General features: G+C 38.0%; 1 protein-coding gene and 1 long non-coding RNA gene across 2 annotated transcripts; both read left to right on the forward strand.

The window, feature by feature from the left end:
* The first annotated feature begins 6,131 nt into the window (after nucleotides 1-6,131).
* LOC125178743 lies at nucleotides 6,132-31,876 on the forward strand. Its single transcript, XR_007157004.1, has 2 exons — nucleotides 6,132-6,546; nucleotides 31,830-31,876. It is a non-coding gene; the product is annotated as an uncharacterized LOC125178743 (long non-coding RNA).
* Nucleotides 31,877-32,797: 921 nt separating this feature from the next.
* LOC108679497 (LIM/homeobox protein Lhx9-like) lies at nucleotides 32,798-59,794 on the forward strand. Its single transcript, XM_018168121.2, has 7 exons — nucleotides 32,798-32,926; nucleotides 34,262-34,467; nucleotides 43,587-43,773; nucleotides 44,082-44,364; nucleotides 49,572-49,774; nucleotides 57,321-57,646; nucleotides 58,018-59,794. The coding sequence occupies exons 1-6, from the start codon at nucleotides 32,798-32,800 to the stop codon at nucleotides 57,606-57,608; spliced, it is 1,296 nt and encodes a 431-aa protein (XP_018023610.2). The 3' UTR covers nucleotides 57,609-57,646; nucleotides 58,018-59,794.
* Nucleotides 59,795-72,089: the final 12,295 nt, after the last annotated feature.

Consider the following 72,089-nt stretch of genomic DNA (forward strand, 5'->3'; position numbering starts at 1 on the left):
TTTTTATCAAGATGTAAAATTTCAATCATCTCCTTGCGTATTTATCCTGATTGCAGCTGAAAAGATTTTTTAGAGCATTTATAAGCACACTATTTCTTCAATTTAGTGTCGAGTTCTGGTCCTAAGTTACTCCATCTAAAAAGGGTGATTATTTCATGGCCTCTAGGTACAAATTTCTCAGTGAAAATCTTTAAATCAAATTTTAAGCATAAAAAATAATACACAGTTATTTAGGGTACAGTTAAAATCCATCAATGTCCAAGGTGGAAAGTCACAACATTATAAACAATTACTGAACAATTTATATCGTATTATTGAACGCGATTTGTTTCAATATGAATTAATTCCATTGCTTAACTCAAGAACCATCTCGTGTACATGATTACTTATAATACGAAGCACCACATATGGCGAGACACAAGGAGCTTTGCGGAACTGCCCTAAAAAGTTCAACGAGAAAATTTCTTGGAAATTGCATTTCTTCACAATTCAAAGTGAGCCGTTGTCCACCGCTTGTGTCTTTTCACCCCTTAGCAGAGAGTGTCTTTTCAGCCCCGACCATCGAGTGCCTTTTCAGACCCTGACCTTCCAGAGGCGTTTCAGTTCTTGACTCTTGCCCCGTTTTACCATTGAACGCCGTTACAGTTTTTTACAGCTCTTATCTAACCTGGGAATCTTTTTCAACTGTTAACCACCAAATGTCTGGCTAACTCATGTCATCGTGAATGTCTTGTTCAATTGTCATTCAGCAAGCGTCTCGCTAGCTGGCTTGTGAAAAATGTTCCTATATACAAACGCCAAGAAAGAACGCTCGCTGGCCAAAGCACCACTGCACGCGGTAAATTTTCAGCCTGTGAGGCTAACTTTAAGGAAATATCTTCCGAGTTTGGTAAAGAACTTTTATTTTCTCCCTTAAACGCGCCGCGGAGATTGACTGCCCATGGCGACGACATGCATCAAGCAACTCTAATGTTGTCGATTGACTTTATATGGTTATGAGGCACAATGGACATTCATTTCGAGTGCAATTTCGTTCTAGTAAGCAGCGCTCCTATAGGCTATATGTGAAGAGATCGTTTCTGGTTACAAGCCAACCTTCACTTTGTCACTAATCAAGAATTGGGATTTTCTTTTTTGATGTTGAAACAAACCCTGATATATGCACACGAGACTCACGAGGTCAAGAAGATCACAAAATTTTTAAACCTGATAAACAATTACAAGTCTGAAAAGAAACATAAACGATGACAATGGACGAACCATGTAAAGATCGCATGTCGGTTACACGACGGAGGTTTTACAGCCGCAGGAGGAGGCGGCAGCTGCTGCGGGAGGCGCTATCACCTCCGCCGCAGCTGCCCTGCCTGCACCGCTGGTCAGAGCTCAATTAACATGAGTTTGTTATACTTACATTTAAATACATCAATCTCTTAGAGATACAAGTAAGTAGCATTGGTGAGTAAACGCAAATGAGATAAGTTAAAGAGCTGAGTAGATCGCTTTTTTATGAAATAGGAGTGATGAAAGGTTATAGTACGTACTAGAGGCAGCATACATGTACTCGCCTAAAAGTACAATTTAAGGCTTGATGTGCACAGGCTTTTATGTGTCCATGCGCCGCGGCTCTTGAGGGACAAAAAATTCAAAGAACCTTTTCTTCGTGCATTTTTTTCAATGGAAAGTCAAAAGAGATATCCTGTTCATTCTTGACTTGAGGTGCGAAACTCCTAATTTCCGCGTTAGGTGACACTTAGGTAAATGAAACACTCCTTTTGGTGCTGCATTTGGTAAATGGCACAATTTGAACTAAAGCCTGTTCTTGATATGCGGAAAGGCATTTTCATTACATGGCGAAGGCAATTGACGGATCAATTGACTACGGAAAATAATTCAAATTAATTAAAAATTTTGTGATAATTCAAATGGTTTTATGATTTTTAGCAAAATTATAAACCGCTCATCATATACGACGTTCACCCTAATAATTACATTTTTTACCTTCAATTACCACAACTTTACTGACCCTGACTTGCAGCGAGGAACAAGAGGTTCGCACCACCAAGAAGGTGTCATGGAAAGAAGCATGACGAGCTTCATACAATGACTGGTCACATCGCAGGGGGAAGAGGCGAGCGCCTCTGACAAGTGGCAGCCGAATAAGCCTGTAATTGCAGAGCAGCGACATCTGCTGAGAGCTTCATGACAATGTTTAGCGCGCCAAAACATAGCATAATGACGCGCGACGGCTCCTCACACCTTACTCGTCTCACGTACATACCGTAGCGCTCTCTGTTGATGCGCTTCGGAGTAGTAAATATTTTTTAGTTTATTAGAAATCGTGTAGAGCTAGACGCTATATATAAATGTGTACTAAGATAAATCAATCTACAATGTTTACTCATATTATAAGTAAATGCTTTTAGTCAATGTGAAAAAATTACATAATTTTCCTCATTGATTGCAGTTTCCAGAATGATACATGAATTGTATAAAGACGAATTTCTGAAAGACGGATTTCATCCAGAATTTTTACGAATTCATTCAATGAAATTATTCCAATAAAGCTCTCCGCGAGGTTAGTTTCATTATCCGAACTGACTGGAACATATAAATGAAAGTTCGATGTGGAAATGGCTGTAAAATGACGATCACCTTGCCGCGGAGACAATGGATAAACAGAAGTTGTTCGTTCTCAAATCGTTCAATGAGAACGAGAACGCTCATGCAAGAGATTGGTTGCCATAAGTTGCATTCACAAGAGGATTAGGGAAGTGAACTGTAAGTTTCTCCAGTTGTGATCGCTCGTGATGAGGATCAAATGTGCTCGGAACAATGGTTGTCATTAGGACGACTCCGCGCAAGATCGGCTTCGGTGGAGTGGGTCAAAGTTTTTCTTGGGTTGATGAGACTTCCTTTACGGCAGAGCTTAAAAGGACCAGCGATGACAAATTCTCAGATATTTCACGCAACCTTCCTATTATGCTTTGCATTTTTTCGTTGCATCGCCTCATTTATTCAAGCTTACCGATGATGATGATGTATACGTTTTTTTTAATTATTGTATTTTTCTTTTTCTAAGTTTTCATATTACATTTATATATTATATTGAAACAACGCAACACTCACACATCACAGGACAGGAAAAATTCTCGCTATTTCTACATCACTCCCATCCAAAGGACGAGAGCAGTAATGACTGTAGTGGCATTGTCGCCACAATGGGCACGCTTTTAAGAGCGTCTTATGCCTTTGTTCTAACAATGACTATTGTCATGGCGGCATGGGTTGAGGAGCGTGAACGACGCAGGCGCAATTAGCTTGTGTTTGTTTAACAACGCGACTTAGCCGCCTCGTCTCGATAATAAAACTTACTCATGAAAATAATCCGCAATATAGACTATATATTTGATGATGGAACAGCCCTAATGCACAGCTAGCGGCAGCAGATGAGAAGTGAATTTATTTTAAATGGAGGCAGCGATATGATCAGACCTGGAACACACTGTCAGATTGTCTGGAGCTGCTATTCGTCAGTTGGCCAACCGTGATGAGGTAGAATAAAAAGCATTGACATGGAGTTACCTAGAAATTGGTAACGTAGTAGATCTTCAAGAAAGAGAGATATATGGCCGTCCATTGCTGCAGCGATCCAAAGGATATTAAGAGTCTACCAACATGATTTTGCAGTCTGCCGCGCACGATATTAGTCTGCCATACAAGATACTGCTGTCTGTCACGCACGATATTGCTGTCTGCCATACAAGATACTGCTGTCTGTCACGCACGATATTGTAGTCTGTCACGCACGATATTGCTGTCTGTCATGCACGATATTGCAGTCTGCCACGCACGATATTGCTGTCTGCCATACAAGATATTGCTGTCTGTCACGCACGATATTGTAGTCTGCCACGCACGATATTGAATATTGCTGTCTGCCACGCACGATATTGCTGTCTGCCATGCACAATATTGCTGTCTGCCACGCACGATATTATGCAGTCTGCCACGCACGACAGACTGGGTCTGCCACGCACGATTATATACCCAGTCTGTCACGCTCGATATTGCAGTCTGCCACGCTCGATATTGCAGTCTGCCACTCACGACATTGCTGTCTGCCACTCACGATATTGCAGTCTGTCACGCGCGATATTGCTGTTTGCCACGATATGATAACCAACCCGACGAGTGCCGTCCCAAATCACAATTGCGTGACGCTTGCAGCGTTAGAAAATTCGTGAACTTTTCTATTAAAATCATAAGGCTTCCATGGGCGCGAATGAATTCATTAAGTGCAGTAGATTTATTGTGCTTAACTTCCTGTCCTCGCAAAACTCTAAGTTTAGCTGAGGTTAACCTAGCTTCGGTTGTCGAGGCTTCGACCCACACAAGCGATGTGGTTTTCGGCTCTGCTTTTGGAAGATTAAATGTCGTCAGGATGCGTGAGCTGAAAGTATATGCGGCTGGAAGTGAGATTACTTCTTTGGGAACATCCGTTGCGGTCTCTGCTTGCGGTGCACCCAAAATTGTTCAAAGCTATCGTCAAGGAAACCCGATGATGCTGGGAAAACTCGACACACAGCGGTAAACGATCGATAATTATACGTTTGAGCCCAAACGAACGTTTCCATTAATTGGTCCAGAGAACGAACGTTTCCATTAATTGGTCCAGAGAACGAACGTTTCCATTAATTGGTCCAGAGAACGAACGTTTACATTAATTGGTCCAGAGAACGAACGTTTCCATTAATTGGTCCAGAGAACGAACGTTTCCATTAATTTGTCCAGAGCTCAGAATGGCTAGCAAATTTAAGAGTTTAGATCTGTGATTTTAAAATGAAATTTCAAGTGCACTTTTTTGCACATCACTTGTACATATTACGTGGCGGTTGAAATAAGTGCAATATCTTATCTATAATTAACGTATAGGAATCGCACATAGGAATTCTATCTGCCATCGTAATCTTCAGCGCGGTACAAAATTTTGAATAATAATTGCGAACCGATTTATTTTCTTTATAACGCGATAGCATTATTATATTGAAATGCAAATTATAGTAACAATTAATGGTATAGTTATTGTAATTGCATCTTGAACATTAATATTTTGCTCCCGACAGGCTTGCAAATAAATGTTTCGCGTAAATGAAACGATAAATTGTCTCAAAATATATTATGTTAACGCATACTACGATATTTTTATAGCATTTCGACAAGGTCAAATGATGACTTAATTGACACATCAATATATTAGGATGATTTAAAATCATTTTAACGTTCCATGGTTAGCTTTTCGACTCAGCCGCACATAGCGGCGACTCGGATAATAGCTGATAAGAAAAATCGACTGCATTTGATCTATTAAAAAAAGAAATGATTCATCAAAAAATCAGCGAATTCATCCTCGTTCGAAGACATCCTCAGTTTGCATTTTTCGTCGCCATGGGAGAGCATTACACGATGAACAANATACACATCTTTTCAACGATGTGACCGGTAATTTACGTGTTGCTTAGGCTATAAGGAGCTTTTTATACTGTTAATTACCTCCTGGAGTGTCTTCTTTATTGTCACTAATTATGTTTCGCGGCAGGGCAGAGCGAAGCGACATGCGTAACATCAAGGGTCATATATCTTAGCCCTCCACGTGCCGCAGGTTAACTTGTGATTTAACATCGACTAATTCAAGAACATTTGACGATTTGCTGCTAGACTTGTCATATTTTGAAATCTTTGTAGAACAAACGAGTTATCAAAGGTTTTGATGTCGTCAGGGAGATGTAGAGAGCTAGCAAACGGGAGCGCGAGAGCAGAGAGTTGGTGCATATATATGGTTACGTAGGTAGGCAGTCGCAACTCGAAATGACACCGAGACTCTTACCTGTCAAGGGGGTTACGCTCCTCCCTTGCAGCAGTGACATCAGCGAGCTGCTTGTGAACATCACACGCTTACCTGTACGCAGCCCCACCCTGTCTCACGTACTCGTGTGGGACTTGCCCTCACTGAGACCCGCCTGTCTCACCTGGCCCAACCCGGCCATTGGTGGCGGCGGACTTTGGCCCCGCCTCGGCCCATGTACGTGAGTGGGTCGGCCTGACTCGTCTAATAGTTACGATTGAATGTTTGTCGTGTGCACATCTGTAACACAACCCATGAATGAACCTTTAGTCCGCACGATTGCCCATACTTTTAAAAAGAGTTAAATTAATGAAAACTTTTATTTATATCCATTTTAAATCGGGATATTAAGTGAAGTTAATCATGCTGGTAGTTCTTGACATAAAGCTTTTGTTTTGAAAATTTTTTTACGTGCCGTTTGATTTCAATTTGATCGTCTGATTCAATCGCTCATACTGAAAAAAAAAAAAATCTTACCAGAAACGGCTTTAGGAGGCGATAATTTTGCACAGAAAATTTATCAGGGTATGATGTGACTTAGAAATTATTCTGATGCAAATTTTGTTGTGCGCTAACAGTTCAAGAAGCACAAGTTTCTGATGGGGCTCTTCGAGGGCGCTTCGTCTCCTCAGGACATGTTCTGGGTGAGGGAAACCTTCGTCTTGTTCCGAGGGCAATGCAATGTGCCCCTTTTATATAGAGATCTTCAATGCTCAAAATTTGTTGTCAAAAACTTGATTATTTATATTAGAACTTGTTTTCCATGCTCAATTTTTGTTGTCGAAAACCTGATTATTTATTTTAGAACTTGTTTTCAATGCTCAATTTTTGTTGTCAAAAACCTAATTATTTATTTTAGAATTTGTTTTCAATGCTCAATTTTTGTTGTCAAAAACCTGATTATTTACTTTAGAACTTGTTATTGATTAACAACCATGCTCGTAAGTAACTACAAAAGAATTACTATTTATAATGAAACACAATTATTTTATTTCGCATGCGAGTCTGGTATATTGAAGCGCGAAAATAGACGAAATTTTTAGGCACAATTAAAAGAAATATAATGAAGCATTTTTTCAGACCATTTTTTCTTTGTAAAGTGATTAGTATATAGAAATAGCTCTCGACCTGCATCTGATCAAGAGGGTTGGGAAGATCATAATTTATTACAGAACTTGTACAAAGATCAAATTAATCATCATCAAATTACTAAATCTATATACACAGTAACCTTCTTCAAATTGATATATATATATGCGCATTTACCATCAAATTTATAAATCATACACGTAACCCTGCATCTTCAAATTGATAAATTCACACATTAATTATGGACAAATTACTAAATCTACATATTAATCATCATCAAATTGATAAATCAGCACATTAATCAGCGTTAAATTAATAAATGTTCACGTTAATCGTCGTCAAATTAATAAATCTGCACATTAATCGTCGAAAATGATCACGTTCGCTGTATCGCAAATTTATCATGACATTTTATATTCACATGGATTCTATTTCAATTCATTTTAATTACTGATCGAACAGTGTAATCGTATTCATTTTAATTACTGATCGAACAGTGCAATCGTTTTCATTTTAATTACTGATCGAACAGTGTAATCGTATTCATTTTAATTACTGATCGAACAGTGTAATCGTATTCATTTTAATTACTGATCAAACCGTGAAACCGTATTAATTTTAATTACTGATCAAACAGTACGTGTAACCGTATTTCATTGAATTACTGATCAAACAGTGTAACCGTATTCTTTTGAATTACTGATTAAAATAACATGCCACGCATTTTATATATCTAATAACATGTCTCAAATTTAACGAAAATTCTTTGATTTATACTTAATTTCTTATAAAATTTTTTTACAATTTTTAACGACCACCAGAGGCGTGCATGAATAATGAATATTCGAATAAACAAATTGTTATCTTAAGTAAAATAATTTATTATTATTGAAATTAGATATGAGTAGATATTATACATTCTTAAATATGGTAAATTATTATTCTATTCTAGAGCTGTCGGATTGAAATAATTAATTCTACTTTCGGTACAACAATTTACTGAACGCTATTTAATAAATAGAAAGTTTTGAGCATCAGTATTGAAAAAAATCCAATATTCATTTAATATGAAGCTCGTTAAAATATATTATAAACTAATGAATTTTAAAATCTAAATATTATTTTTATTCGAATTTAGTGAAGCCTGCATGTGATCTGCTGCTGCACACAAACGCAAACAAAATATGAAGAAGTTCTTCCCTCAGATTTCGGAATTTTATTAAATTTCATTAATTTTAAAATAAATAACAATGAATTGCAAAGAAGTTCTAAAATTATTTCACTTCACTTAAGATATTTGAATGAATTTGAGGTGATAAACTCTTTTGGATAAAGTAAATGGCGTCGGCAAGATAGATAACAAACCAGTTATCTGTTACTGATGAAATAAAATTTAAATTTAAGTGTCCGCCGGTCTATTATATTAGTTTCAATATCAACCTGCGCATCAGCAAATCGTATTCGGTCATTTTAAACAAAATAAAAATGCCGGGAAGATGTTAATTTATTAATTAATTAATTAGTTTATTTATTTATTACATTATTCCAACCATAATCCTAATATATTCAAACTGAATGCAAACCATCAGGTATTTTCTGGTTATTCTTATACAAATGCTACACTTTTGACATGCTATATAATGTGGAAAACGACGTACGATTGAAATTTAAATCAAGCTTCATTTTTCATTAACCGTATTTGTGAAATGTCCAGGATGATTACATCATTTAACTCTCAAATGCACGGTGTATCATAAATGATTCAAACATAATTTTTCCAATTTTCGCCTATAAATGCTTAGGTAATTAGGCTATACCTCCCTGCAGCACTCTTTGTGTTAAGCACGACATATACCAAGTCAAACATGAACAAAACATGTTATATCGGCGTAGCGCAGTAATACGTCTCTACATTAAATAAGAACATTAATTCAAGGGTTAAGTACATAAAATTTATTTGCACGTAAAAAGAATTTATCTTGCAATTTGTTCTCCCGTCTCTTGCAATTTATTGTCTCATTTCTTGCAATTTTCCTGTAAAAGAAATTGACAAAAAAAAATACAAGTAAAAGAAATATGATAACATAAACGATTTATTTAAACATAACACGATTTATATAACATAACACGATAACACAAACGATTTATTTAAACGATTTATTGTTTAATAGCAAGATATAATACACACATGGATCTGAGAGGTTTTTACAATAACAACGGTCAAGATAAAACTGAGATAATCTTAACAACAATCAAGACAATACTGACAACGAACAAAAATATTGTTTATACAGCTGTTATCCAGCGTGTTTGCTACAGAGCTTGCTACAGCAAAGTAAAGCAAGAAGCAAATATTATTTCAACTGAGATTTGCAATAAATAATTACGTGGCTTTAGAAGGCTTATAAAAATCATCCCTGAATTAACGTGATAATTTTTCTAGTGTTTTAAAGCATTATACAGCACAACAGCCGCATCGTCATCGGCGTCTTTCAATAGAACTCATATTCTACTACCAAATATTCATATTTTAAACGAATAATTTCGGCAAAGAAATGCTCAATTAAAAGTTTTAAATTTATGCGAGTATTTCATAATAAATCGATGTGAACAGTGGCAATAAATAGTCCAAATTTCAATATCTTCAAAGCATTTAGTAACGATGAGTAGAAACTCGACAATGTTCGAAAAACAATTTCGTTTTAATAGCCTTGACCACATTAGTTGCGCTCTTGCATGTTGCTGAGCTCCGAGGCAATCAATTGCCTTCGCGAAAATTGAAGTCAAATTTGAACTGAAGAACAACTTATAAAGCCTTCGGAGGCCTTATTAAATGAAATAGAGTAACATGCTTTACCACAATCAGGAATACAATCACCATTTAGATTACCTTCATAGCAAAATCAGAACCAGCACCAGCGCATATATAGGTTACCTTCTTCGCCAAGATAAGGATCATCACTATCACTTGAATTACCTTTATCACCACAATTATTACTATCACCACTACTTATATTACCTCCGTCACCACAGCCATCACCATCTTCCCAATTATGTACTTTGATTTCATCACCACGACAACGTACATAATTTAACCTTCATCACCATAATTACGAACGTCACCACCACTTAAATTACCTTAACCACCATAATAAGGAGCGTCACCACTACTTATATTATTTTCATTTACCATAATCGGGACCTTCACCACAATTTAAATTACCATCATCATCTCACTCAGCACCATCACCGAGACATTTTATACAGCCCAAATCACGTACGCGTGTAACTCATGGTGCCTCAGAAATGGACACGTGAGAGCGTGCGGCACGGGAAACATAAAAGTTTTAATTACAGTGCCGAAAAAAACGATTCTTATAAGCTTGTTAGAGTGAGACTGTGGCGACAGTTTATATCAAGCTGCATTTTAAAGTCTTTCATATATGTTTGCGCTAGAGTAAGACAGTGAATGTCTGAAATGGCAATAGTTTATATCGAGTTTCATTTTACAGCTCTTCGTGCATACTTGCTATAGAGTAAGACTGTGCCTGTATATGAAGTGGCAATAGTTTATATCAAGCTTTTTTTTTACAGCGTTTCATATATTGTTGCAAGAGTGAGACTGTGCCTGTTTATGAAGTCGTAATTTTTTCATATCAATCTTTATTTTACAGTGATATATATAATATGCTTGCTAGAGTAAGACTGTGCCTGTATGAAGTAGCAATATTTTTACCAAAGCTGCATTTTACAGTATTTCATATATGCTTGCTATAGAGTAAGACTGTGAATGCCTGAAATGGCAATATTTTATATGAAGTCTCATGTTACAGTGTTTCATATATGCTTGCTAGAGTAAGACTGTGCTGGCCTGTATGAAGTGGCAATAGGTTATATAAAGCTTTTTTACAGTGTTTCATATATTCTCGCTAGAGTGAGACTTTGCCTGTCTGAATTGGCAATAGTTTATATCAAGTTTCATTTTACAGCGCTTCGTGCATGCTTGCTAGAGTATATAAGACTGTGCCAGTCTGAAATGGCAATAGTTTATACCCGTTATCCACGCAGGCTAGAATTTCCTCCGAGCATGCGCTGTACAAAACTGAAACCTGCTTCACGATATCATTCGCAGTCCAGTGCGTTTAGTCAGTTAAATACATACTTCTTTTGATTAAATTTACGTGCGTATGATTAATTATCTGAGGTAAATACGCGACCATTTTCGCCCTGGAAGAATTCAGCCCACACACACATGCACGAATATATCGTGCATAGATTACATCTTCAAGTCATGCGTGAGTTATATGAAGTAAAAGACGAAAACGTTGGACATGCAAAGCCAAGGAAATTGTCTCTCCTGCAGCGCGTTAACTGTTCTGAGATATGAGAACTGGGTTACATGCTACTAATTAGTTCAATTCGGCGGTTTAAATTCCTTGTGAACTTGCGATATAAGCAGACTAATGATATAACTACTAATTCGTAAATTATAGGGCTGCTCCAGTTAGACTTCTAAAGCATTTATTTATAAAAATGATAATCGTCTTCGTGGTAGAGTTCTTGCTTCCGCAGTACGGGATTATTAAAGGACTATTATACGAGGCCTGTAATCCAAACGTGATGATAAACTTAGCCGTACTCAAGTCTTTGCTTTGTCTCAGTTCGCAAGATCTTTTTGATATCCCAGGATAAACTACATGCATGAGAGAGATAACAATAATATTGTATGACCCCTTCCGGTATTTTCTTTATAACTTCAAAAATCTATATTGTTACGGAGGCTGAAATGATTATTACAATTCTTTTTTAGCGCTCAAAATGAATGTTTTACGCAATAATGTTTTAAATTTATAAGGGAATTGCGGCCAATATTCTTCTTCTATCCTCCATGCTATTTTGAACATTCATTTTTCCAGAAGTCATTTATTCTGATGAAATATTTTATCGCCTCTGAGAAAACTTTATCGTACCTTTGAAGATTGCATCGTATAAAAATTGAGTGTAAACATGGCGAACACACCGGGGAACTGGAAGTGTGCAGGCAGATACTGCATGGGAAGTTCGGGGGCAATTCGCAGTATAAAATATAAGTCGTGATAATAATATAAGTCGTTGAATTAATATATTAATTCAATATAATAATCATATTGAATAATTAATATATTAATTATAATTAATATATTAATTAATTGAATTAATATATTAATTCAACCATGGTTGCGTCGGTATATAACGCGCGATAAGAGGACGAGTCTGGCAGTGGCCGCCATATGCATTGCGTGTCAAGATGGCGAGGGGTAACTCATATTTCTATCAATAATGAAATGAACAAATTTTTTCTCAATATTTCCAGGTTTATAAGTACATATTTCTCTATTGACAAATGTTTTTTGCGTTATAGAATTGAGTGACAAATCACTATTGCGTTAAATTAATAAATCGAAACATTTAGTACTACCAGCTGCGCCTGCTGAATTGGAATCAGTAGTTTTTTATCAATATCCTTTATTATGGATGTCAAATTCTTGGAAAATAACTGCAAATCGACTAGAATTCAGATCGGCATGTACAAACTTGCTTTTTCGCACGACAAAACGTACCAAAACAGCAATACGCTGACGCTAAACTGTTAGGAGTTAAATACGTTCATACGCCGATTTCAAATAATAATACGCCCTTCGTTGACGAACTGTTATGGACTCGCGACGAGGCGTAATGTGCTGTAAGCTTCCTATGTAAAGCCGTCACGGTCACATTCCTCCCTAACAACTTCCTCTGCTGCACAAACTCGATGCTTCGGCCTGAGGATTCGTCAGTCATTAATTATGGCAACTCGATCTCTTCTTGACAAATCCTTTCCTGCCGGGCATTTCTGTCCACCATCTATACTAACAAATATTCAACCATTTGCAGTAACCGTTAGCGTGATCATGATGTGTAAACAAAATTAAATGTGTTTATATATACCTTGAATTCAACTATACATGTATATCTGTCTCATATTTCCCTCTGGAAATGCTGACAAATTTGTTGTATTTCTGACCATTTTGCAGCATCGTCGGAAATTAAACCTTGAAATTAATTTTTTCATTTTCAGGTTCGTTCTTTTCGGTACTTTTAATTCGCTTTACATTGGCATTGCTGTGCCAAAAAACATGTATTCCTCTCATTTGACGTGTTATATGATTGAGGCACTATATACACGAATTTAGGCGAAGGTATAACCGGCAGTCGATATTTTTTTATCAAACGAAATTTTGGGTTTTGCATAAATACGCAAACGCGTGATGCGAGATGCACGCCAATTCAAGTCAGTTCTGCTCGTCTAACGATCGTAAAAAAAAATTAGACTCGGGATTGCAGTTGCTTACGTTCTCGTAAATTGACTGGCAAAATACAGTGGAATCACGAAGAAAGGAAAATGAATAGGAAAATGGACGATTATTGCTGTTAATTTCCTCGAATCAAATGTAGTCAAGCAATTTCGAAGACAATCGGTATCATAAAGTGACATATATGGCTCAGCGAACCTTTGATCTTTGATTCTCAAATATATCATCTATCTTTGTCAAGCAAGGCATCGACGCAAGCTAAACAGAATTCAGAAGCTAGATGCGTAATTAGCATATTATTAACATGATCATAACTTAAATTGAGGTTCTAAGTTCTGGTCTGATTTGTTTAACATAAGTTTACCTATGATCCTTATCTCAACGATGAACGATGTAAGTTTTAGTTCGATCCTAATTTCTAAATTTCTACAATGATGATAGGTTTTACTTTGACCAAAACCTCTATACGTACGGTGGCCGTAAATTTAATTTTGATCCCAAATCATTCTCACTATCAGAAGTTCGATGATGAACGGAAATCGGCCTTCAGTCTTTTTCTGACCTGAATGTCCTTTTAATATATGATCGTGTTAATGAGTTGTCGGTGTCGCTGACACCTATAATAAGGTCTTGTATATAGGGAGTGTCAAACATGGGACGTGTGCACTGCAAATCAGTAGAATATCATGGAGCAGGTCTCCAGTCTTTGGAGCAGATCTCCAGTCCTTGGAGCAGATCTCTAGTCCTTGGAGCAGATCTCCAGTCCTTGGAGCAGATCTCCAGTCCTTGGAGCAGATGTCCAGTCTTTGGAGCGGATCTCCAGTCCTTGGAGCAGATCTCCTGTCTTTGGAGCAGATCTCCTGTCCTGAGTTTGAGCCATTGCTCTTACGTGGCGCAGGTTGTTACAGAAGAACAATTTAATGACTAATAAATATTGGACCAGCTGCTGATGGACAGAAAATCTTGGGCAGCAAAATATATTGGCACTATACCGTCAAACTCCCCTTAACTCAGGCACACATTCAAGGTCTCAATTGACAGCTGTAAGGTATCACTTGGTATCAAGATTATTCTTACTGAAGTCTATTTTGCCATTTGCGTAGGAGAATGTTATGTTCAAGTCTGCATGAGAGTTTTTTCTTGAATTCAAGTCAATATACTTGATGAGAGAGTCTAATATATACATGCCAAAGTGTGACAAACTTAAAGGTGGTTCCTGAAACCCGCGCAACAAGATCAGAAAAAGTTATTTACCATTGAGATCCACGAGCCCAATAATTTGTTAGCCATCACTACAAAATGCAATTAAACTTGTGTCTCTACAAACATTGATCATCTACACTCGCCATATTAGACTGAAAGTCCTCAGTTGACATTATCAATAATACGGCTCCCTGATGAGAGTGGAAGGCTTATGATGATGGCTGTCAGGGCAATGACTTGGTCCACATTTAACAGGCCTTAAAATCAAACTTGAGAATAACATTTCATTCAAAACTTTATTCGCACAATAATCTGTATTGCCCCAAACAGAAGTTTGTGAATGGAACATATTTATGAAAAACTGTATCTTCTTTATTTCTTGTTTCCCTATCTTACAGCAAATTCTCGAATACAGAAGAGAAAGATTTGAAAACGACTGATAATATTTTATTTCTCTACACATGATATATGATGTGTTCTATACCTGTATTACCCATATAGAATTTTCTACACATGCTGCATAATGTATTATCTACCTGTATTACCATCTACACGTGCTGCATGATGTATTCTCTAACTGTATTACCCATCTACACGTGCTGTATGATGTATTCTCTCCCTGTATTACATATCTGGAACTTAAACCATAGCAAGCACACCATAAATTACACAATCCTTTTTCCATGTACCGGTATGGCAAATCCGCTACGGCTTCACCCTCAACCACAAGTTCTGGTAGAAATCATAAGCGATTTAAGGACGGCCAACCACGAACCGGAAAATATAAGATATTAATAATTTCATCCGAATGAGATATGGACGGCATCAACCGGTCAGACAGGTTAGCTGGCTTCGATACGCAATATAGGAGTTTTGAGCATGCAGTTCGGCGCCCCGTCTCATTCATTTTTTGATAAAATCAGGTAAAAATGGATGTTATATCTTACTATTACATTTTATTTATACTTTTGGGTTGAAATGTCGAATAAATATTAGTAATTTTTATGATAACTTTTGTTTCAAGAAAAATATGTTAGTATATGGGTTTCTACTAGGCTTGAATTAGACCATATATGGTTCCTATATGTTCAAGTATTAGTTTATTTAAACAGTGCTCTTTAATGGGCTTCTATTTTCAAGATGCAGGAATGATTATTCATTTATCTTTCGCTTTTCAGCGGTACTGAAATTAATTAAAACTTGAGTTTATAAATTTATTAATTTTTAAACAAATCGCGTGCGGGAATTCTCCTCACATCCCATAAGCGCCGACATAAAATCTCGTTTTCACGCGACTCACACATTGCATTGGTAGTTCTGGAAGCTGCCCCGCAAGATGATCGCGGCCCCGCGGGGTGCCACCCTCGCCTCCTGCGCTCCCAGCGGCCTTGGCACCCAGGCTTGCCCCCCAGACTACCAACACGGCCCGCCTCAACCGCCTGGCTTAACCGCCTGGCTTAACCGCCTGGCTTAACCGCCTGGCTTAGCCGCCTGCCTCACCCGCCTGGCTTAACCGCCTGGCTTAGCCGCCTGCCTCAACCGCCTACCTCAACCGCCCGCCTCACTTCCTACATTTCCGCTGCTGCACTCACGCGCTGTACAAAAGATACCTCGCCTCATATTCTTACCTGCCTCGCGTGACACTTCTCGAACCTCTCGTCTATATTCCCTTCATTGGCATTCGAATTTACTAATTTTACATAATTATGGCAACGCCACTCTTACTTGTCTACAATGACACTCATGAAACTTCCCTTAGACGACTCTCTTACCTACTTCCCTCAGACGACTCTCTTCCTACTTCCCTCAGACGACTCCCTTACCTACTTCCCTCAGACGACTCTCTTACCTACTTCCCTCAGACGACTCTCTTACCTACTTCCCTCAGACGAATCTCCTCCTACTTCCCTCAGACGACTCTCCTCCTATACTTCTCTCAGACGATTCTATCCCTATACTTCCCTCAGAGGACTCTCCTCCTACTTCCCTCAGACGACTCTGCTCCTACTTCCCTCAGACGACTATGAATCCGCTAATTCATAGCTGAGGTGTCGCAGCGTTTCTGGAGCGAGGCATAAACTTCACGACAAAACTTGACCTAAGAAACTAAACTCGTCAACTAAACGGCCGACTTAACCTGGGGTTCGTCTCCTAACTTTCTCCTACCGCTCTCCTACCCCTCTCCTACCGCTCTCCTACCCCTCTCCTACCCCTTTCCTACCCCTCTCCTACCTCTTTCCTACCCCTCTCCAATGGGGCCGCTGCGTGACCCAGGGCCCGGCCAAGGAGGAAGGAAGGGGTAGGTCCGCTCGATGACTCGCAACCCACGGTCGCAGACCTCGCGATTTCATGAATGAATTTTAGAGGCATTACAAATGAAATATATAACTGTTGAAAGTAACTTAATGTAGTGGCTGAATCTCTTTCTTACTTGGAATATCGTGATATTTCATGTTCGAATGACTGGATGTCAGGTTGGGAAATTCGGGAGTTTTGGGGTTCATTGATAGTGCATTCCTTTCAAGAGCCCGTGAAGTGAAGGATAGTTTATAAAATATCCTGGCTTTATCACTGTAGAGGTTTTCATGATAAGAATAAATATATGATAAGAACTTGATGGAATCTTATTACAAACCAAAAAGAAAAACGCAAAGTAATGTTAGGAATAAGTTAACGACCATTCGAGGTTATCATCGAGACTTTTACCGTGCAAACTTCTTTGATCTTGTCTTCTGCAATTATTTTTTTTCGTTCTGTGAATAAAAAAGTGAATTGACATCTGACCTAACGACGAAATAACCTATGAAACTAATCTCGATTTTGATAACGCGGGCCATTTGTTACATTGATTTGATTTTTCGCGTGATTTGTCAGAAAAAATCTAACCAATTAAATGAAACTAATTTCGATCTTGATGCGTGGAGCGATACGTATAGAAGTAACCCTAAGTTAATCGCATGATTTATCAGACGAATTTAAATGCTATCAATTAAAAAAAATATCTGAGATTATAATCAATCGAGGCCAGCCATCGACATCTGTTGGAGCTCTGGAACAATAAGTAACCAAGTGCGCGAGGCTGGATGTCGTTCATTCATTACACTTGTTCTGGTAATTTCGAAGTTAAAACCATCATTTATCATTGCCGATAGAATTTAGTCTAATTTATTCATGGAATAATCATCAAAAAAAACAAAATGTCGCACATTCGTAATTGCGCGGCGTGATCATTATTGCAGACTTTTTAACGAAGGTTGTATTGAAAGGAATTATGGATTCATTTGGAGAGAAGCAATTTGTGAATGAAAGAATTTTCACCCATTGATAACATCGACATCTGATGCATCCCTTTCAACTATCAATGCTCGACCAATTTTCTTGCAAAATCTCTGGAAAAAATTTGATGGAAATTAATTTGGCGAGGTCAGGACTTCATTAATTAAATGAACATCGCGTGAGTGATTTTCCTTTTCCACATTGCAGTTGTGTGCTGGAAAATATGAAAGATTATATATGAGCCGCGACCCAAAAACGTACGTTAGTGTACAAATAGGAATAACTTGATCTGTAACCTGCTGACTTTCGATCAATGATTCAAACTTTTGAGGGTAAATTTGTTGCCTACTATAAGATTGAATCATTAGAATTATGTTCCTAACCGTCATTAAGATAACGTACAATTTCTCGAACGGCATTTACCGAAATCGAAATAAATAGACAACGCATAGTCGACGCTCAGTGACTTTTATTTCGAAATTGGTGCAAGGAGAAAACTCGGCTCATGAGCGACGTTCACTTTGTCTGTAAAGCATTAATTTCAATGTCAATTTCTTTACGAAAGCTTTATGCTATAGCTAAAATGTTTTCGTCATTTGTGTCCCGGCCCTCAGTTGAGTTTCTTGACCGGCCTTATGAATTAAGTGTGAAAAGTTTTCACACATGTATAACTGGGTGACAAAATGTATTATAGTGTCAGTGTAGATATTGCTGATCTAAGTATTATTTACGAATAATGTTCGCGTTTTAAGCGCTTACCTCCAGCTATAGCGGGCCGCGCTCTCCACAAGTCTCGCGTCCGGAACTCTATCGAGCCCAGTTACAAATTATAGGCGATTTAAGGGCGCCGACCATCGGCCTGCCAACGGCCACCAATCATTAAGCATCACTAACTCTCAGGCAAAAGAGAAGGTCGGGACTACGCGACAAGACCCACAATAAATACCTCCAATTACCGGACCTCGACAGACTCTAAAGGGGCCCTGGGGAAGAGAGGTCCCCTCGATTGGGTCTTCACTCTCTTTGCTGCACATCCCCAAGCCAGCGGGGGTTCTCAGTACTCTTGCTCTCGCCTTCAATGCTCCTCTATGATATATCAATATGTGGAATGTGCTTCACAAACTTCGTTCACTCGTCCAACTGAGGCGAGCAGAATGCCTCTAACACTTGCGTAATCTGAGTTTGAGTTGTAAACGGTGACTTACATCGCTTCTTATCGCCCCAAGTTCACTCATCAGTAGCGCTTGCATTCCTCACGGCCTTTAGGGACACACAAAACTCTGGCCTATGTTAGGCCTTTCATTCCATAATGAGTTCTTTTCAGCGGAAACTTTCATTTTCTGTAATCATATTATCGATGATCAGATATTTCCGTAAACTATTACAGTGTTCTTCTTTGTCATGAAATTTAGCCTACCTGTGTATTACGTGAACACTTGAATTCACTTATATTCTCATAAGATAATATTTATTTCTCACACAACTGACAGGTTCTAAACTTAATTCTGTGCACTAATATTTATCAGCGTCACCACAGCTCTCCTGCCAATTGGTTCTTCGCTTCAAACTGTTTCCAATTCCTAACAATTGCATGTTTTTGCTACTATCTTTGAGCTTCAAAATATTATCAATATTGATGTACATTATACAGTACATACTACATCGAATTTTACAATCAGTATTCTTACATCGATACTCAGTCACAAGACTTGCATTGGACATAGAATTTATAATTTGTTAATAACAAACTGGCAAGATTGTGGTCTCTATTTGATACCATGTTATATATTTCATAACACAATAACAAGAACATTGTTTCATGAGTTAAACTATAAAATCCGTGCAATGCGTCTCAATGCTTCACTGCGGACTGTAACATTCCCCCAAAGAAGCAACATCTCCACCCCCGACGCAGTTGCAGTGTTAGTGTTTGTCTAGCGCAATGCCACGGCTCTTCAAGAGGGTATCTGCATAAAAAACTGTCTGTGCTTCCCTCTTACGCTTATTAAAACACGATCCTTCCTTCCTTGACGTGACAAATGAAGGGCAGCAAGCAAATAAATGAAGAAGAAGAGCAAGAATGTCTAAATGAAGTAAGCCTCATGACAAATGGCCGTCATTCATCACCGGGAACGAGGGCAGCGCTGCGTCGCAGAGTTACAGCCGCGCGAGGGGAGATAAGAGGACGACGAGGCGCTGCGTAATGAGCGACCTGACACCATACACTTCCCCACCTTACAAGCTCTTCCTCCTGTGCTATTTTTGCTAAATTCTGTTGCAAATTGAGAGTAAACTTTAGGTATTTATTTCTTAATCGTCGATTGGAACAGCTGATATTCGAAGAAGAGACCGCGCGGCAGCAACTGCACCAAGTCCAACACTGCAATTAATGCTCTCATCGCTGTTCTACTTACTATACACTTCATGTTTCCATTAACAAGAGAAGTTATTCCTCAATTTTTACATATTTTTTTGCATATGGGAAGATGTGAATTATGATTATAAATCCCAATTCAATAAATGCAAGGATTCAGTGAGTGAGTGAAAATTTTTGACATTAAAGTAAGCCAACGAGAGACTTACTGCAAAGCAGACTCAGTCGATCGTCATCAGCAACCAGTTTATCCAAATGTACTCCTGCTATTCCATAATTTATGCTATCATTAAAACTTACATCGGAAAATAATAAGGAATCAAGAAGTTATTTACAAGGGTGTTTCGCTGGCCGAACGAAGTCGCTCATGAGAGGCGGAATCCGAATACAACATATAACGGCTATACAGCGATGCGCTGTATAATACTGAGCTATACAGCGATGCGGTGTATAATACTGAGCTATACAGCGATGCGGTGTATAATACTGAGCTATACAGCAATGCGCCGGCCGGTTATTGTTACGATTGCTATCGGCACGATATCTGACTACGTCTTAATCGTCACCAGATATTCTTCAGTCATTTAAAAAATTAATGCATTTAAAATGAAATCGGTTGTATTACTTCCTTGAGCTGATGTAATTATTTATACAATGCTATTTTTCTGATCGACGCTGTTCCGTTGTCGTGAATTACAAGTTGACTGTGAGTGGATTCCAACTAGTATTGCAAACAAACTATAATTATTAAAATATTAAGTTATTAAGTATTAAAATTACTATCTCCAAACGCCAATTGTGCGGAAGCGCATCATTAATTCTACATTCTACGTTGGAAAGTTGATCAGTTAGTTTATTAACCGGTTATATAATTCAAGCTTAATTTCTAGAATTTCACATTGTTGACCTTTTGAAGTCGGGAGTCAACAAGGAATATTAAGGCAGGTCAAGCGAGGCGCGGTTTTTTTCAGCTGCAAACTTTAAGCCGAACTTTCGAGTGTTGCACGCGATCTCGTAGGTCATTAGTTGCATTGCAACTACACCACAGAAAAGATTTTCATTAAACAATATTTCTGTAGAGCTCATTCAGAATTCTTTTGTTTGTGGGATTACCGAACGTGTTTCATCCGTTTGTTTACTTAGAACTTTTACTTTCACTGAATCTAAGAAGCTGCGGACCTGATCTAGAGACTCGCTTATAACAATTTAGGCTGCAACTTTACTGCCAGATCGAAGTATAAAAGTGAGATTTTTGACTGATGTCGCTTGTAAAATCCTATTAAATACTCATTTCTCGCCTCAAATACTGCACTTTGAAGTAATACCTGGAAATATTTTTTTATGCCCAGAAAGTACAACTTTCCCACCATATTACTATATGTTTGAATTTCAAAGTATTTTTCTTCTAAATCATGTCACCCACAGAGGGACCTCTATCGGTACCAACTATGATCCATATACTCTCGAAAACATCAAATTCTAAAACTGCATTGAAACACAATTCAAAAAACAGGGCATATTTTGGCTACAAAAGGCAATTTGGAACTTTAATAGATCCCCAAATGTTCCTCATCACGTAGCGACTGCAGTGAGCAACGCTCGAGTCCGAAACCGAAAAAATATTTTATGGGATTTTCAAGCATTGGAAAAAGGCTGTGGTGGCGGCGATGAAACATTTGAAGAAGCAAGGCAGCTTCATAAATTTCTGTAGGAGCATGAATCTGTCAAAAAAGTCTCCTTTACGAGCAGTTTTAATGGTCACTTTATTTTACGACGCTCGTGTTCTTGTGCTGCTAAAACAACAGGTTTGCTGGCAGCGGCGACGCACTGCGCCACTGCACCGCAAACCGCACCCGCGCCCGACGTCATAATGTTGACGTGTTCCGTGACGCGGCAGGCTTCATTATTTCTCTATAGTTTTGGTCGTGTTCACAGCTAAGTACTATATTCTGCCGCTTCTCCAAAAGTTTAGTTTTTAAATTTAAAAAATGAAGATAATTAAATTGAGAATTGATAGAAGCGTAACTTAAAATTCTTGTACGGTAACTGAACAAAAGCGGATAGTCCCATTCATAAAGCTATACCTGTGGATTAATTCCAAAGAATTTTTGCCTAAATAATCTGTATTAAACGCCTGAAAATTTTGACAAATATTCACGTGATGAGCGAATTTTCAACGACGCGATGCGCAGAGTAGTCAACCGCATTCGCAAGACTGCAAATGAAGACATACGGTGTACGCAGAGACGAGGCGTAAGTACAAAAAGTACACAACGAGCGTAAGTACAGCGGTGCGCGTAGCAGCGTTGTAGTCGCACGAGCCTCGCCCTGCGCGCGCGACGCTCCTGACGATGACGAATGGTCGGACGATGGCGCCCCTCGGGTGGTCCTTGGGCCTCTTGTCTGAAGGCCCCACCTCATATAAGCAACACTGAACATGAAGGTCCCCACCATACGCAGGGTACACTGAACCTTTAGGGCCTCACAGCACAGGCCCTAAATTAGTCCCACTGTTGCTCAAAATTGCACCGACTATTTAAATACAACGCTGGTAAACTCTGCACAGGGCAAGACCAACGTTGCGCATACAACTCTTGAGTTTGTTATCGGTTACTAATTACATGGAACCTTCGTGATCGAGAACAAATTAGATTTGGAATTGTGATTCTCACAAATCCATACTTTGACATCGTCAGTAATTTGCGCGAAAGAGAAAAAAATAGCTGTCGCTACTTCTCACATCGAATGTAGAAGGATTGATTAATTTAATCAAGTATCACTTTCGCGACTTGCTGCTAGGCATGAGAGCCATTAAATGAAGATAAACCGTCGGCGAGTGTTTAAAAATGAATAACTTTAACTTCAATACCAAGCTAGTTGGTAATCCCATCATTTCCGGTACTTAGGTTTATGTAGGACGAGGTAAGTTTTACTGGAACTTAGTTCTCAGTACAAACTGTCTACTGTAGACTCCTTTGTGAAGGACCTTTGAGGTTCACCAGAGCTAAACTGCTCGACCACCACTCCAAAAACTGACACTCCACTAAACCAGCGCAGCCTCCTCATCTTCCTCTTTGAGCTCATAAATGACTTCCTTCCAGGACCTCTCAACTGGTTATTTTTGAAGCATTATTGGGTTTGGGCGTTTAAGTTCATCCTTCCGGGAAATTCGTACAGCAAAATTAAATGAGTGCAAGCTTGCAGGGACCGCGTGTACACTCACTATTCCTTCCAGAAAATATAACAATATATACAATATTATAAATAATGGCTCAGACATTAAATTTGACTTTTCCCCAGGAAGTAGGAATACTGAGACGTTTCACACCCGACAGGAGCAAACCGCTCACAAGTTTGCGCTAATTACACGATTGTAAATCATTGCGGCTGGGTCATGAGCTTTCATTGTCTTTGTGCTGTAGGGAATAGAATTTATATCGTCGGTATTTAGAGGATGCAAAATTCTCTTGTGAAGTCAATCATCTTGAAATTTAATTTTTATATGACTGAAAATTTCGATGGCCGGAACGACAGCAAAATACTCACGCTGTTATATGTCGCTCTGCATTGAGTTTAATAATTGTCCAGTTGAGTTAAATAGGCATATAAATTTCATTGATATTTACCAGACACATCTGCGTGTACTAATCAACACAACAAGCATTATCTGTATACTATAAGATGGAATACAGCAGCACATATTGCACTGCAACAAACAACTCGACAGCTTTCAATATGCAGGTTCTCGATATCCTGGAAAACCAGTCTCTCCGGAAGTGCTTTTCTGTCTAAAAACTACACCATCAAGAACGCTGTCTGCCTCCGTACGTCGTCCGTTCATTGCGTGTATCAGATCTAACCTAATCAACGAAAAATTCAATACGTGTGACATATAATAGCTTTGTGCATTGGTTGTTTTTCAACGGTATCTTGGGTAAAGGGAATTAGTCCTTGGTATTTTCAGTTATGAAACTGATAAATACTATATGTTCTAAATTTAAAATATTATTGAACAGAACATCAAATGATATACGCTGCCATCGAAAAATTCAATACATGTGATAAAAGCTTTGTGCATTGGTTCTTTTTCAATGGTATCTTGGGTAAAGGGAATTAGTCCTTGGTATTTTCAGTTATGAAATGAAATTTCTTCTCAAGAAGATTGATAAAAACTATGTTCAACAATAAAAAATTTAAAATATTATTGAACAGAACATCTTATGATATACGCTGCCATGTGCCAGAATACACGTGTTGCGTTTTTTTATTGTCGTTTCCATTATTATTGTCATTATTGTCGTTTTTGACATTAATGACACCGTTTCGAATTGATGAGGCACATCTCGAGACTAACGTGCATAACAATCGTATTATTTTAATGAGACCTAATAACATATTAATTGCGCATCACATTTGCTGCTTTCTCAAAAATGCCAGAAACAAAAAAGTCCGAACCAGTCTATTTGGTTCGTTGCTGAAAACAGACGAGTTCACAAATGTTTTTGAACGATACTCTATATTTTGGTTTCATTTCTGTTTAATTTATTTTTCTTTTGTTTGGTACTGAACAGAGAAAAATTCTGAACAAATAATTTTATCAATTAAACGGTTCACAGTTCATTTCAAACGGTTTTCAGTTCATTTCACGCACTTTTATGCTCCACTCATTAACTATACAGAGTCCCCTATGATTGTCGACAATCAAATGAAACATTAGAATAGCTTAGTTTTATGCACGATAATGACATACGTCCAGCTATTTCCCACAGGAAGCTCCTGAACGATGACCAGATTTCCCCCAAACTACAAGTTAAATTCCATCGATTGATCCGTTCAATTTTTTGTGCTGTTGCCTGCAACACGATAGCAGTTGCACCACAAGTTCCTCTCATAAAATACCAATATTTTGACAATATATTATTTTGGTAAATAATGAATTACGTAAATAATACAATTTACCTATTTTATATTATACGGCTTTACAATATACATTGCAAGTTAAATACAAGAATTTATGATGGGTATCAACTGCCGTCAGAGATTAGCTCGTGCAACTCTGTCAAGGCTTCATTCATGAAGAATATTTATCGTAGAAAATTATAAAAATTATCGCAATCACAGAATTGTTACTATCAAACAATGTACATAATACATTAATGAATTTAAAATTGGTTCATTATAAACAGGCGTCGAAATGCTGAAAGCATTTCAGTCAAATATCCTCCGAAGATTCCATTTTTGGATTTATGGTTTCTTTGTAAATTTGAAGCTACTTCACTCAAAGATAATTTATAAGCAAATAATGGCAAAGAAAATAATTCACTTGTCTACGTGCCATCAGCAAAAATTCAAGAATTACATTCATTATGCCTCATTCAAACTGCAAAACTTGGCCGCAGACATGACGACCCGAACCACTCAAGACAACCTTTTTGCCTCGAAAACTCCCTTATACCCATGGAAAGAAATAAATTGTATGGTGATGAACCACGCATAAGACTTCACCGCATATGCTTTCGCCACCGCATATGCAAACTCAAGCCGTCTGCATCGCAGGTAGGATTCTTAAAATGTCAGCGATGTACCGAAATTCATCGATTTTGAATTGAATTGTACAGCAATAATCGCGGACAATAAAACAGTTCGCATGGAATGATGGCTGTGTTTTAGGCAGTACAAGTTTACTTGAAGTGGTCATGCAGATATGTAAAGATAATGTTTATTCACTTGGCATGCATGGATCAACTAACAAGCGTTCTCCCGAAACTTTATAATGTACTCGATCACACCTCAATTTCAACCAGGAATATTATATATAAATTATCGAAAGGATGGAACGAACAGTTTATTTGCAAATCAGATTATAACAAAGAATAGCTCAGGTTATACTTTTTGAAGGGATTTCTGCCAATATTCAGAAGCTATTTAGTAACTTACGCATAATTAAGCTGTGTTCGTTTCCTTGCAAAAATTAGCAATAAGTGTCTGTTTAGCGATGCTGTTATACACGTACACTTATGCAAATTTCTTATCGCTGGAACGGCCATCCTGATAAAGCTTATTCATAAGGATCCAGAACCCGAACTATTACACCCGATGCTCGCTAAGACTTTGGCATAATTGGCTTAGACGTTTCCGTCTCGATAAATTGTGTTTGAATGAATAGAGCGAGGAAAGGAATCGGAAGCCCGTACATTGTTTTTATGAGGCGCGGCACAGAAGCAACTATAGGTTATTACACATGCTAATCCGAAGGCACAATATAGTCTAAGATAACGTCGGAAAATGCTGCTCCTGCACAGCGTCTATATAATAAGTATGATGAAGGCGTATATATACAGAGATGCGTCTGTATATATATACGCCGGTGGAGCAGCAGCATTGCAAAACGATTGCTCACATTTAATGCAAACGCGATAGATTCATCAGGCAAGATTTTTCAGCATAGTGCTTTCAACAAACATAAACGACATATCCTTGCTATATATTTCGAGTTTAGTGGATAAAGCCTTAAACTCCTGGCACATTGGCGACAGAAAAACCTGCAGAACGGTCCACCTTCGCAGGTGCTGTGAAAACATCTGCTTCTCGTTGCCAACACTTGGGCAGATGGATCAAGGGACAACTTTAATCCGATTTATTAGCATCCGGGCCTTGCAAATGCATCCCCAAAATTCCATAAAAATATCCGTAAAATATCCTAAAAACACGTCAGTCAGCTTTGCGAGTCAAGTCATTTCGCCTCAAATAATTAAGTACGAATTTAGGATCAGAATGCTAGAATTATCGGCTATAACCTGAGACAATCGACCACACGAGATGCTGATACCAGACGAAAAGAATATGGGATGGATTGAACTCACGTATTAGCAAATGAGAAATTTATTTTATATTTGAATATTTCAATAGTTCAGTAATCGTCCCGGACCATGAAAACAGAAAGATTCTTGTGTAGCAAAAATCTTATCACAAATCATATATCAGGTATGCATATCAAATTTGTTTTTCGGTCTCAATGTTTTTCCGACATGATGACCCAGCTTGAGCTTGACTATTATATGTTAATGAGAAGACCGCGCACAATTTTATAATATATTTTTGAGCGGGTACAATGAAGTACGTTTTACCATTGTATTTGATAACTTCTATTTTGAAACACGCTAAAAATGCTTAGATTAAATAAATTAAGATTAAGACCAAATTTTCGCATGCAGAGATGAAATTTAGCTGTAGGAAAATGTGTCTTCTTAATAGTTTAAAGCAAATGTATGGACTAAAACGTTGTTTAATTTTAACGCTAATTGAGAACGAGGAACCTGGAATTGAGAAAGAAGAGATATTATGTTGACATTCTCTTGAGACGTTGCATTAAAATAACACTTCGCTACGTAGTGGTCTTGGATGTGATATTAGAATGAACTAACTACTGTTGCTTTTATGAATTTAAGTTGGGAATATTTCATGACTATTAATGCATTATTCAGAGAACATAAATCGTAATGCAAATCAACTTTTCAGATCCAAAATAGAAATGCTTTAGATCTTATTTCATTTATTATTCTCTTCTAAACTAGATGAGGTGCTGTCGGTTAAATTGATCGATTGTTAACCCAATCATCAATTTTTTCCAAACCAACTCGTGCCAGAATATTTCAGAATATTTCAATTGCTTGTAACTTCAAGCATTCGTACGCCATCAGGATTCTACTTAGATTTTACTTGATCTCTACATGCAGAATGTTGACATTACGTGTTAATAGATTTGTGTGTACAACGACAATCTTGTATATATGCACCATTAAAGATTGTTTTCCACGCATAATTTGATCACTTCACGACTATTATACAGGTATTCACATAAGCTTCATATTTGATGTGATCACTAATGGATGACTCAAGTTTCAGAAATCATTTAATATATGATCACAGTTACATGTTGTCATGGTTCTCATAATTCGGTCATTCATCCAAGCACACACCTGTGGCACCAGCAGTTGTATGATCATATAAATCTGTCATTCTGTCATATAATTAAATAAATTGATTGAGTATTTCAGTTAATAATTTTTCTTGATGAGAATGCATGAGCAATCAGGAACGATCTGACAATTGCCTTATTATACAACTGCCTAATTGTTCAATAGCCTTTGCAAACGAAGTCTGTAACGTTCAAGTTACTTATTCTATATACACAGATAGATTTTTCGTACCTCTTTACATTGTCGTAACAGATGAATATTTTGAACCCTAAATATATGCTCCTCTCGGCTGATGAAGTAACAAGTGATACGAGGGTCAGCTTTGCTTTAGGTCTGGGCCCATACTTTCAAAATAAGTTAAGAGATCGTAAGTTCATCAGCCAATCATTGACGGCCTTTTGAGCAAAATCCACCAATCATAGACAAGAAAATAGTGCGTAAGTACTTACGTTCACTTAGCGAGTTTTGAAAGCATGGCCCCAGAACGTGAAAAATATACAAATCCTACATTACTGCATCTCAGTCCAATGTGCTAGAGTCGGTGAAAAATGCATGCAAACGTCTACAAGCATAGGGAATGCAAAAATTTCCATAATATGGATACTTTATTGACATACAGAAAGACATTACCTCAATCGGTAAATAATTAATTTCAAAGACGATGAACACGAAAAGTATATTTGAAATTAGGAAAATAAACTGCGCTCAACCACCTGCACAAACTTTCTAAACTTGTTACTGAGAGAAAATTGTTATATCTTATGATTTAGTAAGCAGTATCACGATATATCTGATAATTGCCTTATTATACAACTGCCTAAATATTCAATAGCCTTTGCAACGAAGTCTGTAACGTTCAAGTTACTTATTCTATATACACAGATAGATTTTTCGTACCTCTTTACATTGTCGTAACAGATGAATATTTTGAACCCTAAATATATGCTCCTCTCGGCTGATGAAGTAACAAGTGATACGAGGGTCAGCTTTGCTTTAGGTCTGGGCCCATACTTTCAAAATAAGTTAAGAGATCGTAAGTTCATCAGCCAATCATTGACGGCCTTTTGAGCAAAATCCACCAATCATAGACAAGAAAATAGTGCGTAAGTACTTACGTTCACTTAGCGAGTTTTGAAAGCATGGCCCCAGAACGTGAAAAATATACAAATCCTACATTACTGCATCTCAGTCCAATGTGCTAGAGTCGGTGAAAAATGCATGCAAACGTCTACAAGCATAGGGAATGCAAAAATTTCCATAATATGGATACTTTATTGACATACAGAAAGACATTACCTCAATCGGTAAATAATTAATTTCAAAGACGATGAACACGAAAAGTATATTTGAAATTAGGAAAATAAACTGCGCTCAACCACCTGCACAAACTTTCTAAACTTGTTACTGAGAGAAAATTGTTACATCTTATGATTTAGTAAGCAGTATCACGATATATGTCAGGGGATTAGCTTTACATTTTAAATTATACGTTTAACGAAAAGTTGGTTTGCTTGATCACGTAGCATAATAAACTGAATTATTGATTGATATTGGGATTGTCTTATACATAGGAATAAGATAAATTAATTGACATGCTAAACAGAAAATTGTTAACGCCACTGGGAACTATCTAAACTTGAGGCGTGAGCATGGGCATGCATGCATGGCGTCGTCACGCTCTCCACGCTCGTCACGCTCGTCACGCTCTTCACGCTCTTCACGCTCACTACAGCTGCACTCTCAGGGAGTGAGCAGCAGTCAGCTGCACTCTCAGGGCGTGAGCAGCAGTCAGCTGCACTCTCAGGGCGTGAGCAGCAGTCAGCTGCACTCTCAGGGCGAGAGCAGCAGTCAGCTGCAGCTGCACTCTCAGGGCGAGAGCAGCAGTCAGCTGCAGCTGCACTCTCAGGGCGAGAGCAGCAGTCAGCTGCAGCTGCAACGCTCGTCTGTAAACTGTTGACGGCGGCCGTCATCAGCTGAGACGGGCAGGCGGTGCTTCGTCTTGTGATAAGTCATCTCGCTTCTGACATTCAACGCTGTTATACTCCCGACATTCAATAATAATATGAAACTTTTAGAAGATTTACGTTAATAAATAAATTCGGTAATCAATTTTTGGTTGCCATAGAGATTAAAATTAAATTGGGTTTTATTAAATTGGTTTTTAATCTCATAGAGAATGAAATTAAAATGCGGGAAGTTTCAGCAGCAACGCTCTCAGGCCAGAAGGTTCGGTTCGTTGTGTGAATTTGATGTCGAGTTTCGTTCGCTCCATGAAAACGTTATACTATTAAGAACGTGAGAATTTGTAAAAATTTATTTCGTACTATTTCAGTTCAATGGAAAATTGACAAAAAATTGTTAACTAAATTGTTTTCACGCAAATAAGTATATATTCATAATCATGATCAATTGATTATAGCATACGAATGAATTAGTTGAATAAAATATAATGCCATGATGACCGCAGTTCATGTGGATCGAGCACAGCTGCACTTGACAAAGCAATCGGAGATTTTTATAACATTGCGCTCATCGAAGCATGATATGCGAGTGATGCTGCCATTTTACAGCACAAAAAACTCAATGTAAATGTGATCTAAATCAGAGATCCTTTGGTTCGAGTGGCTCGAATGGAAACTACTGGAGCCCGCGCATCAATGAGACCCCAACAAACGGCACCACGCAAATTGGACGAATGCACAAAAGCGGCCTATACGAAGTAGCACATAGCGGAGTCCGATACACTTCAATGGATTACGAATGCCTGTGTGGGCCATCACAATCGTACACAGTCACCATTTGAGACTGGGAACCACAGCGATTGTGGTTCCCATACGTCACAACAGTGGAGGCTCCTCAGCGTTTTTTTTTTGGGAAAATTTTGCGACAGAAATATTGAAGCACGTCCTCTGCTTTTGAGATTTTAATAATTAAGATTTGAGTAGCACTTGAAAAACACTACCTAACAAAATTTAGAGTCGCCCCAGCTTCTGGTAATCCAAATCAGAAGCTGCCGCGTCTGTACATTTTCACTGGGAATAAACCAGGCGCTTCCTAGGACCCATACTTTCAAAACTCGCTAAGTGAACGTAACTACTTACGTTCTATTTTATTGTCCATGATTGGTGGATTTTGCTTGAAAGGCCGTCAATGATTGGCTGATGAACTTACGATCACTTTATTTTTTTTTGAAAGTATAGATCCTGGACCGCACGCTGATGCCTCGCGTTGTCATTAACGAGTCAAACGAATTACTGGTGCTGCTGGCCGCTTAAATTTAAATGAATTCCCTTTAAATGAATTCCAAAAATAAAAATGGTAGCACGAAGTTTCAAATCGTGTATGACTAACACAAATAAACAGATGCTGAGAAATTAGCTACGAGAATGAACGCTTAACCAATATTTAGAAAGATTGCGTATGGTGGTTTTTATTTTAACTTTTAATGAACAAGGAAAATTAAAATGTTGATAATGAGTTGAGTGACATTATTGTTTAAAATTCGAATGTTATATTCACCGTAAATTCACATGATTGTTTAAGATTCAAATGTTATATTCCCCGTAAATAATATTCGCCGTAAGTTGAATGTTATATTCACCGTAAATTCCCATGATTGTTTAAGATTGTTATATTCCCCGTAAATAATTGCCGACCATTCCTGCCCACCACAGTACGGTTCATCAGAGGGAGCATACGACCCCAGCAGCGACTCTTCCCCTACTATGCCCCACCTTCACCACGACCCCACCCTCTACCATTTTAAATAAAACAAGTTTCAACTTCATAACGTTCTTAGTTTTTTATTTATTAACAAATTAAAAGGGTCAGTTAATTCTGGTACACCCTGTAGTACATAAAGTGCGTACTGTAAGGATACTTATGATCCCGAGCCTGAAAGTTTGGAATTGCATTACAAATCAACGCAGCTATTATGATGTTGCTGTGTTTTCTTCTGGATGTATAAGAGAAGTTTTACTACTTGTACAATAAAGTAATGCTTGCGGACTGTGAGATGAGAAAGAAATATTAGCGGGCAGCCTAACAGAGCAGAATTTTTCTTCGTAAATCCTTATTAATCCAAGAAACAATTTATTAGTGAATATTTTAGTTAACCCTGTTCCTGTAGGTTGTGTGTACTCAGTAGCCTTTCATGCTAACTTATTTTTGTGCAGCCTTTGCCTAGGAATTTTTTTATTGATCATTCAAACAGTTATTGCTGATATTGGTGCTGTTAAATTTGTACTCATTTATATTAATTGATTTATTTTTCGTCTTTACTCGTATCTACATTATGAGAAAAATCCAGTCCACACAACCCTGCCTGAAATTTATTAACTTTCCAGAATTAAATTCGTCGTGAAACCACTTGTGCGTCATGCACCTAGTTCTTCACTGTTGATGTAGTTATAGTTGATAGTTATTTTATGATTGTTTTAAATTTTGTTGTGATATTTATGAATTTCTTTCATTAGATTTGTTGCGATAATGCAGGTTAAGGACCATGGTCGCATCTTGATAAGTTTGTTATTTTTATTTGCAGAAACTCACTTATTCTGCAAGCAATTAGCATTTGATTCATCATATCGGGGTTATTCACCATATTACCTTACATTATTCTTCATTATACCACCTAACAGGGATGGCGTCTCCGGTGCCAATTACATGCCAAAATAGTGATATATCCAACAAAGGCATAGGCACGTCGAATAGTAACAGCAACGGCACGGCCACTTCAATATCCTCAACCTGCACTGTCACCTCAGGACAGGTAAGCATTATTTTTTTAAGCATTTCACCCTAGCTAGCTAAGCCATTTAACTGGGTTCCCGGACTAAACTTAGCTTTTCACTGAAATAAATTAACATTTCATTTTAACGAATGAAAATTTTTCCGGTATCCTCAACTTGCACTTCAATATCCTCAACCTGCACGGTCACCTCAGGACAGGTAAGCATTTCACCTTACTTAGCTGAGCTAATCAACTGGGTTCCCGGACTAAACTTAGCTTTTCACAGAAATAAAGTAACATTTCATTTTAACGAATGAAAATTTATTCGGTAAATGAATTTTACAGGATCATTTACCGAATGAAAATTTCCGTTTGTTAATATTTCCCCAATTGTTGGCAATTGAGAGCAATCTTTAGTCGAGCGAGTGTGTTCATCGGGAATTTAAATCTGAACCAATCAGCTGCTTCAGCGCTGAATATCATTGTTAATAATATCATCATCATTCCTACAACCATATATATTGCCAGTTGATAAGTCCTTCTTTTCTAAAATAAATCTCCATATTCCAATACAATTAATGGAACATCTCATCACTTCTATTAGATTACTGCTGCCATAGTTATTATTTAGACGGCCCAGTTATTTCATCTTATTTTAATATCGAATCATTTGAGATTTTTCACAATTATACAAGCAAGAGTGTTGAGATATAATAAAAATCACCGAATAATATCGTTTTGATTATAGATTCAGCGTATTAATTAATTGTAGCAAACAATAATTTCTGTGTTTCTTTTCATCATCAGTGCTGTGAATCTGCAGGAACCTTTGAAATATCGTTGGTGGCGAACTCATAGTTCCTCGCCATAATATGTGTTCCGAAAACAAAAATTTTCATTGCGAGTTTAGAGAAGTGTGTTCCGAATACAGAGATGTATGTTTGTAATACAGAGATATATGTTCCGAGTGAAGATATGTATGTGTGAATACAGAGATGTATGTTCCTAATACAGATATGTATGTTCCAAATACAAAGATGTATGTTCCAAATGCAAAAACATATCTTCCGAATACAGAGAAATGTTATCTTAGCACAGAGCTGTGTGTTGCGAATACATACAGAGATGTATGTTACGAATACGATATGTATGTTCCGAATACAGAGATGTATGTTCCGAGTACAGAGATGTATGTTCCGAGTACAGATATGTATGTTCCGAATGCAAAGAAATGATTTCTTAACACAGAGCTGCGTGTTGCGTATTCAGAGCTGTGTGTTTCGTATTCAGAGATGCGTGTTGCGTATACAGAGCTGCGTGTTGCGTATTCAGAGATGCGTGTTGCGTATACATGCGTGTTCTGATTTGTTCCAGGTGTCAACTGCCGTGTCGTCAGGGCCCGGGGTGGAGGTGTGCGCAGGCTGCTCCGAGAGAATATTGGACAGATTTTACCTGCTGGCCGTGGATAAGAAGTGGCACGCAGGGTGCCTGCGATGTGTCACCTGTAAAATACCTTTAGACACACCGCGCACTCTCTTCACCAGGGACGGATTAATATTTTGCAAGGAAGACTATCACAGGTGAGATAATTTCCAAATATTATTTGCATATTTACGCCCTTCAGTTGGAGAGATTAGTCACTTTATTAAATTATCTATTAACTTTATTTTTCACAACGCAGTGGTGAAAAATTGGCGCTTGAAACTTATTTTCAAGCGCCAATTGGCACTTTGATTCACTAGCACAGAATCTGTTGCATGAAATCATATAGAGGTATTTTCCCCCATCTCCTCTTATAGGCTTTAATTTAGAGCGAATAAGCAATGTCTTATTTAGGATTCTGAAAATTCCGAAAATGGCTGAAATACTCATTAGTATGTCTCAACATGCCTGAAATCGGATTTGGAATCGTAAAATTTCGGATAAATTCTTCACGATAGAAGTTTTTGTCCACGAAAATAACAATTAACAGTCTGTACATACAGCTGCGTACGTAAGCCGCCTACATAACGTACAAGTCTCGTACATAACTTATGAATAAGTCTCGTACATAACGTACGAGTAAGCCTCGTACATAACGTACGAGTAAGCCTCGTACATAACGTACGAGTAAGCCTCGTACATAACGTACGAGTAAGCCTCGTACATAACGTACGAGTAAGCCTCGTACATAACGTACGAGTAAGCCTCGTACATAACGTACGAGTAAGCCTCGTACATAACGTACGTGTAAGCCTCGTACATAACGTACTAGCAAGTCTTGAGACCAACATGCAGTTCACGAACCTTCGTTTAGTATTCGGACGGCGCCCCAGCGACTGGGTTGCGGCCACATAAATCCCATGGCTGCGCCTCCGTCATCTACACTCCGAGATCACAAGTAGCGTCTAATTGTTCAGTCACGGCACGCTGCTTTTGTCAGAAGTTCCGCCTTGTACATTAGAAAGAGGCACGCTTCGTTCAAACGATGAGTTAAAAAATTATCTCATCTCAAATAACAATTTTTTGAGTCTGTGATGAAGTGCATGAAAATATAGTCTTTGTTTGAGCACCAAAAGTTATGTTATTGTGCGACAGGTAAACAAATTAGGCAAATGTGACTCTGAAGAGCTGGCGCCATTAGTTCAAAAGCACTCAAAATGGATGACTTGTAGAAGAAATTCCACAATTTTAAATGCTCCAGTAAATCATGCAGGAGCTTAAACGACTCTGGTATCCAGGATTATTTATGCAAGATTTTATGCAAAACAATACATTTTATCGGAGTTTAGAAGCAGTGTAGCAAGAAGGCGCTGGCCGTTTGATCGCAAGTAGCAGACGACGTCTTATCGCCGGATGCAACATTCCGTAAATGCTTTACTCAAAGCGTCCTGCTGCTAATCTGCCTCTTCCAGCTCGAGTGTATCTTGAGGTTCGCTTACACTGCCACCCTCGCTCCCTGCCTCTTCAACCCGCCTTCCTAAACCAAGTCCCATCCCTAGATTAGATCTCGCTCTGTCACCGCTTAAATCCTGACTACTAGAAGCCATTTAATGTTCTCAGGTCGCCTTTATCGAAAAGCTACAAATACTAGAAGCTCGGAACTTCATCCAAGATTTTTTTTGTGGGGGAATACGACGGAGAACTTTCTATCTTTAACCTAAAAGTCGCAAGCGATGACCAGAAAATTTGCAACAAATAACTAGAAAATAATAAGAGAAAGAAATATGTTCTGTAGAAAATAATAAGTTACAGAGCATCAAAACGCACCAGAGTCCACGACTTTTGGCTACTGCATGTGGACGTCGATTGTTGCGTCATGTTCTTTGGGCCGGTGTCGGGTTATCGCGGCACAACCCATTGCTGGAGAATACAAGGGAAATCAGCACAACAACCTACCTATAAATTACGGTCTGCTACCAAGACCGGAGTCAGCTAATGCATTTACCATTCTTCTCCGATTACAGCAAAGACAAGGCACTAGCTGTGCCGGGAGAGGGAGGGCGCTGATCCCAATCGAGATTGAAGGCCACGACTTGAAGAAAACTTTTAAGGATTTACAGTCGAGATCAGACCAAGAAGCAGTGAATAGGTGGAAAATGTGGTCCCGTAGACGTGATTGGACTGAGGAGCGAGAATTTATCTTGGTAGACTTGATCATTTCCATCCCTTTTCAAAATTTGAAGGAACCAACTATTGTAAGCAAAAGTTGCAAAAAAATCGACGGCACTAATAAGTAAACACATATATAAAAAAGGTGCATTCTTTTGCCTTGGAATCTTAATTAAATTAACGAGATGACAAAATAATTATTAAAAACATCGAACTCGTTGCATCCGTCGTTATGCTACTTAGGCCTGCTTTATTCCGACTAAATTAGTTTAAACCCTAAGATTAATCGAATTAAATTTCTTGGTAATCTTATAGTGTGAAAAAGAAAGAGGTTATAGTCGCTACAATGGGGTTAGTCACTACAAACGCGTATGAAGATCGATGTGCGCCTATACCAAATATCTTCGTATATTTTCCATCAACAAAGATCGTGAACTCATCCACGAATACGACAATATTCCCTCAAAGCGTGTAATTCGTAGCTCATTTCGTAGCCATGTAGTAAAATGCGTGAGAAAAGAAATGACTCCCTAAAGATGTCGTGCGTAATTCGTAGCGCCATTCGTAGTCCTCTAGTAAAATGCGTGAGAAAAGGAATGACAGCCTAATGTTTTCGTGCGTAATTCGTAGCGCCATTCGTAGTCCTGTAGTAAAATGCGTGAGAAAAGAAATGACTACTGTTACTTAGGCCTGCTTTATTTGAATTGAATAGAAATAAACTCTAAGAATAAAAGAGTTAAATTTCTTATATCTTAGGGTGGAAAAGAAAGAGCTTGTAGTCACTACAATGGAGTTAGTCACTACAAACGCGTATGAGGATCAATGTGCGCACATACAAAGTATCTTCGTAAATTTTCCATCAACAAAGTTCGTGAAAACACTCATCCACAAATACGACAATATTGCCTTAAAGCGTGTTATTCGTAGCGCCATTCGTAGTCCTGTAGTAAAATGCGTGAGAAAAGGAATGACTTCCTAAAGATATCGTGCGTAATTCGTAGCGCCATTCGTAGTCCTGTAGTAAAATGCGTGAGAAAAGGAATGACTTCCTAATGTTATCGTGCGTAATTCGTAGAGCCATTCGTAGGCATGTAATAAAATGCGTGAGAAAAGGAATGACTGTCTAAAGATATCGTGCGTAATTCGTAGAGCCATTCGTAGTCCTGTAGTAAAATGCGTGAGAAAGGGAATGACTGTCTAAAGATATCGTGCGTAATTCGTAGCGCCATTCGTAGTCGTGTAGTAAAATGGGTGAGAAAAGGAATGACTTCCTAAAGATATCGTGCGTAATTCGTAGAGCCATTCGTAGTCCTGTAGTAAAATGCGTGAGAAAAGGAATGACTGTTTAAAGATATCGTGCAGTGAAGTACGCGTGGCACGGCTGCACAGTAGCTCTGACTAAATAACTGCCTAATGACATCGTGTATTGATAATGAAACAAATTGAAGGTTTATGCGTCTTCCTCGCTTCCTAGACATGAATAATTCTTTGTGAAGTCACCTCAAGATTAAATTCACGCAAGGTGTCTTAAACAGCGAATAATTTTCGAACTATTTGATTCTTTTTCTTCTTTTATTTCATGTTCTTAAAACATTCATGTTACGAATAGCAGCAATAGATTGCTTTATGATTACTTCAGTTTCAAGGACCTAACGTCATTCTTGCTCTCATTTATTATCTTCATATATAAGTTGTGAATGCAACATGGACTCGTACAAATTTTTATTCCATGAATACCAATTTGACCTGCGCATTTATATTTTTAGGATATTGTAAATTCAATGTTTATTAAAACATGTTAGAGTGAATGTCATTCAACATGAAAATTCAATCCTTCTTATTGCAACCCCTCAAGATACCAAGGATCAGGCTCTTATGTCACGCATTATAACAAATTACATCTCTGCACCTCATATGTCATTATACGATTACGATAGAGGGTTCAAAGATCAAATGAACACAAAAAAAAAAATATTTCCAAATATGATCCAAATTCTGCTTTGACTGTCGTTATAATTTATTTTAATTTCTCACATTCCAATCTAAAATCAACCCTACATTGAAATTAGCTAAATAAAAGTCTTCGTTGAGGCTACTGAATACTTGTTAAATTTCTCAAATGTTTTCAGGCATTACCGAAATTTGCATACTCTAGCAAAACTGCTCATAGATCTCATTGGTAGACTTTACTATGTGATCAAAATTCTCATTTACTCTTATGACGGAATGTTTGGCGAGTCGCAGCCACTGTAAACCACACAAGGAGTGATACTCATCAGTGATACTCGAACACTGACTGCAGGTCATATCAAAGTTGGTGGAGACTGCACTATATGCATACGCATAATGAGACAGTATCAGTGATACTCGAACACTGATTGTCCATCTCACAGGTGAAGAAGACTCCAAATAAGCTTTTTTATCAGTCCTGCACCTAACTCCGGTATAACGTTTATAGCTCGCAATTTATCTACAGATACTATAATCGGCTGCATATTAGCTTATTTTAAATTTAAGATTCATAGACGAGAATTGGTGTCCTGTAATCGGAAAGCCCAAAATGCAACACGATGCTCAGATAAAAATATCTGAGTTATTATTGTCTGTAAACCAAGTGGTGCTGTCATACGCACTTTATTCCGAAATAAAAACGACATTGATAACACCACATTAAAGAAATGAAATTTTGCCGTATTATTCCATTGAAATTCAAGGAGAAATTCATGCCCGACTTGGTGAAATTTTAAACTATTATCTGCAGCCAAGAGAAGCGCACTCTTATTTCAAATACCTGAGACTTCCTCCGTTGAGATAATTCAAGGCAGCAATTATTCTTGCCTGGTCACCTTCCAGTGAAATGTCTTAGCCCGAGCTTAGTTGTATTAAGATAGCAAAGTACCTGAGGTTGGTGGGTTTCTCAGGACTTGCACGAATGGACCATCAAGGATATCTGCCAGTAGCTTGTTCTGTTATCGCAGGCATGCGGGAGGATTGAGTGTCGCACTGTCAAGCCATCATCCTATATCGACGTATCCACACAGTAACTTTCCTACACAAATGTGCCTTGATAGCTCTTTATCGAGCGTTACTCAGCAATCTCATTGCAGCACCATTCCATTCTATGCTTTTTTTAGAACGACATTCTTTGCTAAACTCTTAACATTTACGAAAAAGTACAGGGGCAGTTGTGAGAAAAAACTCGAACAATTTAACGAGTTATATGTAATTTCAAAAGTTTTATTCACTTCTCGGATCATAGGAAGACGTCAAAAATGTAGTACACTCAACTTAATTTAACACTGGCGAAAACTTGTATTTGGCGCTTAAAGTTCTAACACAAATAAAATAAGTTTTCAATTGAGTGTCAGAACATCTGCAGCAATAGCGTCCGAGCAAATCCACTTTTTGCCCTTTTTCCATCAGAATGTAGAAAATGCAAAAAGTCCAGCACTGGGGTAATCGGAACATAAATTGTCATGGCTGACAGGTCTGCAGAGCAAACTAGATTGCGCTCGTAAATCTCCAAAGAATTCTCCAGAAATTGTAAATAAATCATTGAACTGGAGAAAGTCGATTACTCAAATAGCTTCACTGATTGAATTTCTCTTTTATTGTGCACTTTAGATCTCAGTGTGGCAATGATTATAAAGTCAGCGGACAGCCGCAGACTTGATATCGACGTCCTGCTGATGGTTTAACAGTCGTTATCAGCGATCCTCATATCGCGCCTCAAATTCTTGGAATGAGTTTGTCTCGCTTACGCTTCCAATAAACATAGTAATTTCTATGTTTTGGAGCCCCAAGTTAAATACTCATAATGGTGCATAACTAACAAACTGGCCGGCGATGTGTCGGCAGATAACCTATCTGAACCTCAGTCAAGTGCGTCGTGTAAAGCGATCGCCGGGACGGCTGGGCGTCTTCTCGAATTTGCTCCCAAAAGATGGCTCATTCATTTTCAGTAGCGGCAATTGTCAGTGTGATAAAAATCTGCGGCAACAGGAGCATGTCCTGAGCAATTCTGGGCATTCAGACCGCCCCCTCGTACGGGGCTTATCAGCCCCTGCATCTGCAAACACACTCCCCGGGAGCCCTGCTAGCAGGGTCAGGTTCCATCCAATGACATCCCCTACCTTGCCTCTTGCTACCGCACCAATTAACTTCTTAACCCATTCTGCGCTCCTTGTTCTTACTTTGTTACAAGCCGTTGTTGGACAATATAAAGTGCGATCGTGTTTTACTTTAAAGCCGAGTCCTCCTTCATAAAAACCATGCAAAGTACAAAAATAATTTATTCCTCAGATTCCCTGCCAAAATAGCAATCATTAAAGCTATATATCATAGCACACTCCGTGACATTAGTTTCTTTAAAATCATCGGTGAAAATTAAATTTATAATTGGTCTGGTCATAGTTTTCTGCAATTTTCCTAATTTTCATCCTGATTCCCCAACACTCGCAGCATTCTGCTGTCACCGCAACCCCGCATTCCCCTCGTCTAGGTTTCCCCGAAAATGGTAGCGCAGGAATTGAGTGCATAATAGCCTGAGATAAATAAGCCCGTTCGACACAAATGACCAAGCGTTCCGACCCGAAAGCACGCCCGGAATTTGTTAATATGTTCATTCCTCGTATATTCGAGCACTTGGGCTTATAATTTTAGGATTGCTAAAGAGCGACCGACTAGATTACCATCTTGAGCATATACAGAAGCTAGATATTCGACCAGATCTTTTTAGAAGAATTTATTAGCTCGTCTCGGTCACTGGAGTTATTTTGCTCGAGTGAGCGTGATCGAGTCGAGAGGTTTTCATCGAAGGTCCTGATGGAATAAAGATAAGTGTCGGATGGATTAGGAACCACAGTGGATTTGATGGCAAACTTTATTGATTGCTTTCGCTTTCAGTCGAAGAAATGAATATAAGAATCCTAGGAGCTCACACATTCTGGATTCACATGGAAAAATTCTTCATCAAAAATTCTTTGTAAGTGTGTGGAGAAGAAAAGGTTACAGACAATGAAAACAATCGTGTGATGGCTTGGCTTATATGGAAATATAGATTTTGTTTAATATTTAAACTAAATATTATCAAATGAGCCATGATTTAAGTGTTCCAGCAAATAATAAATTTTAATTATAATTATGTTTGAGTCATTAGCAATTTTTAAATAGTTATTATTACGTAATTAACATGAAAAAATTAGTAATTGATTTAGATACCGATATTTTGCCTGTCATTCGTAACCTTTACACCTTTTATTGGATATATTCGCTGTTGACGCCATGATATGGGAGATTGTTTTTTAGTATTCTACACATTAAGTTGTCATTGTAATTTGAAGTAAGTTTGTATATGAATAAGCATTTTACATTTTTCATTGTTAAAAAGCTCAGTTCGCGTTCATATTAGGATGATAATTTGAATTAGATGTTTTTTAGCGCGGAGGCCTCGGCCCGAGAACGACGACTCAATTGTCTCGCTTCACAGGCCAGTAATTAGAGCAAGCGGGAGCCCCGCTTCAGTGAGGCAGACTAATGCGAGACGCAACCGTTAAATCAATGGCTTGGCCGATTATTTCGAGATGAACGCCCGTCCTAATGACAATCTAATTACGCTCATGATGATACGTTTTCATAAAGTTGGTACTTTAATGCCTTATAGCGCAACCGATACAATGTTGAACAAAACTTTGTTTAGTCTGTTAAGACCAACTCAGAGGTTGATCGTAAATGTACAATTCTTGAATTATCTTACAAGATTTAGTTGCCCTTGCATTAGCCAAATTCGGATTAAGATTTTGATAAAAACCTTTGACTTCATAGTTTGATTGTACGTGTATTCAAAACCCAAACACGGAGTTCTTACTGGTTCAATATATACGAATTTATTTATGAGAAGTTATTAAAAGTTTAGTAAATACGAATTTATTTATGAGGACTTCTTAAGAGTTCAGTAAATACAAATTTATTTATGAGGATTTTTTAAGAGTTGAATTAATACGAACGTATTCGTGAGGAATTCTTACTTGTTCAATAAACACAAACGAATTTCCAATAATTTTTTACGTACTCAATGATCACAAAATTCCATAATCACAAAACAAAAATCAAAAATAAAACAAAAAATTAAAACAAATTTTGTGATTATTGACGAAATGTTAACAATTGTGTAAAATTAACAAAGTGTAAATTAAATTAACAAAGTGTAAAATTTGTAAATTTTATCCCGTTTGACATATATGGTCATTGACTTGAAATTTGTACATTTTCTGATTATTGAAGTCATGCTATGAACCTTACACATACAGCTTTTATGTTTAATGTTCTTTTTTGAGATGATTCTAATCTTCATTGTGGTTAAATGCTTTTAAGTCTATTAACTAAAACATGCTTGCAACAATTGAGAACATTAGTATAACTAAATTCAACAAATTACCAATTGTTATGTGTGTGAATGTATGCATTAATAAATTCAGCAAACTACAATTGTTATGAGTGTGAATGCTTTAGTTAATTCAGCAATATACCAAATGTTATGATTGTGAATGCATACATTAGTAAATTCAACAAGCTACAATAATATTGTTAAGAGCGTGTATGCATACATGAGTTAATTCAACACTTGCCGATTGTTATGAGTGTGAATGCATTTATTAAATTCATTAAATTACCAATTGTTATGAGTATGATTACATGCATTAATAAATTCAACAACTACCAATTGTTATGAGTATGAATACATGCATTAATAAATTCAACAACTACCAATTGTTATGAGTGTGAATGCTTTAGTTAATTCAGCAATATACCAAATGTTATGAGTGTGAATGCATAAATGAGTTAATTCAACAATGGCCGATTGTTTTAGCGTGAATGCATTTAGTAAATTCAACAATTGCCGATTGTAATGAGTGTTAATGCATACATTATTAAATTCGACAAACTACAATAATATTGTTATGAGCGTGAATGCATACATGAGTTAATTCAACAAATTACCAATTGTTATGAGTGTGAATGCATACATTAGTAAATTCAACAAACTACAATAATATTCTTATGAGTGTGAATGCATACATGAGTTAATTTATTACACTTTCGTACGCAGGATGTTCGGGAGCGTGAAGTGTGCGCGGTGTTCCCAGCCGTTCATCGAGGCTCAGATGGTGATGCGTGTCAAGGAGCTGGTCTACCACTACGACTGCTTCACCTGCGACATGTGCAACGCTAGGCTCAATAAGGGCGACAGATTTGGCATAGCGGGCACACTTATTTACTGCAGTGAACATTTCCAGGCACGGATAATTGAATAATGTTTAAACTTCCTTCAACATTTGTTCATATACAGTATGTAATCTTGTTATTTATGAGGATTTCTTAAGAGTTCAGTATATACGAATTTATTTATGAGGAGTTCTTATGGTTCAGTAAATCGTTTAATAAAATCCTTGCTATCCTTGCTATCCTGGTATTGCACTGATATATAAATTGTTATAATCCAACATTACTATTTTAAAAATATTTATACAAATAAGATTTACAAATATTTATAGAATATACAAATGTTTTCATTTTAATTTAAGTGGAACATTTGTCACTGCAGGCACCGAACAATAACGATGGCGGCCATATTTCCCCCGTAAATATCCCCCCACAAGGAGGCATAAGTTACCCTGGGGGGCCCATGCACCCACCCATGCTGCATGGGGGTCCCATTGGAATAAATGGCCCCCCTTTACCCCCTGAAGTTATAATGGGGGGTTACCCCAGCCCTGGTCAGCTCACGAAGCTTCAAGTTTTCAACAATAGCGGCGTCTGCCCTCAAGTTCATAAAAATAGGAATAAGAAACGGAAGCCCAAGGAAGAGCCTATGGATACAAACTTGAGTGAGTATTGTAAGTTGACTTTGATTTCGTTCCTAAGCAAAGATCTTGTGATGTTTGGAAATTTCCTTACGCAGGAAACTTATTGAAACTGTACTGACAGTTGATATTTGTCACAGTTTGACCAAAAATTTTAATTCATCCAATAATCACCAGAGTTCTTTTCGCTTTAATGTAAAGTTTTTGCTGTGTTGCTTTCAATATCACAAGACCTTTGCTTCTATTTTTCATAAGATAAATAAAAGTGTGCTTGTGGCATGATGTAAATTGGGATTATCTTGCGGCGAGTTCTACTATCTGCGTTCAAATCAATTTAGTGTAGGTACTTATTAATGGTGTAATTTTTTTAATTTACACTCTAGTTTCAAAATTATTTTCTATGTCAACTTGTGTGTGTGTGTTTTTTTTTTCTCTTGAGAGAACGAGTACACCAAGTAGCGTGCACCAGTCGCGGGCGTTAGGAGACGCATGAGTTGAACACAGATGTTTTTTCTACGCGTAAAACAAAGAAAAATTAGCAATTATATCATCTCAGTCGCAGGTGTCGAAAGCAAAAAGCAAGCATAAGGCACAAAAGGACGAAACATGAACACAAATGCGCCGCAACAGAAGCAGCAGGGACGAAGGAAGCCATCACAATGGCCATTAGAGGCGAGCTAACAATGCCGGTCGCGCTGGCCACAAAAGCCGTCAAATTCTGCCAGTCACTTGAAGAGTCATACGGCGCCCGCAGCCAGCGCGCCATCGAGCGGCGCGAGTCCCGCGTCAACTTGGTCTTGCAGTTGCTCCATGGTACTAACTGTTGCTCCATGGTACCAACTGTTGCTCCATGGTTCCTGCTGTTGCTCGATGGATACTGTAGTTGCTCCATGGTACCAACTGTTGCTCGATTGTTCCTGTAGTTGCTTGATGGTTCCTGTTGTTGTTCAATGGTTCCGGCAGTTGTTCGATGGTTCCTCCAGTTGCTCGATGGTTCCTGCTGTTGTTCAATGGTTCGTGCGAGAGCACTCACAGTTGCTCAGGCTACTTTGATGAGCAAGCGTCATGATTTTTACCTTATATTCCTTGTGATTCTCTTCAAGTTTATTCGACTAATCATTTGATTCATGCGCGCAAGCTTTTAAACTTAACCTTGCAGTTGCTAGCGGGCTACATTGTGGTTGGTAACTCGCAGTCACATGACATTTACTCAACAGAAGAAAGCTCAATAAATTGAGTAAGCATGATACCTATACTTAACACAGCGCTGTTTTTCCAAAACTAATCGTGAATTCTTATTTATCTCACCAATTTTCAAAAACCCGCTTCTTTACATTGCGCAACTCAATCCGAATGAACTAAGTTCTCTCTTGCACTCATAACTGCCATTTGTCAGCAAAGAATCAATATTTGTCGTTTTCTGAACTGACATCTTTGGCGCCCGCTGACTTGATCGATACTAAACAGTCTGTATCCGAGTGTTGACTAGCAACGAATCTCTGGTTATGTTGGTCATACATGTTATGCTTCTCCCAATCAATACCTATTTCTCCGTGATGAAAATTTAAACACAATATAGTTCCACTGCATGAATTCTGGAAATTTTATTGGAATCTTTTGATAAGTAACATCATTTTATTTATTTATTTAATTATTTTGTATATAGTTACTTATCAGAAATATTTGAACACTCAGAGCATAACAGAAATCGTTCATATAGCCACACAAAGCACACTTGAAACAAGAAATCAATAAAAAATGTAATGTTCCAATCTTTAACAGTTTACTATATAACTTTCGAAATCGTTTATCTAATCAAGTTCCTAGTATGCAGAGTGTATTACCACCCGATTAAAATAATTTGTAATAATAATTTGTCATATTCGCTAACATGGCATATTGTTTTTGCGAATTTCAAGCCTAAATTGTATATCGTTCTATAACGCGTGAGTATGCATTCGGACCGGACTGCATGGCGGGCAACGGTTGATTTTACAGGCAAGGAATCGCTGAAGAAAGCCCTGCGTTTGATGGCATATGAGTGACGGCTGCAACTTCCATGCGTGACGTCTTCGTGACTCTTAAATTGGCGTTCCGATCGAAATAATAAATGTTATAATTTTAAATTAATCGTCAGAGAATGCGTCTCAATCATTCACACACTTTCGAATATCTCTTTAAAATCTTGTTCGACGTGTTCACTAAAAGTTTGCATTGAAGGCTCATATGCATGATATATTTGTATATTTGTATGAATATCTTTCTTGGCAGATCGTTTATTTTTAATCCTTCCAATTATGTGCAATTAATAATTATTCCACGATAGATGGGAATTCTAACCAATATCCCTGGACTTTGTCCACGAAAAAAATGTGTACAATCATGCAGCAAATAAAAATGGCTTTCTATGGAGAGAATTTACTTAACCAGAATAATTTTTCACAGCTTTGTAGTCCACGCTGGTCTAATTTGTTCCAGCGCACCAAATGCTCGCTAGTGTAAAACCTGGTCTCCTATAGCGCGGCGCGGGCAACATAGACATATAGTGTATATATACACCGCTGATGGTACGGAACTGCATTACATGTTGTAACGGAACTGTATTACGTTTGTGTTCTGTATAATCTTACGCATTAATATCACCAATTGTGCGTCAATGAAATTCCTGATTGTTCTTAGGATTTTTCTGTCCAGCTGTGCTCAAAATCAAAATATTTTTTTAAGGTCGTTATTTTAAGCAGCGGCCCGTCGTTAGATTTAATTCGAGCAGAGTCTCTGCCAGACCCGCCCACGGTACAAGTCCACGAGAGCTCCCATAAAATTGGACCAGCAAGATCGGGCAAGGACATCGTTAGGGTAAAATTGTCAAGGCAAGAACACTTGGTGACGGCTGATGGTTGCCCAGACAAGGGCCAACTGCCAGATTCTGGCCCGATTGTGGGATACTTTATGTCCGGCGCTGAAAAAATGCCCAGAGGATGTAGACGTTCAAGAAGAAGCTTGGTGGTCCACGGACGGGAGCTGCTAATGTCGCTCTGAGCTACGTTTCACTACGTATTTTATCAAAAATATATCAATTAGCGAAAATTAAAATACTCATGACAAACATGACAAAATTCTTTGTCCACAAACACAAGTTTTACTTATACTTGGTGAATGAATAGCCTGTGCATTAAGCAGGATTTGATTCATGGATTTATTATTTATGGGTAATTTGAGGTAGCGGTTGTAAAAAAAAACGCCACAGTGCCGAGCTGCTCCGAGAGATGTAAGTGAAACTCTAAATCTAATCGTAATGGCTTGTTCATTACACGGAAATTTGTTTTTATCGGAAGAGAAATAGATTCCATCATGTTCTGCAATGATCATCGATGCGTGGGTGGTAACAAACGGCCATGCGATGACCAAGATTGATTTATAAATAAAAATATTTATAATTCAGTAAGTTACTATGGGGGTTCCCGGTAAAAGTTACTGCAATGGGGACCCCTGCTCGTTCAGGAAATAAATTTTCAATCAAATTATTCATGAATAATATATTCACTCATAATGAGTTATGCATACATTAATAACAATATTCACTGCAGCACTGGAAACATGAAATAATTGGCTAGTGTAGGTGTATAACTTGTTCAACAGTTAACCTGTTGTCTGAACACTCAAAATATATATATGAGGGGCAAAATATAAGCTGTTAGCTCAGCTGAAATACTTCCTAACGCTCACATTACAGACGCAAGACCTGCCGTGACTCCAACACTGTAGCAAATACCTCAATAAATGTCGCGTATGAGGGCTCACAGCGACAATAGCGGCTTATTGTAGCGTGTTTGATATTGTATGAGCATTGTTCACTGTTTTCTTTGATATTGTGTTTACAATTTTTGACATTCTCTCGGAACTGAGCGTCACAAGCCCCCTCGTAGCGACGTAAAGAAAAGCAGCGTGTGAACTTGTGTTGGGGCCGCGTTGTTATATGAACATAAAGCGCATGGTTGTTAGTATAATAGTCGTATGAGTCACGTACTTGTAACATGTATATAATGAACTGAATTCCATGCACCGACTTTACGCGCCGGTATGCGTGATTTGTGCGCACATTTTTGCACGCAAATTTTTTCCAATTTAAATTGTTCTTAATATTCTTAAAAAATTATAATAAAAAATAAAAATAATAAAAAATTTTAGAAAATGAAAATAATAATAATAGTGTAAAATAAATTGAAATTTGAGTTTACCGGTTGAATGACTCGCAATTTTTATTCATGTTTTCAAATTTTTACTGTTGAATTTGTTTGATATTTAAAGCAAATGAAAACGCCAATGGGAATATTTTGATTAGTGTTACAGATATAATTTCAATATCTTGAAGCAATAGAGAAAGTCTTCACTTGTCCATTTATTCATTGTACACGTTTCACACTTTGACGTTTAATATTACATTCAATCTATTTTATTTTCTCCCGTTCTGTTATTTGAAATTAATATCATTAATTTAATTATTCTTATTACGCTGGATGCAGATGAATATCATTGAACTGCCCACCAATGTTATTCAGCAATAGGTTAAATGCCGGCCTTCGTTCTTATAGTGAGCTTGCAAGTATGAGCACTTGTTCTTATAAATGATGACATTAACAATTGTTATCTAATTATATATAAGTGATTTATTTATGAACTGGGATGCATGAATAAGATCGTACCTCACTCGCTGCTCTGGATACCCAGATGTGCTTGGATACGCACACTATAGAATTTTTTCCGCGCTACCGGACATATGCCTCATATGTCTCTATACAAACAAAGACAAGTTAATTCATACATAATAAATACAAATAAGAACTACTAATCATTACTAATCCATTTATGAGAATTACATTTATGAATGTGGTTCTTTTGAATATTTTGTGTGCAGATATTTGTATCGGAATATATTATGTTTACATATTTAACAGATAGTAGATATGAGATTTGCACGGAAGCTGTGTATTTTTGCTGTTATCTCTAGTAATATCTCAGTGAAGTTCAGGGGCCATACTTTCAAAAAAAGTTAAGAGACCGTAAGTTCATCAGCCAATCATTGACGAGCTTTCAAGCAAAATCCATCAATCTCTCCAAAAGAAAATAAAGCGTAAATCCTTACGTTCACTTAGCGAATTTTGAAAGTATGGCCCCAGTTAATGTTGCTACTTGAGAGCAATATTGATGTAGGAATGTTGCTGTGCCAGCAGATATACCAGGAGGTAACTACGACATGGAGATGGCGTACGGCCCGATGACGGGGCAGCCTGTGCGTAGTAAGCGTATACGCACGTCTTTCAAGCACCATCAGTTGCGCACCATGCGCTCGTACTTCGACATCAACCACAACCCTGATGCTAAGGACCTCAAGGCGCTGTCGCAGAAGACAAATCTCTCCAAAAGAGTTTTACAGGTAAATAAATGTGTTTCTGTTATTACATAATTTACATATTATCGTACGATATATTGAAATGGTATTTTTAGTGTTATTTATCAATGAAACGTCCGATGCAAAGGGAATGGTATTTTTCGACATCAACCACAACCCTGATGCTAAGGACCTCAAGGCGCTGTCCCAGAAGACAAATCTCTCCAAGAGAGTTTTACAGGTAAATAAATGTGTTTCTGTTATTACATAATTTACATATTATCGTACGATATATTGGAATGGTATTTTTACTGCTATTTATCAATGATCCGTCCGATGCAATGGAATGGTATTTTTTAGATATAGGCTTACTTATCATCTCATTGATATAAATGGTATATGTTTATTGAAGAGTAAGTTTTATGTTTGTTCTTAACGTGAATAAAAGTGTCTGTTCTTTTGGATTGAAGGTAAGTAAATTTAAAAATTTGGCTCTTCCATTTAGATGATCTCAGCCACCTTTATAGATTAGTGGCTTAATTAGATGGTTAGTATTGGTTTGCTTGATAATATTTCTTCTTAATGATGAAGCTTTGTTGTAAATCCTGTAAATCCTAGTCTTGTTGATCGATATTTATTGCTATGGCCCAGAGGAAGAAATAAACTTTCCACACTTGTTTAACTTTAAAATACTCACAACCCACAACATATTCACTCACACCACAAAATTTATCTATGTAATATTTTCAACCGACGATGCTCATTTCTAGGAATATTTATATCGCGGACGCAGAATATTTTAAAGAAAGCAAAAAAATAAACGTATCTATGCCATGGGTTGACTCGTCTTAGTGATCTGAATTGTCCATTTTTCATCCTTATGCAGTATTGTTTATAAAATGTACCATCATATTCACAACTTGAACTATTCAACTTTACATATCTTACCAAACTCTAATCGAAGTTACACGATGAGATGTCACTATAGGAACGCATAACACGCACCCTGTAAAGCACACTCACTGCAGGCGCGCGTCTCAATCAATAAGCTCGTTCAGCGGGCCTTTATACGACTATTCGGTGATGCGTCATAAAAGTCTACACATTAATTAGAAAATATTCATTAACAAGTAATGCAAGATTGCTTCTGAGAAGCGAGACTTCATAGAATAAGGATGCGACTGCGAGTGTTGAAGAGTCTGTTTGTTCAACATGTCGCACTGAATTAATTATATGCATGAATAACGAGTGCTGGGAACTTGTCATACTTATATCTGGGGCTGAAATTCAGCAACTGAACGACTAACGTAAGGACCATAAATCTTCAAGAGGGTTAAGTGGACCTTGGAAACACAGTATTCTATGGTTGTTAATTGCGAGGGAGGTTCTCGTGGGCAAAGTGAGGATATTTAATTGGTTTCAAGTTTATTAAATGTGCTTGCGTCACAACTGATAATATATTTATAATTTTATACAATTTGAGAATAAAATTGAATATCATGCGCCCTTGTAAGGCGCAAAATATTTGTTTGTCTCAGTGGTCGTGCGCTACAATATATTTTTGTACGTAGGAAAAACCAATGAAATTGTGACACTTCTTCACTTTTTTAAAGCAATAAATGAAGTTTTCTAAGTTATGGGCATTTTTCTTTTGTCTTATAAACTGTAATGTTCCACAGAAATCGAATCAGTGGAAAATTTCCAGAATTCGGTAACCCATTTATGTAGCTCTGTTTTAGAAATAAAATTTAATATCATGCATTTATCAATCCTCTCATCTATGTCAATTAAAATCAGTATTTTTTCTCCGACTATGAAGATGAACGAAGATTGACCCTGAATATTGTAGATTCTTGACGTTATGGCCCTGATTGACGCAATGTAATATTTAATCAATAAGCAATATTAGTTTCCATAAAATCAGCACATACAATAACTCATTTCAATTATTCAATCGAATGTTTATTACTGGAAATTAAAATTTATAATGCAATTTGGATTCATTAAAAAAACGGTGATATCTTAATCAGCATTCGGACGAGCAAAGTCTACGGAGCTTGGTACGCAGTTTTCATTATAACCCACCCTGTCCCATATCTTTACACGTATCTTGCACACTTGAAACATCACTAGACTTTCGTGTGCATAATATATCATTATCATATCATTAAACTGACAACTCATGGGTTTAATATATCCGATTTTAAAACTATATGCCCATATTGTTTCCAGTAGATGGAGCGTTATTGCTATTCTACAGTATGCAATGAAGCTATTCTGGACACAATTGTTTGTAAAAAATTAACTGATATAAGCACGAAGTTAGATTCGAAAAATATATGATCGAATGAAGCCGAGACACAGATCCATCGAATTTCTTTTAATAATTCAATTACATTAGCAATAATTGAAAATTCCTGCTTTGAAGTATATAGCTATGGAATTGAGATTTATCTCAACATTTTTATTAATGTGAACTCGACACGATCGCAGAGCTACAAGATGTGTTGCGCGCGCATCTGTTGGCGATGTGACGGACGTTTATGCGTCGTTCTGAGTTTTTTTCCGTCTTCACACTTTTGTCGGCCTTTAATCTGAACTTCTCGGCAGTCAGCTGCCCTCGCCGTCAAAAAAAAAACTCGTCATGACGTTTTAGGAAGTTGGATGAAATGAAAAAAATTGCGACGGATCTTCTCAGTTGCGGACGGAAACGTCGCTCAATTCTGCGCGTCCGTGACCGAATTTGACGCCGACGTTGCAACAAATTCGCTTACCGCTTAAATAAATTTTTTGACTGGATCCTTCAAGTTAGAAAATACTGAACATTTATATAGCTTGGAAACATAAATCTCAATTAACTATTGGCAAATAAGTTTCAATTGCTAATCAAAATTGAAGTATAAATTAGTTTATTAATTCAGTCATCAAATATTGAGTCTCGTATAATCATATACGAGTGTAAACGCACCACGCAAGCATCGCATTTCCCTCGCAAGGTCGACGTTTAACTGAGGGGAGTTGAGGCCGCGCGTACACTTACGAGGCCTCCTCCTCTTACTGCTTGAATAGCAGGAGCTTATAGCCTGTCCAGCCTGTAGCCATCGCCAGCCTTCAGCCATCGCCAGCCTGCAGCCACTGCTAGCCTGCAGCCACCGTCAGCCTGCAACCATCACTAGCCTCCGTCCACTCCCGCGCACGCATTATCTACGTTTCTATTGAAAAGAAACCAACATGGCAACATATTGAGCAAACCAACATGGCTGATTTCAAGAATCAGTTTGTCGCATAACATGGGGGTTTAAATTGTAGGGACTGATTTTGAAAAGAAGAGGGAAATTGTCCTCAACTCTCGGAAATTGTCCTCAATACTAAGATATTTTTCATTTTTGACTTGCTGATTTGCTTTTGCGTAATTTACGTCAAACGAACTTGATGACCTGATATTCTTTAGAAGCATTCGCCTCACGGTTATCGCAACAGTTCGTCGCATGCTGATGCGTGTAGTGTGAAATGCTTAAGACCAAAACGGGATTATTGAAAAGTTTGGTCCAAAAATGAATTTTTGAATGACTTTCCAAATTTTCCAACATCCTCAAAATCTTTCAAGTATCAATACATTAAGTTTATTTCGTATCTTTCAAAGTCACACTCGTAAATCCGGCTTCAGGAAATTACTATCATGGTGGAAAAATTAGAATTCATCGAGCATTTCATCAAAATTTTTCTTTCTCGACACTAAGATTTCAACTGAATTTTCCATGCATATTTAGGAGACAAGCCCGCCATGGCTATGGGCAGGGAGAAGGTCTCAGGTGGTGCCATAACTTGTCAGAAAGTGGGTCATAAAATAAGGGTGGGTCATGTGTCAGAACTGCAGCTATATACCACGTAAAGCTGTTATCCCTGCACAACTTAAAGCTGTAAGTTCTACCTGTGAGGCTGGTACTGTACCTGTGTACCCCTTTACAGATCACAGCTGTACCTGAGTACAAATGAAAGCCTTTTTGTTCCAAAAATCACTCTATTTTCAGTTAGAAATATAACTGGATTAATTGTTCCACAGAGTACGATGTTATCCCTGCATAACTTGAAGCTGTTGGTATCTCCACCTATAAACCTGCAACTGTACCTGTATATTCCTTTACAGATCACAGCTGTATCTGAGTACAAATGAAAGCCTTTTTGTTTCAAAAATCAGTCTATTTTCATTTAGAAATATAACTGGACAAACGATGTGTATTAAAAGGCATAACAACTGATTTATTTGCATTCACGTGATTAATTGTGCCACAGAGTACGATTTTTTTTTGTTTTGAAATAAAATTAACGATGCATAAAATCATAATTGTACGAAGCATAAGCAATATCGCTTTAACATTTCTTCTTGAATTGTAAGATCGCGTTATTTAACAAAAATCATCTGATATGTCAGAGAAAAAGTAATGTGAAGCAGTCTAGCGAACAGGCACCCAGTCTGTTACCCATTACAGAGGTTCGTATGGCACGCACGACAGTCTGGGTGTGCGAGCCCGAGTCTTGGTGGAGCAATGGAAACCCCTTGACCTTTTAATGAATTTACTAGCGAGTTTTGCAGATGAGGGAACCCTTGAAAACTCGTGGGAAACTCACGACGCAAACTCAAACTCGCTTGTCCCTATTCATTTCAGCTCGGAGTGGTTGGTGCGCGAATCGATATCAATGGGTACTTCAATTCTGCTTAGAATTCTTATTTAATAATAATATATTAAAAATATTGAATTACAATTATTAAATTAATAAAGAGTTATTTTGTGAACGGTGTAAACAATTACATGAACAACCCGGTCAAATAAATGTTTGATGGTTGAAACAGTGAGGTCCTAGGGTTGACAATATCCAGTGATGATTTAAACAAGCTAAGTGCAAATAAACTTAACTACTGAATCTACAAGACGAACCACGTGAAAATTTTACGGGGCGAATCATGCAGTACTGTGAACTAGATCAAAGAAATCAACTACAGGAGCGAACTTTGAAGTTTTTTTAACGTATAATGTGCCAACATCACGAAAAGATGATGCGTAGTTCTGAATGAGTATGAATTATTGATCAATGTCGACACATATACAAACGTTGACGGAATTCATAAGAGAAGTGATGCACAAAGAGGCTCTTGAACGACAGCTCTACATGCGTTCGGTGGCCATGTTAAACATTCTTTACATGACGCCGCTGTTGCTGCTGCTGTTGCTGCTGTTGTTGCTGCTGTTGTTGCTGCTGTTAACCACTGTTGCTGCTGCTGTTGCTGCTGTTTGCACTGCTGCTGCCACACACTACTAATGCTGTTCTCTCTGTTGCTGCCATGCACTGCGATTGCTGTTGTTGCTCCCGCGCACTGCTGCTGTTGCTGACACGCTTTGCTGTTGTTGCTACTATGCACTGCTGCTGTTGCTGGCACGCACTGTTGCTGTTGCTCCCGCGCATTGCTGTTGCTGTTGTTGCTGGCATACACTGCTGTTGTTGCTACTAGGAACTGTTGCCGTTGCTGGCATGCACTGCTATTGTTGCTACTAGGCACTGTTGCCGTTGCTGGCATGCACTGCTGTTGCTGTCACGCACTGTTGGTGCTGTTGCCTCTGTTGCGCGGTGCTGCTGATGTTGTTTCTCAACGCTGCTGCTCACTATTCCGCCCCGTTATTTGAAATACCTTCAATAATTTAAAATGATTAAGTGAATAAATATTTTTCCTAAAATGTTTCCTAATAACCGACAAACCGCCACTATACGGCCATTACGAGAGTTGTCAGCCATCCCACGTCACTTAGAATACAGTCTCACTCTGAACGATTGTAGAAGTATCATCTTCAGACACATAACAGTCACACTATAATAGAATGGAATTTATTTTTAAAATTTCGTAGTTATTTCTCGTTTTTCGAAAATTATTAGTGTACAATCGTGTCGTGTGTCATTCAATAAGGGTGTCTTCTCATATGTGGCTTAGTATTGCATAAATTAGAGAAGTAAAGTGCAAGTTTATAAGTTCTGTGAATGGCGAGACAGTGGTAGCGTCGCCGGATGTTTGCGCGATAAGTGTCCGACGTGTCGTGTGTTGTACCACGAAACCTGACGACGAACCATTGTAGATTCCTTGGTCCAGTAAATGAAATACACGGTACCTATATTCATGTCATTTCCTGTCGCCTCACTCGAACAATTATTGCTATTTACGAAAAATAATATCGTTTAATGTATTATTTTTCCCTTAGTCCGTTGACTGAAAATTATTTCTCGAGTTTCTACCTCAGGAATGGATAAATTGCGGACAAAATTTTTAAAGCGAAGGATAGTTTGACAATGAGCATTGTGAGAAACTTGAATGATAACTTGAAACGCGATGATCGTTTCTGGTAAATATTAATTATCACACAGAGTTAGAAAATTGTACATTTTAACTATAATTAAATATATCCATAGCATCTCTGGTTTCAATTTTGTGTCGAATAAAACAACATCCGATTCATTCAACTGCAATTTTGAGCATAACATTCATCAAACATATATAGCAAAAACAACGACTCACAACTGCTTTCCTAGTGACACACAATATTAAACACAATACAAATATCCGTGAACTTCGAACAAAATCACGGAAATACTTTTTCCGCAAAAATAGTCTCACACCGCCAACTCGAGGGCCCGAACTGCAGAGATGGTGTAGAGCATTGCACATAAAGACGAAGGCAGAAACGATGCAAATAAGCCATGCTACTGAAAATTGTAGATTAAATTTTCTGCAAAATTAATTTTTTGTAATTAAATTTTTCGTAATTAAATTTTCTGCAAAAAAAAAGATTTTCTGCAAAAATCTCACACCGCCAACTCGAGGGCCCGAACTGAATGGTGTAGAGTATTGCACATAAACTCGTAACTAAATGCACATAAACTCATTGCACATAAACTGATAAACTAAACAAATAATCCATGCTAATATTTAGTGCGTAATTTCTGTAACTATGAAAGTGTGTGGCTGCATGTGCGACGGGAGATGTCGCTTGGGTGGCCGGATATGCAAGAGATAAGGCCTGATAAGCTCTGAAACGCTGGCGAGGAAACGCTACGATATGGACTTCTCCTGTGGCCTCTAATTGTTCGCTGGCCCCATGAGCTCAAACATTTTTCCGATGCTTTTCACTAAACAGAGCGACAAATCTTGTAAATAAAATTAAGTGAACTTTATTTTATGTTCTGACATTTATTTTATTACACTCCGATTAGTCTTCTGTGGTGCTCACAGGCGCAATTTCTTAGCCAGTTTACCAATTAACATCAAATTATCACCTATTTGGTCGTTAAAACTCAAGTCTTATCTTTGTGTCTATAGACCAAAAACAAAATTAATTCTCAATGATAACTTTTTTAGCCTGATAAATATTAGGACTGATATATTAGCCTGTTTACCACTTAACATTAAATTATCACCTATATGGCCGTTAAAACTCAAGTCTTATCTTTGTGTCTATAGACCAAAAACAAAATCAATTCTCAATGATCATTTTTTTATCCTGACAAATATTAGGACTGATATATTTTGCCTGCCCTCTGCCCACAGGTATGGTTCCAGAACGCCCGCGCCAAGTGGAGGAGGCAGGTGAGCAACAAGGACCCAAAGGCCCTGCAGGGACCGGCCGGGGACGGGGGCGTCGAGACCGCCGCCATGACGTCGGACTCTCAAGGGGACATTTCTGACGGAGGCGGTCCCGGGGGACCAGGCTCAGATTACGGTCCCGCAACACCCATGTCGAACAGCGGGGCCCAGGCCATGAGTCCCTGTGACGACGATGAGTCCAGGCAGAGCTGCGATCAGGGCTCAGGAGGAGGGCTTGAGAGCATCTTCTGACGCCAGCTTAACAGGCCTCGAGGCGCCAATGATAAGAAGTAAGTTGCATACTTTTGAATATCATTAACGACTTTCACACAAATTTTCTGTAAGAAATACAAATTTTCTGTACGAAATACAATTTTCTGCAAGAAATACAAATTTTCTGCAAGAATAGCATTTAAGGACGAAAAAACTTTCTTCTACTTTTTTTAAAGAATCGCCTAGACTCCGAATTACTCACCTCAATCGCATTAAATTGAGAAATATTTCCAATTAGAATTTACAATGATATAAATGAATGACAACCATGTATACTATAGGAGATGAATGTATGATGGATTTGAAATCTTATTCATGATACTAAATGAAATTGCTGACACAAAAGGCTTTTTGGGACTTGAATAACTGTATTATTCCGTCCCTGAAGATCGGCTTCTCGTGGTCTGGGCAAAAGCGCCGACACCGACGATGATGACGACTGCGGCGACGAGACAATTGGCGACGACACCTACGAAGACTACAGCTTCGACGAGGACGAAACCAAAGAAGGCATCGTCCAGAAAAATGTCGAGAGCGACAGCGGCTCAGATAAAAGTAACAGCAAAAAAGATTCACTGAAAACTGAGCCTAAACCTGCGAAAATGAAATTAGAAAGTATACCTGAAGTAAGCGACGTGACAATTAAGAAAGAAAGTGAAGATAAATGTGATAATCTTATTAAGTTAGAGCCATGCAAGAACGAGCCGACGTACATGAGCATGCCGAGCGTGTCGGCCATGGAGCTGTCGGGCGCGGCTTCTCTCGGTCATGACGAGTTGGAGCGCCGCTCGTCGCTTAGTCGTCTTACGTCGTTCGCGTCATCGTCTTTCAACAGTTCGTTGCCGTCCCAGTATGCCTTCCCTACATCGTCCACAGCACCAATGGGCCCTGGGTTCCCCTCGAGTGCGGGGTTCCATCCTCAGGGTTTCGGTCCTTCCCCAAACATGATTCCTATTCCCCCAAATATTTATAATCCATCTTGGAGGGAACATATGTGAGAAACGCGGAGTGATAACTAATAAGCGTTGTACAAAGTGTATAGTTAAAATTAACTAGTTAAAAATTAACTCATTACAGTGCAATGGCACTGTATAATCCGCTTAAGCGGTTCGAATGTTGGAGATAAACAGATTATTGAATTATGAATTATAATGCATTAAAACATCTCTGTTAAACACAACTTATGGAACTATGTGTTTGCCAAAATTAATGGTATGCCAAATATGTATGACGGTTTGTTGAACATTCAAATTTCTACGCCAAACTACTACAATTCAGTGACGAGACGCCTGAGCTTGTGACCATGCAGAACCTATCGACTGTCGGCGCTCAATCTTGTATATTGCGGAAGCGGGAAAAAATAATTATCGTGAAGTGTGTGATTATGAAGTGTCTAACATGGTCTTGCGATGTAAACGAACCGTGATAATTTATTCAGGGAGATAAATTATTAGTTGTTATGGTTCTGCATAAAATGAGAAATTCATTTATTTCTGAGAGCTAACTTTGAGCAAATGAAATTGCGGGAAATAAATACCGAATGTTAGTTCTGAATCAAACCATAAACGATACAACCTGTATACAAAATATGTAAATAGTTAAGCTGTATATTGTATAAACCCCATTGTACATTCTCATGAATCGCTGTATATTATGCCTTAAGGCAAAAGTTGTCAGGGTAGAGCGTGAATTTTTTTTTATTACACAATGTTATGTCATTTTCGTCAAGTATGTACATGGTTAAATGGGTTCCCGAAGTTCTACCCTGCTCGGCAGCATCGATAATTAATAATTTTATGTAAAATGTATACGAAATATACCGAACTGCAAGGTTATGGAAGAAGTTTTGCGTATCAAAATTTTGAAAACCCACCAAAAACTGTAGTGCAACGATGGAGGAAATATGTCTACTATTATATACGCTGGAATAGCAGACTTTACTTTCCGATCACGCGCTAGTGATGCGGTGGATTGAGGATCAATGTTATCTTAGATACCATCATTTTTTTTCAGCAGTATCGCTAAAATAATGATAATTTTACGCAATTACTTACTAGCATTCCAGCGCTCGAAATTGTCTTCTGAAACTATTGCATTTTGATACAGAGACTTGGCAATTATTTTCAACAAACATACCCTCATGAAATTATTTATTCATTGCACCAATACAAATTTTTTTTGTGTGTGTTTATGATTTTCTAAAATATCAACTTTCAACACTCTATCTTGCATGTCACCAGCCAAGACGTTTCTCACTTATTTTTCTTCATTTTTTTTTTTTGCATTGAACTCTTACTTCCTTGCCGTGGGATAATTCATGGTACATGAGGTACCAAACTCAGGTATCTGACATAAACCATTTCTCATTCGAAATACGTGTTCATTAAAGAAGGCAATATAGAAATTTACATTTTGAAATTAGATAGGACTTCATATATATGGAGAAAATGTTAATTTATTAATTGAACATGTGTGAAACAGCGGTCATAACACTCTGCCGTCACTATAAATATCTTCTAGCCGAGCGCTCCAATCAAGTTTATTAAGAAAGATAACAGGCCAATGAAACTGAAATTACTTCCGCTTTAGAAGGTTTTTTAATTAATTTGAGAGAAATTTTTGTCTACAAGCTGACAAATATTGACTTTGGTTTTACGTATGAATTTCAATAATTAATTTTACGCAAATATCTACTTCTCTTCTTTGGTGAAATGAATTCAATTCAATTGAAATACTGATTTCGCTTCGGCTATGAAGATTTTTTCAAAATGAAGAAAACTTACATTGTATGGCGTACCTTTGAACTTTTCAAACATGAAAAGAGACGACTTTTGCTGCTCTTCACCTCATTGATAGAGTTTTTGTAAATACTTGAATGAATGTTTCAATTTTATGTACAAAGTGTCCATGCCGGCTTCCCAAAAGCCAAATAAAATGCCGTTATTCGCCTTTGTTTTATTGGTAAGTGTTATACATGATCCGAACGTTCCTGGCTTTCATTCATATCCTTTCCTTACTATGCGGTTTCCGCTAGTTCCTTCTTCCCTATTCAAAATTTCTACTAAAATAAATTCATTTCATAAAATTTCGGTCTCCCTCTAAATTAATAATGAACGTAGTTATCAAATTAATCTAAATTTTCAGTATTTAATTTTTTAATTTATTTCATGGTCATAGCGTTCAATATATTAAATAATCGAATATACAGGAGAATATCGATGAATTCTACAATCTTTTCTCGAATGAATATGTGATTCTAGAAAAGCCTTAACCTTCACCTTGTAATGTTGAGCACAAGGCAAGTAAAGAGGACCATACATGGCAGGCTCACGTGTAGCGATGTCCTCAGACTTTTTTCTTGCGAAAGTCAACTGTTGCTCTTTGTTCTTCTGAGATCGATGGATGGACTCACACAGCTAGAGCCTCAAACTCTGGGGATTGCCAGACCACAACTTACGGGGAAATGGATCACGCATCTGTTATTGGGTTTGTCGAACTAACCATCCCCTGGGGAGATGGATTGCAAGCGGGGTGCACAGCCATGCTAGAAACAAGAAAAATCATTTATACGAGCTGGCTACGGTCGCCCTTCGTCATTTGGACGGCCGTCGAAATACTACCTGTTATTATCAATAGGGTATAGCCGTGAACAGCCTCAATGAAAACTCATAAGCGAATTTTAGTCGGCAAAAGATAGGTTTTTGAGAGGCCACTGACAATCCACTTGGATTTTCAATAGAAAAGAATCTGTGATCTCAAGAAGAAATGTATAGAGCGAAGACTGCGTGGCTGGGAAGCTCTTGTGGCACATCTGCTCAATGTCAGGCGTGATAGAGACAAATGTCGTAAGCCTTGTTATTGGTCTCTGGCGGTACCATCAATAGCCCATACAACAACCAGATGAGACTTGAATTTATCTTGTATCCTTCCTGCGTATCAGATGACTGCTTGTCGGTTTCCATATTAGAACCAATTACTGATCAACATGATTCTTCGAATGAGTATCTCACTCCGTTGTCGACCAAGCTAACGCAAGCTGATTTTACGTATTATGAGTGAGAAAATCGTAATTAAATCATTAGGAACTGTACATGGTTAAGAATTACACCTTGGCGTGCATTGGGAATAATGTGATTGAATTTATATATAAAAATCATGATCATAATGTAATACAGGAATTGTTATTCTTTTCTATCATTGGTATCTTTGGTATTTGTTTCGGACGTAGCAGTCCCAGGCCACGATGGATCGCCGCCTCTTTCTTTCTTTTTTTCCTCTTTTTTTTCAAAAAAGAATTGTCCTCTTTCTTTCTTTCTGAACGCGTTAGGTTGACCTGAGCCTCATTTATTAGTTTGACATTTTTATAATCAGTCGCCATTTCGAGCCGCCATTGAAATTTTAGATCTTTAACAAAATTATTGAATTTTGTTTAGAATGAAGCCGGGTTTATTGTTACATATAACATTAATACAAATCGCATCGTCATCGGTAGTTGTTTTGATGTTATCAACTCATGGTACGTTGTAATGATTTGTTCAACTCAATAAACTCAACTTGTAGAAGCAGTCATTTGAAATTAATTAAAATATCGTAAAAACTCATCAATTTGTCTTTGTACAAATAGCAGCAAAAATTTTAAAATTGCTCGGCCATTAGAGCTGATCAGTTTTGATCAGCACTCGTATTTTTTGTGCAACCGAAAACATGGAATTTTTTAACCTCGTTAAAATATTCTAAAAACCTTGCTGAAATATTAGTGAAATATTAGAAATAAGCAGTCGTGTGCGGTGTTTGTTGTGGCTAATGATGGAATATCATCGTTCTAGCGGCCTCATTATGTTTCAGTTCATAAAAAGCCCTCGAACTAACAGGCTCGTTAGCGAAAAATCCGCAGTTCAGCGAGTATGTATAGTGCAGAATAACACTAATTTGCAATAGCGCTCGTTACCGTAATAATGGCTTGTAGGTTGTATGCTTTCGTGATTTTCAAATTTCATTGTTAGTAATTTTTATCATGAAAAACTGACTAAGCTAATTGTTATAATGCAACATGCCTCAATTGTTCTGGATGTATAGGATGCAATTAACGTAAGTAGNTTATTATAATGCAACATGCCTCAATTGTTCTGGATGTATACGATGCAATTAACATAAGTAATTTAATTTATTTGTAAATATTTTAAAACCCCAGCCAAGTATGCATTTTCGCTGGCACTGTGCGGAAGCGATGCTTCGTCACTCGAAGTACTATAGACTTATTTTATCAAGACAATTTCTCGTACACAAACATTACCTGCGACACAAGATACAAGAGATTATTAAGAAATAATCTACCAATAAAAAAAAATAAAAAGTAAAATAAAAAAATCTACCAATCAGTGGCAACACAACCTGCGTGTGCGGCACAAACGACCTACAATATCCTGTTGCTGAGGTACTTGTTTCATAAGTAGATTAGAGGCCTCGTACAAGTGGCTAATTGCACATTTCTAGGGAACTAATCTTGATCATTTCTATGAGATTGCAAAGTCGTCGCAACTCATGTCCGCAGCTCATGTGTGCCATGATGTAACTTAAATTTTTCGTGACAAATACAAACAACGTGTGCACGTACCCTTGATAAGCAAAAAAAATAGGCTGTGATTATCGTAGAAAAACACGAACAATGAGAGTAGCGAGATAACACCCATCTTAAACATAATCAAATTCTTAGTTTGATTACGTCAAATTCATGATTTGATTTGGTCATGTATATACATAGTTGTTGAATTTGAGTTTTTTCTGGAAACAGTTTCATCATAATGAATTTCAAGCAGATTAACGAAACAAAGCATACAATTTAAAAATGTTGGCCATAATTTTTTAATTCTAACATATGCCAAATGAAATGTTGTACCATAAATTAAGATGGACATAGCACTTTAATATGAGAAACAAGTAACTCATCTTTCAATATCATAAAAGAGTAATAATAATAATTAATAATCACAAATAATAATAATCCATAAACGGCAGGATGAACATCAAAGACCCCCGACTGCTACATGTGGCAAAGAGGATCTAATTGACGCCTACGTGATTCCTCCGCGGAGATGAGCCGGTGCGCGTTGTTTGCCCTGGCCACGTGCGCGCTGAGAACTAGAGCCGCTTCTTCCTAGTCCTCCTCCCCTCGTATATATAGCATATAACGAGGGATCTGAACGAGGGATGTAAGCAGGGCATGCAAATTACGGTTGCTAGGCACCAATACAAGTAACTAACGAGCAACTTTTTCAATAGTTAAGGCCTCCTTGATTAATGAGATCTCATTAGTTTATTAGAAACTTCATTTTGACGAAGGCTAATATACAAATAATATTGAAAAAATATTATGAATTTTACTACGAACAACTACAGGTCTACATCACACAGCTCGTGAGACTACCTTAGAAGAATTCACTTAACCAAATCGTCAATAAATTTTAAAAGTAGGCCATAATTTAAGTAATTAATTTCGTATTCAAAATAACAATCGTCTACAGCCCCATGTTCTTCACGAGTCACCCATATTCAATACATCACGCAAATGTACGAACATGAATCACCTGGAGAGATGCGATTGTCTCACTCTAACATGCGCGCTACTATAAGTCACACTTAAAAACAACAGTCGGAAAATGCAATAATATATGGCTAAGAATTGTTTCAGGTACTTCATTCAAGATCTATTATGTAATATTGATACATCATAAAAATTTCTTGTTCTACGACAATTTTCCTAGACTTTTAAAGTGCATTGCATACGTTCGTAGGCCGGGTTGTAAATTATGAACACCGCGGCATGTACTTCATCGAAATTTCTTGTTCTACGACAAATTTCCTAGACTTTTAAAGAGCATTGCATACGTTCGTAGGCAGAGTTTTAAATTATGAACACCTCGGCATGTCGCCCGGCAGCGGGGCACTGGAGTGTAAATTACCTCTGGTGCTCCAGGTCTCTTACACGAGCCGGCAGCTCAACAGGTCTTTTAAGCTCTTCAATCTGGCCATCAGGTGCTCAAGTTACGTTCAGTGCACCTGGAACTTGACGAAGGGAAGTTCCTCGTTACCGAACATATTATTTCACGCTTCGTTACCTCTCCATTACCAGAGGATTACCAGGAGGGAGGGAGGGCATCAAGGGTAACGTTGCAGGGGCTGATGGAGGTATCGAGACAGCAGCTCGAACGCTATACTGATTTGTATAGTGCGATATTAGTTGCTAAGAATTGTTTCAAGTTCTTCATTCAAGATCTAGGATGCATTATTCATACATCATCTATGGAAAGTCTCATGACCACACGTATCACTGACGTTCTGGAGCAAATTTTTAATTGCAACGTTTACTGTTTTATTAAGAATGGGAGAAAGTGAAGTTGCTTGGGCGCGCGACCTAAAAACTAAAAATATTACTCAAATATTTTGTTAGCATCCGTCAGAATTTTTGAAATTTAAATTAAAATGAAACTACATTTATTTTATAAGTGACATAAGTCATTTTATAAGTGATATAAATCATCAAAACTTTTGCATTAAATTTTACGCCGGATTTTAGTGTATTATTGATACACATAATTAAAGATGTAATCAATAAATAAAATCTAGATTTCATCCTGGGCAATAAATATGAAATAATAACTGGTAAATTTAGTTGCCATCTTGATTGCAACATCAAAACCACATCTAAAATAAGAAAGATAGCTTAGCAACGTTTGAACAATACAATTCATGCAAACCAATTGAAAAAAGCAGAGCAGGAATGCGCTTTCGAAAAAATTAAATCAGAGCCTCACATTTAATGAACTAAAACCTTTTTCATATTCTGAAATGCTAAAGGCATAAAAAGTTCCGTGTTTATTCGCCTGTGATTTGAACGCGGAGGAATGAGCAGCGGAGCTGGAGGCAGCAAAAGACTGCAGTTGAAGAGGCTTCAGTATTTTATTAAGTGAGCTTGATTAGCGAGGTAGTCTTTATTACGAAATTGTAGAGCCGTCAGAAGAAGAGGATTCGCTCAAGACTAATGATTGCTGCTCATTAGATTTTCATTGAAAAGCGGCGACACTCTCCCTCCCACACGTCAACATGGGTCCCTCTAGCGGCGCATGTCGCCGCCTCCCATGAAATATGGAGCGTTTTCATTTGCAAAGAATTGAGAGCGACGAATTGCTCTATTGTCCTGCAACTCCGACGCCGAGGGCAGATTTTCGTGGGGTCCAGAGTCGCACTCGGTTAATGAGAGTCGTTATCAAGTGCGGTCAGACAGCCCTGCGGTTGACGCCTTTTCAACGCCTCCGCCCCTTTATGTCGCCTTCACCCTTCACAAGAATTAAGGTCGGGATTTTGTTAGCTACTCAACGGCCAACGGTCGGCCGCCGTTGAATTATTCGAAAGCTAACAATAAAGCGCCACTGCCGAAAAACTGAAACAATGTCAAGCAACTAAACCAAGTCTACGAGATCGAGGATAGCCTTCCGAGGTAGAACAATTAATTAGTACTTTGTGGGTAAATGTTTTAAATGCAACAAATGTAAGAAGGAAATGTTACTGCTCATTGTAAACGAAATTATGCTCACTCATCATCACTCCAGCGGTAAGAATAAAATAATTAGAACGAAGAAATGAAAGATATCAATAATTTAACAAGCAATAGAAAACAAACCTTGAACAGTTAATCAGAAATGTTAAGTTTTAACCATAAATTCGATCGTATTAAGAAAATATTTTATTTAAAATATTTTACCATAATCACAATAACATATTCGTACCTATAATGCGATGTAATATTAACCAATGATAATTATATTTCTGAAATAAATTATAATCACCATCTATACCGGCCGCGACTAAAATACTTCAGCACGAGTAATAGAAACAAATCCATTAGCATTTCCGTTCACCATATACGTAATTGGCCTGTTCTTTGATTTTGATGAAATTAATTATATATCACCAAGCAATATGGATTTTTAATGGACATGGAAATCCAAGAAATTCTCAAATTCCCAATAAATGCCATATTCTGCTATCGACCAAAGCTTCTTGTCGCTGGAGATCAAATGCCAGGAAGCATCTGCTCGAGACCGGCGCATGCGTCCATGGAGTGTAAGGTGCTGGTGTCGTTCTCCCGCTATGTTTATTTTGAAAGCGGGTTTGTAGGCATCGAATTCCTTTCATTGAAGCAAGTGGGTCTTTGTGCGATACTTGATACTGAGAATAACTAATAGTCTCTCGAAGAAAACTTCAACAAAGAGTTCTTCATTAAAGTGGGGATCTCTTTGTGGTAAAAAATGCTGTACCGCGCGCAGTTTTGTTATGTTTTCGAGTGTCATGCGTCTCTTTGTGATCACCGACAACGATCGTCCATTATCACGACACTTCTTTGCTTCAAGAACCTGCCTCGATGCCATCAACATTCTTCCCTGTAAAATTGGTCCCCTCTAGTGTTATGGCATTTTTGTCTATTTATGAGTCATCCGTTCTTAGCTGTATAGTATCAAATTCTATCTAGTGTTATATGTCGGCCTTTCATTCTGATATATACATCAGTGATGATATTTGTGTATGTTATCATTGATGACCTTTTTTCAGTAATTGTTCTTCAATGAGAGTAAATCTTGTTCTTAGTGTGTCATTTATTAGTTGTTAATTTAAAAATCCTGTTACTTTACAAAACATTTTGTATACATTTCAAAATTTATTGTATACTTATTGAAAAAACTAACAAGAAGCTAATAAATAAAGCTAATTCTCTGGTCTTTAACAAAACTTGCTTCAGAGAAGAAATTCTGCCAGCCTACACTAATTTCGAAATTTATGCATCGTCGAAGAATCCGAAAATTACACAAAGAAACAGCCAGTAATCTCTTGCGGATAAGAACATACATACATTAATTTATACCAAACAATAATATTTAATTAACACAAAACGACAGCTATTCTATAACACCATCATATATACTTGATGCCCCTCTTGGTCGACATGTACCTCGGTTCCCACAAGTCTGGTACAGGCAGTTGGTAGTAATACTATTTAATTATCACAAAACGACAGCTATTCTATTACACCATCAAATATACTTCACGTACCTCTTCGTCGAGACATGTAACTAGGCATGTACCACAGGTACAGGTAGTTGGTACGAAGATCTGGTGCACAGTGGCAAGATATGAGGCCGCTCTTGCACTGATGGATTGACGCGCACCTGTATAGAGCTGGTCTAGCGTGGCTCGTCGCTACCAGCGTCGTGACGCTTACAATGATAGATTCTCAGCCCTAATGATGGCGTACAACCACACTCATCTGCTGTAATACGAGCAGGTACAGTGAATATCATCGGTTTGTGGTATACCTCAAGAAAAGATCTTAACTTTTGGCCTGAGCAGAGTATAAGTTTCGGGTGTATATTGTTGGGGGACTATCTTTTAACAAACTGACGTCTCCCCGACACATAGCACGATATGTTGAGTAATATAGACTTGTTTGTATCTTTATCATAGAAAGTTAAATAGCGGGGAAATTTGCTAGATCCTACTAGAACTATTATGAATGTGGAATGGCTGTCAATGTTTAAACATGGAAGCCAGTCAGTTCTAGTATTTAATAATATATAATATTAAATAATGAAAAATATTTCATTTACTTGTAATTCCAGCGAGGCAGTTAATCATTGAAAAATGAATACAATCATGCCTGGAGAAGAGTAAGTAATGTTTATACTCAGCGGTTAGCTTTTAATGCACAGTACACCATATTTTGCTGAGAGTGTAGTAAATATGGGACTGTGATGACGTTTGTAAGAGATTCATACCATACTGGAGGTAAAAAGTATCATTATCTTTAACTAAGCGGCTGTCGAATGAAAAAGTGTGCCCCGGAAGAACTTGAATACTCGTATTTTAGCTCTGAATATTATAGTTCGTAATAATATACCTAATTTGCCATCATTTTTTGAGCTGGAACAGTTTTATTGATTTATTTAATACACGATTAAAAAATCCCGATGTTAATAGAAGAAGCTGCATGGATTAGGTAGGCGTTTAATTGTGGTCACGATATCGTCCTCAAGTGCCGCTTCCTGTGAGCAAAGTTCTCTCCTGCTCCGCTACAATGAACGAGAAGGCAAAAACCAGAGAAATAAGGACCCTCAAAGACGGATTAGATGTTCAAAAAAGCCAGTCTCGCGCTACTCGTCCCACCTCGAGCTGAATGCGCGATGAGTAATCCGCTCGGCTTACTCTTGACACTTCTCAAAAGAGCAAACCAAGTCGAAGAAGGCACCTCGAGGATTAGCAAATGTAATCCTGCCAGCGTTGGACGCAGGATCGTGAATACAAGGGTAAGACTTGCCGCTAACTTGTCTGTCAGTCAGAGTGTCTGCTCGAACGTCCCTCTGTCTTTCTTAGTCTTTGGTCTGTGTGTCTGGGTGGGTGCGCGAACAAGCTGCTCGTACAAAAGTCTAAAACTTTCTGCTTTTGTGATTAAAGGATGCATAAAATCTGCACAAAATGAGCGCTCAGGTGTGAGGCGCGATGGGAGAAAGTTGGACACCGAGTATTGTTCACAAGCCCACCCTGTACATGAATTTTCAATCACAACTAAATTGAATCTCCCACTAAAAAAATTGGCTTAGGAATTCCAAAGCAAATCAATGTCGTACCGCATGATACAAGACAGTACGACTGGAAAAAACCTTTAGACTTCACAGTGAGCACAAAACTACCAAAATGTTTTATTGTTGTACGAAAAGCCGAAAAAGGTTTTCAATTTCCATAATTTGGATGCTGGTCAGCGACGGTCGAAGCCGCAGGGAAATTGGCTCTGTCAAGACCAGCCGGTCTCTATTAACAATTTATTTAGTCGACCGCTTGGTGGGCCTCAAGCATCTCATGTTTATGAGCACAATTTTATGCAGCATTATACAGTGTCCATGTTGTGGCCGCAGCCGGCGCGCATTAATGCAGAATAAGGAGTGTTTCTATTGTCTCTCGAGAATACAATGTCATATTAGCAATTGTAATCGATCGCGCAGTTTATTAGGTCATTATTACAAGACAGCAAACACTTGTGGCCGATGTACCTATCGCTATGAGGTGGGACTGATGGTTATACACCGCTTATTGTACCCTCTTGTACAACTTACCTCCAATGTAAAGGCAATTATTCGGGCGTCATAAATACACATGTATATTTAGAATAGTGACTCGCTCAAGATCTACTCATTCCAACTCTTGCTTTAACAGGCTTTGCATTCAACTAATATCTTTCTTACTATAATGTTTTGGATCATTAAACCAATTATTTCAGAAATCACATTCGCACTCAAATTGCGTACCTATACTTCGTGAATACATTTCAAGACTCAATTGGGTATCAAGCTATAACTGTTCATCGTTAAAGCAACAGTCTAGGCTTTGAAATTCGGATATTGGGACTTGAAAGCGCGCAACGATCAAATTTTGATCCTTAATCTCAGTCTTAGCGTCTTGGTGAAACGAAGTGTCAAGAGCTAACAGTTGATGCACTCAAAAGTCAATTGAACATTACTTCATAAGTGAAATAGAATGTGCTCTTCGTCTCGTTAGAGAATCTATTGAGCGCAAAATGTTCAGTCTCTGACTCCTCTCAGTTTTAAACTCCTCACAATAGAGAAAGCAAGCAAAGCCAGAGTGTGATCTTTATTGGAGGCTGCAGATGCATTCAATAAATCAAGGTTCACAAAGCCGAGCAAATAAGGCGTGAGGCGGCGACACTGCAGCTGCGGCGCTATGGGGTGACCACTGCACCATCGACGCGCCTATTAATCATAAGTGAACTAACGAGCCTCACGCTCTCAAGGACTCACAATGCACCCGTACTCTGTATCTCATCTTTAGAGGCCGCGTAATTGCAATCATATAGCAAACTTGTAGAATTTAGTATAAGCCTACAACTACATCGTCATACCAAGTGCAAGTATCATCGCGATTTTGCATTCATGACAATATCAGACGAAGAAATTTTCCTATAACATTGCAACGATTCAGGTGCTCCTATGCGAAAACAACTTCCAATACATAAAAGTGACAAGTGAAGTGTCATTTTCAAGAAGGAATATTTATTAATATTACAAACCCTTACACTCATTTTCTTGCTTCAATTCGCTTTCGTAAATAAAGAATTCCTGATGTCATGGACAGATTAATTTTTCTGCACTATAATCCTACCCTCTCTGACTCATGATAGGGTCAGTACTCGCAACAAAGAGAATTTCTAGTTGTAATGGCAGGCTCAACAGCCATCGTGACAGGGTTCGTTTACCCATCCAAAGGAGCAACAGTCAAGTTCTAAAGGTTTTTTTTTATCGGCGCTCATGGAAAGACTAACCCTTTCTGCCGCTCCTGACACAACCCCGCCCTATAACTGGCGTCTGTTGGCCGAGGTTTACTTAGTCAGTGCAAATTTTTGACTACTCCAGATTTCATTGCTCGCCGACTTATCGAACCAAAGTATTATATTCAATCTAATCTATCAAAGCCAGCACATAATGTACTCGTTAATGGCTTTGCGGGTCGCTTATTGATGAAAAATCTTGGCCTGAGGATCGCCCTCCGCCTCTACCGTGTGCAAGCTCAGCTGCTAGTGAACCTTGCATTCAGGAAATATTTGCCAATTGGATTATGCACCGATAAAACGAGTGACTCTAATAAATTTACGACCATGCCATGCAATACTATTCGAACTGCATATAAACTTCCCTAATTTCAGAAACGTATTAAACGTCGCATACATATATCCTGGCATTATTGTACAGAATGCCAAAGTTTCCATGAAAAATATGCAGATCCCGTATTTTCCTTTTTAACATGCAGCATTCAGGATTTTTCTTTTTTATTATCTATCACGCATAGACAAAATTCCCATGCACACCAAAATTGGTTGGGATGCCGAGAGACGGCTGCAGGTATAAACGTTGAGCCGAACACTGACGCGTAGCTAAATCGGAAACGATGAATTTTAGGAGAGCCCATGCAAAAATAAGGATCCAGTAACTTTCCCGCGAGTGAATTGACCAAGAATTTCTTTTCTTTGTTAACTTTAGAGAATTAACAAAAAACGTGGCTGGGCGGAACACTGCGGACTGCAGGACTCCCGTGGAGACGGTCCGCAGTAACACGAGATCCTCGCCCGCCCGCTCGCCCCGATGTGAGCGCGCAGGCCTCTCTCGTGCTCACTATTTATATTTTTCTTTTTCGTTAACATTTCTATTATTTATAGCTTAAAACTCTCCGACTTTATATAAAATAACGAATATGCAATTTTTATAGATGTTCATGATTTTTTTAATCTCAGATCATGTTTACACAAACAATAGATCAAGGATTATCTACAGCTGTGCTTTAGATTTACCCGCTTTGTTCGAGCGTAAACTGCAGGATTTTGCACAGCGTGTGCATACCTTGATA

The sequence above is a fragment of the Hyalella azteca genome, unplaced genomic scaffold, assembly GCF_000764305.2.
Source record: "Hyalella azteca isolate HAZT.00-mixed unplaced genomic scaffold, Hazt_2.0.2 contig12373, whole genome shotgun sequence".
NCBI classification, from domain to species: Eukaryota; Metazoa; Arthropoda; class Malacostraca; order Amphipoda; family Hyalellidae; genus Hyalella; species Hyalella azteca.

What these genes read in the sequence shown, in the direction of transcription:
- LOC108679497 (XM_018168121.2), top strand. Translation starts at nt 32,798, where the DNA reads ATGGCGTCTCCGGTGCCAATTACATGCCAAAATAGTGATATATCCAAC. An exon ending in ACTGCAGTGAACATTTCCAG is followed by an intron (nt 43,774 to 44,081) that starts GCACGGATAATT and finishes TTGTCACTGCAG; the next exon opens with GCACCGAACAATAACGATGG. An exon ending in TCTCCAAAAGAGTTTTACAG is followed by an intron (nt 49,775 to 57,320) that starts GTAAATAAATGT and finishes CTCTGCCCACAG; the next exon opens with GTATGGTTCCAGAACGCCCG.